The sequence below is a fragment of the Dermacentor andersoni genome, chromosome 7 (genome assembly GCF_023375885.2).
Source record: "Dermacentor andersoni chromosome 7, qqDerAnde1_hic_scaffold, whole genome shotgun sequence".
Lineage (NCBI taxonomy): Eukaryota > Metazoa > Arthropoda > Arachnida > Ixodida > Ixodidae > Dermacentor > Dermacentor andersoni.
In genome coordinates this window covers 85,933,506-85,999,427 of record NC_092820.1, presented here as the reverse complement: position 1 = coordinate 85,999,427, position 65,922 = coordinate 85,933,506, and the positions used below count along the sequence as shown (strand labels likewise).

General features: G+C 42.6%; 2 long non-coding RNA genes across 2 annotated transcripts; both read left to right on the top strand.

The window, feature by feature from the left end:
* Positions 1–7,306: 7,306 nt before the first annotated feature.
* Positions 7,307–12,627, top strand: LOC129380170 (uncharacterized). Its single transcript, XR_011895449.1, has 3 exons — positions 7,307–7,525; positions 9,215–9,295; positions 11,981–12,627. It is a non-coding gene; the product is annotated as an uncharacterized lncRNA (long non-coding RNA).
* Positions 12,628–28,709: 16,082 nt separating this feature from the next.
* On the top strand, positions 28,710–31,929 carry LOC126534934 (uncharacterized). Its single transcript, XR_007600420.3, has 3 exons — positions 28,710–28,819; positions 30,082–30,167; positions 31,203–31,929. It is a non-coding gene; the product is annotated as an uncharacterized lncRNA (long non-coding RNA).
* The last annotated feature ends 33,993 nt before the right edge of the window (positions 31,930–65,922 follow it).

Genomic DNA, 65,922 nt, shown 5'->3' with positions numbered 1-65,922 from the left:
CGCTGCACACGAATTGCGTGGGATGATCGGAGCCACGCCGGAGCGGCTACTAAGCTTCAAAGAAGCGGTACATGTTCTCACTCGTACAGGCACGCTCACGCTCGCATCGCTGTCGGCGTATTTTAGGTAATTCCTTCTCGGGACTTCTACCCAAAGATTCGATATCTGCTAGGTATCGGCTATGCACTGTCGCGTGGTCTTAAAAAATTACATTATGGGGTTTACGTGCCAAATCCACTTCCTGATTATGAGGCACGCCGTAGTGGAGGGCTCCGGAAATTTCGACCACCTGGGGTTCTTTAACATGCGCGTGGTCTTCGGTTCTGCGAGAGAGCCGGGAATATGTTTCCCGGCTGTTAAACATCTCTGTGCGTTTTTTAGCTAACATTTACCGTAGCAACCCATTTCTTTCTTTTCTCGACGGCACTCGTAAAGAGTCGGAAATTTTTACTTGCCAGTATAGTGTGTACTTCTATTTCGTGCGTAGTTATGTGCAGTGTATGGCAGATTCTTAGTCCGCGTGATCTCATTTTCTGTCCGCATTCCCTTCTCACAGGTTACACATGCAGCAAATTCCCAGGTGCTAAAGCGTTCTACGTCAAAAGCACCTTGGTGTCGTGCAAGAGACGCCCGTTGATATGTGGCTGATTCACTAGCAAGCTCGCATCTCCGTTGCCACTCTCTATCAAGTGGGATATTCAACTATTTTTGTGCGGCTCTGTGGTGTGCTAGCTGCCGCATGGACGCTGTGAAGGCTTGGCGTTTAGTAGTAAAGGATGGGCTACCTTTTGAGAGGAGGCATTTAGTTTCGCTTGTGAGAATGTTCACCAGCCTAACCAAGTGACACGTGCGTACTGTAAACAGCAGCGCGAACAGCGGCGGACGATGAACGACGAAATAGGTAGGAGCACACACGAGCGCAAGCTCATCTAAAAGTTTACTTTTGATGACAGAGGTATTGAAGACACTGGTCAACTTGACAAAGGTAAAAAGCCGTGCATGCGTGGCAGAAACAGCCACGTGCGCCAAGAAAACAATCTGAAACAGCCATGTCATGTAGAATAAATGTGCGTGCAAAACGACAACTATCGGACAAATCTTTCGAAAAAGCGAAAGATTTGTCCGATAAGTGCTACTACCCAACGAGAAATACGTTTTTGAGAACTGCAACTTTTTCCCACTAAGGGCCACAGATAACTTGGCTATGCATTTGTTTCGTTTGTGATCAATAAATATTGCTCCTGGAACTCCCTTGGTGTTGCGGTATAGAGCAGGAAGTACGATTGTTTCATCACGAAAGAGCAGAACACAAGAAGGCTTATGGAAGCGTTATTTATTGATCACGAAGACAAATTCAATAGCAAGATTTCTGTGACCCTTAGTTTGAAAGAGTTGCTGCAGTACTTCTCGTTAATATCACTTACAGGGCAAACCTTTCAGTTTTCATGTTTTGTTAGTTTTTGACGCACATGTTTATTCTACAGGACGTCTTTCGTTCCTTTTTTGTTGTGCCGGGCTGTTTGTGCTGCGCATTCATGGCTTTATTTTGTGAAGTTGGCCAGTGTGTTTAAAATCTTTGTCTTGACGACTAAACTTCTAGTTGAGTCAGCGTTCATGTGTGTTCCTATCTTAATTCATCCTTCTCGTCTCTGTTTGGGTGGTTGTCAAATATAAATGTACACCGAATTGGCGAAGTGTCCATAGAAGTGATACATGAAGTTATTTGCGCTGTTTATTTCAGGAAGGACGCTATAGGGTCTTATCTTCTCTTTGTTTTTAACATTGATGTACATTTTTCTAGTTCAACTTCAAGGAGTGCCCTGAGGAAGCGAATAAGAGTGATGGTAACTTCCTTTGTGCGTAACATTTATGAATTTCATCCATTCAAGGCATGACATGTCACATGCCTGTTTGTAGGTATGCAAGCATTCGTAGTTCTTAAACATACTAAACACTACTTTTCAGTTCTCATGACGCTGCTTTGTACTGTGCTACATTCTCCAGGTGCAGGAACCTTTTTATGTGGTAAGTGCATGTGTTCTTTTTGTATGTATTGGAGAAAAAATTGTCGTGAGCTTAAATATGCATGTATACCCCTTGTAATTCTTTTTTCAACATGGGTGCTGTATCTCCCTCCCTCTTTGTTACTGCTTTGTCCCAAATTTTATGCAACTTTTATGTATTTTATGCAATAAAATTCTGATAGCATTTTAATACCATTTTACCTGCGCAATTGAGGTCATTAGTGTTTCCTATACGCATTTATTTGCGTTTTTCACTTACTCACCAATCTGGCTGTCCAGTCATTGGAACATTTTCTCGTTCTTTATGACTACTTCTGGGGTACTTGATACTGCAAGTGCAGGTCACCATTTTTTTGGTTGTTTGGAATTGTGTTAGCCGTGTGTTACTTCCAATTTTATGTGCTAAATATTTATTTTTTCTCTTATCGTTCAAGGTATTAGCCTTGCCTTATCTCTTTATTGACTCAGGTGTCACTTAGTTGCTGGGTATAGGGAGAAAGGCCCCAAAAAGTGCGCTAATTAGCTTTGTGCAAGTCCAGAAAAATTACCTGAAAATGAGCTCACTAAATTGAGGAAATGCCACCAACAAACTCTTCTCTACCCCAAATTAACATAATCAAATGGTGTACTCTTTGTTCTTGACTTGTGTCAGGGACATAAGCTGCATTCATTACACAAAATTTTTACAAGTTTACTTCTGAAGAAAGCAAACCTGGCTCGTCAGAAATATATGATTCATGTGTTCACCATGCCCGACCACTTTCTAAATGGTGTCTCGTCATTTAATAGCTAAGTTGAGTGATGTTATTTTATAAAATAATTGGCAAACATGAAAATATATACATCCCGAAGACAAAAAGCTCGGGCAAGTCTACTTTGGTACTTCATTAAATTTTAATCGTGGTGAAAGACGTGCGCTAAAGCTTGTATATATTTACGTGAAGTCATTTGTTTCAAGTCTGTTATTTTGCCTTCTCACAGTCAGCCGTAGCTCTTCCTGTGATGTGTTAGTGTGCGAAACATTTTAATGTAATATATTCAGATGTCTTTTGTGTATTCATACGCAAGCAGCTTCAAGTGTTCATGTGTTCAAAGTTGGTTGTTACAAGGGTATGCTTAAGCCCTGCCTTTTGAGTCGCTTTGCCTTCTAAAGTCGAAAGTGAAGACCACAATGGCTGTTTTGATTGTGTTCATATGTATAGCTTTTTTCAGATGTATTTGCGCTGCTAAGAGTGCTCTAGGTAGTAGCCTATGACTCCAGGTTCGATGTGGTGGTGCCTTATGTACTGTAATAATGTTTCATGTGCATGCATCTTTAGCGTAAATAAAGGTACTTCAAATTGATCTATCTCTCCTTTGCTTTTGTTTGTGTTTGGGAATGTTATGAGCAAGTACCGGGGCATGCAAGTGTGAACAGCAAAGCAATTTCAATATATGAATAAAAATCCACTAGCACAACGAAACGTCAATCATATTTCAATGGCGAGTTCTGAAATCTCAATGTCATCTCAACTGGGCCACAATGTACTTTTCAGTGCTGTGGCAATAATAACTAAACAGGTCAACAGAACTACCACAACGTCAGTTTAACGCAGAATCAATGGTAACCCAACAACCATTCAACAAAACGAACACAACGGGCCGTCTAAGCACAATAGACTTTCATTAGTAACTTAACAATTATTCAACATTGGGATAACCAATGGTGTTTCAATTAAATTTCAGAGGCCAATATTCAAGAGCCCTCAACACTCAACCCAACAATTCTCCAACAAACTCTCAATAAATGCTCAATGAAAAACTCAACATTGACCAACGATATTTTAATGCTTTCTCAAGAATTTTTTTGTACGGTGATGCGCACGCAAAAGTGTCAAAGGCAGCACTGTGCGGAGAAAGGTCAGTATCTGAAGCTACAAACATCCTGCTAGGATCTTGTGCTTGCAAGTCGTGAGGTGGCAAGTTGCACAGAACGGAGAATTCAAACTCAGCACGTCCACAGTTAATGAAGTCTCGATGGCGCGACAGTAAATTTCAGCCGAAAATGACATTGTGTCAGCAACCATTTATTACAAACAATTCAATTGAATACATGTCCTGAATCAGTATCCTGGTAATAGACTTAGCGACTGGGTGAATTTGTTGTGCACTGGCAGTTCAAAGTGATAATACAGAAGGTGTTGAGGTCGCATTATGTAATATGCGCCAAAGCTTTTCACTAATTATGGATATATCAGCACCTGTGTCGAAGAGCGCAAGAAATTTCCTACCATGAATGAAGACTTCAATCAGCGATACCATCAACGAACACACGGTTCGCGCCTCAGGGGCTGCAGAAATTCGGAACTGCCTCAATTCTGCTGCCAGTGGGACTACGACGTATGAGTTAGAAAGAGTGGCGAGGCCTTGAAGGCGATCGACGAGTACGAAAGGAATCTGGATCCGGAGCTTCTTGGTCATCAGTAACGTAAAGTTACGGTTGCGGCTGTTGTGGCATACGACATGGTCGGAAGTCGCAGCTAGGAGCTCGTGCGATGCCCATGAAAGCCAGGAAGCGCCGACGGCATAAGCGCGTTACATGTCCAGTGGTGCCGCAGATATATCATATTGGGCGTTCGTCAACAGTGCGTTAGGGATTTGCACCCTGCTGTTGTGTACGGAAAAATAGAGCGCTGGCTCCCAAGGCAAAGGAAGAGGAGAAAACATCGGCAGACGAGGCACTGCATGCCGAGCAGAGAACCCCAGAAGACGAGGCGCCCGTACAGCGGATTCCGCATACATCATATGTGCAGCCACGGGAACCGGCTGGCACGGAGATGTCCGAACTTTGCTGACTTGCTCTTGAATCTTATGTGGGATGGCTAAAGTCAAATAATGGGAAGGATTCTCCATGGTCGGCAAAGTGGAAAGTCGTGGAGCGACCTCCTCATGCACAAATTCTTTTATCTGAGTCGGAAGGGTTGTCTGGCCAGTAACCAACGCTGCTAGCAAACCTTCGTGGGTGTCGGGCGCCGAGCTAAAATGCGTTGTTTGAAAATGTTGGCAAAATTGATGACTTAAACAGCGGCGTGCCGATCCATCTGTAGCAGCCTTCGAAAGACGTCCTCATTGGAGCCTTTATAATGTGCTTGATCTGCCCCTCTTCTGCCATTCATGGATTCACGTGCTTGCTAACATCAATGACATTTTCGACGTAACTGTTGAAAGTTTCGACATTATGCTGCCCGACAAATTAAGCGTTGCTCGACGCGAAGCTTGCGCAAAGCGGTGCACCCAAACACTACTGTGAAGCTTGTCTTGAGTGCACTCCATGTGGTAAGATAATGTTCATGATTTTGGAACCAGAGGTTCGCGACGCCGGTTAAGTAATATACCACCTTGTGCAACTTTGTCGCATCGTCCCACATCTGTTGGCTCACCCATTCGTAACTTGACAACCAATCCTTTGCTAAAGACGGCAGGATCACGCTGGCGCAAGATAAGCAGAAACGATGACCGCTCGGCACTGTGGTATATATTGCTGGCGGCTTTCACCAGGCATGGCTGCAGCAGTGAACACCATCAGGCTTCGGAGTTACAGTTTTAGAGATTACCCCGCAGCTCCACCAAATGAAAGGGGGACTTATTAAAGCTCTTCCAACTGACCGAGTCTTTGTAACAAGAGTCCTAGCTCTTGGTATCAACAAAACGAAAGCTGGGGTGGCGCGACGAAATGATGGCAGTGCCCGCTACCTTCAGCATTGCATTCATATTCTCCGCTACACTAGGCTCAGTACTTGCTTGATTTGTCAAGAAAACAATATGAATTCACATTTATCTGCGCGTGTCTACACCATGGTTCACCCACCCTCTCCTCAATTAATATTACCCGCTCTCGAAGGCGTGTACCCTTGGCATAGGAAGCGACCAGGTAACGTCATAGGCTCTGTAAAGGCCTTCAATATTACCGAGTGTTGCAGACGAAGGTCGGGTGGCGTTTTATTATTAAAGATGCGTCAAACAACTTCGGAAATGGGTATTTGAATGATGAACATCGGAAACTTGATCTGCAAGAATAGGGCATCGCTTAGCAGCGGTAAGCTCCAAATGATGTTTATAGAGAATAATTCTTGACCAGTTCAGCCTGCTTTTCTATGACGACATTCTTGCGACTATCTCGGAGCTTTCATTGGCCTATTTCAAACATAGTGCAACACCATAGTGGGCGCCAATCTTGTAGGCAGTGTAATTTAGAATGTGGACAGTTTCCGCAGACACCTGGCACTGAATATATTCCACTGTTCATGAAGCCTGCGATACCTGCATGCATTCACCTACACACAGAGATTTATCATTTGACTGTGTCTTAAGCCATTAAGTCGGCCTCGCGCAACAGAGGCGGGAGATGAAATTTTTATTTAAATACTTAGAAAACATTAGTCAACTCAACAAACTTTACTTCTACCCTGTCACCCTCATGCACCTTTCACGCGGCGAATTCTGTCACCTAATTGTAGGGCGGTGTATTCACTGAAGTACTCTATAATCGCAAGCCATTGCCCATGGGCCATGAGTCAGAAAACTCAGTTCCCCATTCTTTAACTGATTCCGTTTTCTGGGCCTCTATCCTTCCGTCATTTTCTCCCCAATTCGCTTCCCCATGCAGAGCAGCATGTCAGCGATGCCTATACGCCGGCTAAAGTCTCTGCCTTTCATTAAAGGGTTCTCTTTCTCTGAGGAAACCTCTGAGACTTAAAATTGGTCATCAAAGATTGCAGAAGAAAACAAACACCCAGAACTTCCCTCCGCATCAATTCGAAATACACCTTAAGAGCAGCGGCCGTTCACAGCTGACGGGTTATATTAATTAGAAGAACCATTCTGCACAAAACCGTGACTGCTGTTCGCTAATTATAAGTCAAATGGAGCGCAGCCTCCCAATTGTTTTAATCATGATAAGACAAAACGAAGGCCGCTGTGTGTTTCAAGCCTTTTACCAGGAAAGCCGTCCCGTCATGTGAAAGCATGCGTTTGTGTGATAATTGGGGGCCGTTGGCTTCGAGACTCTAATAGGGACGTGTGCGACCGCAGATACCGAGCGTGCAGGAAACAGTTTTATTAAGAACGCCGAGCTTTCTCAACGTTTACGATATGGAAGGTAGTGTTTGCACTGAGCAGAAGCGGAAATCCGTTCGTTGAGACCACTGAGCTTTCTGAATTCGTGTGATATAATGGTTGTTTTTATATAGAGCGCACAACAATTACAGCGACAGATGTGTTTATCCGGCAAGTGCAACATGACGCGCATGCAATATTCAGGGAGGCGTCTTTGTGAAGCAGAAGTTACACACTTCTCTCGACACTTGGCTTATCTACACCGAGTAACAGCCCATGCCCAACACGTTATAAGGCTGCACTACGCAGAATTCCTTGCGCAGATACTTTGAAGTCCTTTCTCTCAGTGGCTGCTTTTGGCTCGTACTTCTGGCGCTATACTTAGGACTCCGTGAGAGAACCGAAAAGTGAGTGTTCCACAGTTTTGCACTCTGATCGACCACTTTATCAATAGGAACGTTCTATACTACAATCAGCGCCTAAATTCTGCGTGCTTGCTCATTTTGATCAAGCTATTGGTTTAGACTTAAAAGTTTTTACGACCATCAAAACAGTAACCTTTTGAAAAGAGTGAATATCACAGTAAGCCTGTAGGCAGGCACCAAATGTTAATTTATTGCTACTGCATGATAGTAGCATAATATACCAATGGTGTAAAAGTGTTGAGAAAGACGACCTAGTGAAATACTTTGAATGGATGTGTTACAATGTTGTTGGAACTCATCAGTTCCTCTGTAAGCGCCAAATACATAAGGCTTCCAAAATAAATCGTGCGTCTCATATTCTTGTTTTATTAAAATCGACCCTATGTCACTTTATTGCGTTTCTTTTTAACAGATACATTCCAGTTAAGGTAGCCCCGGGCTGAGAATTATTGTCACCCTTTCTTACAACCGCATTGTGCTTAATTGCGATATCATTCCTTATGTAAGAATGATATCTACCACGTTGTATTAATAAACTCTAGAAGTGCCGATTGCAAGCAGGGTAATTAAAAGCCGGCACGCCTTTTTCACTTACTTGCTGTCTAGTGTCTTCACATATATATATATATATATATATATATATATATATATATATATATGTGTGTGTGTGTGTGTGTGTGTGTGTGTGTGTGTGTGTGTGTGTGTGTGTGTGTGTGTGTGTGTTATTATTAGGTTGTGGACCAAACATGACTAACTAGGCGTCAGGATTGGCTACCTTTGGCGTCAAACTTCGTAAAATTGCGCCTACCTGTTCTTGCATCATCATCATCATCATCAGTCTGGTTACGCCCACTGCAGGGCAAAGGCCTCTCCCATACTCCTCCAACTACCACGGTCATGTACTAATTGTGGCCACGTCGTCCCTGCAAACTTCTTAATCTAATCCACCCACCTAACTTTCTGCCGCCCCGTGCTACGCTTCCCTTCCCTTGGAATCCAGTCCGTAACCCTTAATGACCATCGGTTATCTTCCCTCCTCATTACATGTCCTGCCCATGCCCATTTCTTTTTTTTTTATTTCAAGTAAGATTTCATTACCTCGAGTTTGTTCCCTCACCCAATCTGCTCTTTTCTTATCCCTTAATGTTACACCCATCATTCTTCTTTCCATAGCTCGTTGCGTCGTCCTCAATTTATGTAGAACCATTTTCTTGCATGCTTACGATAAACTCTGGTACAAATGCAATAAAACTTACAGCATGGGTAATTTCCCATCTTCTAATAAAAACGCAATACCAGCTTTTACAGGTCAGGCGGTTCTCGTGCGGAATACAGAATGTACTATAAATCGATGTACACAGATTGTGCCATTGATATTCAGCAGTAAAAGCCCTGGTTATAAGCCTTAGTCAAAATTGTTGGTGAATCGACAAAACACCTCCCCAACCTGAGCTTTCTTTATATATTCATAGTATAGAGACCCGAGCATGGACATAAACATCTCTGCATTTGTTAACGATGATGGCACCTTGTTGAGGAAAAACAAAAATTCTCCAATATGTTCGTTCTACTTCTCACCCTTTTCAACAGCGTAAACGATTTCAGCCACCTTCATATGACACTGCACTGAGACAAAAGATTTTCATGAAGTTTTTCTTTTTCTGTTTGCAGAGGCAAGCATGACCGTTGTCAAGGCTTTGGCAGCCGTGGTTTTGATGGCGGCATATGTTGGAGGCATTGCATACGATGCAGGTGAGCAAGCATTACTCCGATTGTAAATGCGCACTGTGACTTCTTTTTGTCCGAACGGCACATGATTGCATCGAACATGGCTATGCATTGCGGAAACTAAATGGAAAAGTCCAGTGCTACAGGTAAAGTAGCCTTGGGCCACCTGAAATCTTCTTCAAAGGGTCGAGTCAGCTAATTCCTAAAGCACCGGAAACTGTCGCTAAAAGTCTATTTTTTGCCTCTTTCACAAATGCAAGGGTACGTTGCCTGGTGACAAATTTCTTCTTCATAGAGGTTATCCTGAGGCAATCATCATATTTTTGCAACAGTATGGGACATATTAGTTCACCATCTTAGCTCAGTTTGAATGAAACATAAATGAAGCGCAGGATGAAATCAGTTAAGTAGGTAAATTACCAATGTACTTGTGCGTCATGGAAAATATCAGGACAAATACAATAACACGTAGTAGGAATATAATTGTAATAAGAGCAGCCATAACCATTCATTTATTTACATAGCTAAATTTATTGGCAGGCGATTTCGGTACCGTGTATCGTTTTGTGCGTGTGTGTGTGCTTTTGCTAATAATCACGACAGTGTGCGAAAGTAAAGGGAATTGAGAACGTAATAGATGCGGCCTCTCGTCAAAAGCCGTTCGGATACCGCTATAGCAACCATAATTGTCATGATACTATCCTTGCTAATCTACCGCTATCAAAACGCGTGGGTATTGCGCGCCACCGATTTGATAAAATGACCGCACCAATCCTTCAATCTGATTTTGTTCCCCCCCCAACAGAAAGCTTCTACAATCTCATCTAATACACAATTTAAAGCGGTAACCTGTAGAATCAATAAAAGTGCTGACAAAATCTCGTTTTTATCCGTTTAGTCTGCTAACTCAGCACGAATTTCGTGACTTCTTATTAGTATTTTTCATATACACTTATCCTTATCACTTTTTTGTCACCGTGATGTCAAAATTCGTGCGCCTGCACTTCTATAGCTCATGTTTCCTGACTTTTCCATATTGACATCTAATTGTGCCGGTTTCACATGTCCGATACCGCCCCCACACTATGATATTTTGAGACGCGCCTTTTTTGTAGACGAGCAATTTTTTTCATATCACGTGCCCTACTTACATACATGCTTTATCGATGTTGTTTTAAACCAATAACAGTGAGGTGATACATGCACAAAATGAGACATCATTGTTATATCGTATATCGCTGCTGTTGCATGTGTGTCTCACTCGGACGCAGGCCGGGCACGCGGCTGAAGTAACAGTAAAGTCCTTTCATTTTTCCTTAGTGCTGTCCTGCCTTGAACGATTGCTATGTATATATATATATATATATATATATATATATATATATATATATATATATATATATATATATGCACGTGTGTGTGTGTGTGTGTAATATGTGGATGGATGCCTACATACAGTATTGACAAAGAAGTTCGCCTTCTTCTAATTCTCTTACTTTGCCGGTTATCGTCAATTTTATTAATTTGCATATTATTGCGCTTGAAAGAAGTTACTTAGACTTGCAACAAATTTCCTCTTGCTAAGACGGCTGTCAACAATTTCACGCACGATAAGGACGTTTAATGTTTATGCACGCGAAATATGTCTTTCGATTTACAGATTACAGATTTGATTTAGAGATTTTTTAAGCATTATTAAAACCGTTGTGTGGTTTCGTTGGCCCCACGTTTCCCGATAAAATTAACTGGGACAGTATTTCATGGCAGATATATAGAAATGGTGCAGAAAACACGAACGCCGGAGTACAACCGAAATTGATCGATGCTGGGCTTAAGAAGGCTAGAACCATAACACAAAGCAGTATTACCACATATACATCTCACTCACCCTCTAAATGTCTGTATTTCTTTTTGATGCCAACAGAAACAAAGCAGGACCATTAAATTCAGCTGATAAATGTCGAAAATGTTTCTGTAGCCGACGTTTTGATAAATCACGTGCCCTAGTTTGTTTAGGTGAGATCATGAGTTATCCGTTGCGTTCAGTGTAGCCACGCTCTGGCCCAGCAGCAATCGCTGGCTCGGCAGTTCTCATTCGGTTGGCGGCTCTACTCGGTTTTTGACGCTAGAATATTTGGGAGAATTCGGGGAATGTGGACCTTGAGAATATATTCAAGCATGCCAGGCCTGCTAAGAATAGATTAGTTGTTACAGCCTAAGTGAAACCGCGATAAGTATTACTGCAGGAAGAAGTCAATTAGGACGATGTGGGCAGAAAAAAAAAGTATTTTGATAGAGGTCACTGTGACGCTACTCAAAAGTAAAATCGTGCAACATCGGCATCACCATGATTTATGCCAAAATGTTCAGAAACACCCTAGTAAGAAGGGTATAACATCAGGGTTAATATCCACGACACTGGGAACTTCCAGCATAGGTTCCTGTAATATTCTCCCCGCTGGATGCAACTTGACAAGGAAAGCGTGCCGTGCACCTATTATATCAGATTGTCAAAAATGATGTGCTTTATACAATACCTAAACGAAAATCTACTTTGTTTAACGCAGCTTCGTATTGCGTTTAGGAAAGCTGCGCTCTGTTCTATAATTAAATAAATCGCAAACTCCACTTTACCGTTATACGAGAGAAAACTCCCAGACGTTCTAAAGTTCTTAAATGTGCATCGCATTGTTCTTGTTTTCTTTTAAGCTGGCTGCGACTTTAGTGGAATCGACCTGGAAGGTGCCCTGGACCAAATTCTTGGCAAATTGCCCCGGTACCACGCGCCAGATCAAGGCGGATTTCGGAGGGCTTTTGCTGGTCTGGAAACTGGCACACTGAACGTAACTGGCCTAGACAAGATCCGGCGATACGGACCGCTCCACTCATACTGTGTCAACGGGACCCGGCTAATGAGTGTGGATGTCATCAACGATGGTGACGCAACCCTGTCGCTGCCGTGGAGGGCCTGCTTTGGACGAGAAGGCACGCTGAACTTGCGGACCACATTATCGCGGTTTACGCTCGTATTCCGTGTCACAACTGGTGGATCGTACAACAACGAAGTTCTCGTTGACGAAGGGCCAATTGTCCCCGTGTTTTCCTTAGACCCACATATATATATCAATGGCGCCGGTCCCGAAGTAAGGATCGCTAGCATGACCCTGAGCAAGCTCTTGCCGGCTATCACTGAAGGAATGTGGAATGACTACTTCTTCATATATTTCCGCGGGGCCCTCCGTCAAGCAGTGCGCGAAGTCTCGTCTGTTTGATATGTTGTTTACCATAAGTGCGTTCTCTGTCCTCGATAATCTTCTCTGCCTTCGGTTCATAAGAAATAAACTTTCTGCACTACATATCGTTTTCGTCTTCTTTTTTTTTTTCAACAGCGCTGCAAACTATTTGCAAAGGTTTTTTGCTGCGCAGTGGAACTTTGCTGAGGCGTTTTGTGACAATAACTTTGATAGGCACAAAAAAACTCTGTGGAACCATGCTTGGGACGACTGTCAATGTTATTGCGCTTGGTACTATATCAATAGAGCGATACAATTTATTTCTACCATTGAAACCACTTATCTGGGATGCATGTACTGCAGCAGAGCTGTTCTTTTGTGCCCCCCTAAGAATACGCTGCGCCATCTATTGCCCCATGACGTCTCAAATACATGGGGTGCCCGTGCATGTGAATGCTGAGAAACGAGTCACGCGGCAGCCGGGAGCCTCTCTCAACTTTCCTGGACACGCTGCTCCATCTAGTGGCAGTGCCGAAAAGTTCGCGCGTGACCTTCAAAACGACAAGGGTGGCATGCCAATGCCTTCGAACGTTAGGAATTGTTCCCTGGTTTGACGTAAACTAATTAAGCCAAGATGGCGAGCGGCTCATTGAAGAGCGGCACATACCCAGTGGATTCATAGAAGAGCTCGCTAATGTATTGTCGTCAAAGGCATTGATTAAAAAGTGGCACTTCCCCGTCCATTTGTGGCACAGCCTGCTAATGTTTCTGGCTGCTGTCCTTCATGAAGCCTAGTGGCGTAGGTTCGGTTCTGCTCCACATCTGATAAATTTATGGCATCTTTTTTCCTTATTGTTGAGCTGCACAATCCCATTGGCATGCACCTAGTTATCAAGCATAACTGCGAGTCGGCCTACTTGGAACAGATCCATTTTTAAGTGAAATGAAATTCCTTTCAAATGAAGTCTGTGTGCAAGGCCTTTCACACAGACTTATAAAGGTGGCTGGGAGTTACGAAGTAAAAATGGCGTTTTCGGCAAAAAACAAAAAAATAGGTAGTGCGTGTTCTTAGGCAAAATAGGTTAGAAAGTAAGGATCATGCAAATAAATAATGTAGTATCAAACATCCCCGTAAGAACCAATTAGTCAATTGCGCGAAAAGCGTTGTCCATCAGATTCCTATGACGTGTGGTCACGTGTTCGTAGGGCAGACTGCGAGATGCATTAACACGAGACCAAGGCGACACTTGTCTAGACTGAAAGGTCGCCTTAGTACCCATCTGACAATGCATTGTCAAGAACATCATTGCTCACCTTGTCATAGTACCACCGACAGTTTGGTTAGCCATAAAAATCAAACCGCGGGAGAAATTGTGGAAGCCCGTTGGATTGCAAAACAAAAGGAAATATGCATCACCCATCCTTTTGTTTCATTGCTGTATCAAGAGAATTCGCTTCTCTCATCATATATTGAACGCATTTTCATCGTAAGTGCTCGTTTTATGGGCGTTGCTGTTTTTATGTTGACCGGGTGGCGTTGTTCTGCGGCATGTTATCACAAGTGTTGTTATATGCGCTATAGGCGGGCTCTGTGGACTATATCGCGCAGATCTGTCGGTATTTGAACATGTGGTTCTTCGAAAATAAAACGAGTTGCTAGGAAGCGTTTATCCTTGTGTTGTTCCTTTTCATCGTCCATGTTTGTTTGCGCACAATTGTTTTTTAAATCTAGTTATCAAGGATGGCGTCAAAGATGTTCGTTGAAGAGCGGCACACACTTGCGGGCACATGAACAGTGAGTCAAATTGGCTTCAACTGTATTCATCAGGGTACCCGCGCACACACCAAGTTCAGTTACTTTATTACAAAGCTAGTCAGCACAAGTTTACGCAAAATATTATCCGCCCAATATGTGTGTTTTCGATGTGCTATTTGAATGGGCGCAATATTGACCACGTGAAGAAAAATATCCCGAAGATGGTGCAATGCGGGGCCGACCTGCAGCGGAGGCCACGCAGGCGTTAAGCACTCTCCAAACGTGGGCCGATCGCGAATATTGTGCAATACCGGCTCCACCCAGGGTGGAAGGGAAGCAGGCGTTAAACACACCCCATACGTGAGCCGATCCCAAAAATAGTGCAATGGCGGGCCGACGCACGGTGGAGGTGAAGCAGGCGCGTTCAGCATTCCACATACGTGGGCCGATCTCGCAAATAGTGCCACACCAGGCGGACTCACGGCGTAGGTGAAGGTGTTAAGCCCTCCCCATACGTGGGCCGATCTGCAAGATAGTATAATTCTGGGTCGACTCACGGTGGAGGTGCAGTTCGTCATTAGGGAGCCCACATACACAGCTTCACTGGTCATGGTGCTTCACTAAGTGGAAGGGCAATGACTGTTTTTCTTTAGTTTTCATGTGTTGATGTGCTCCTATTGCAGGTGTTTATGATCATATTCGGCTTCTATTCACATGGCGGTCGTAGAAAGCTTCGCTGCTCTCATTTGTGTGGCGTCCACACTGTAGCGATCCCACACAATACAGGTGAGTAATCACCAAGCCACGGAGTTAGAGCACACTGGAATTATTGTCTGTCATACAATAAAAAACATATTGTAGACTGAGACAAGACTGCTCAAATAAGATGCATCATGCCAAATGCCTCGTGCCAAATGCAATCCTATAGACTGGATAGAGTCAGCTTCGCCCTATCAGACAGATGTTTTCGTTGAAAAATTTATATTTGCTACCAATGACAAGACTCCATACCCGTCCTTGCGAGAATGTTCTTTGTCATACTGACGATCTCTGAGGAAAACTGTAGTATTGGTCGCAATTCATGACAGTGCGATCAGTGCGATCATCATGGCTGAACCCAGATCAAAAGCAAATCGTAATAAAGGAAACAGCATTCAACTAGAGTACAAGAACTCAATGCGTTCTGCCCGTCATAGCAAATCATAAGGCTAATATAATGCAACGTTTCGAAGTCATGGTTCTTCGGGAGGAACTAAGGACCGGAACCAACCACTCTTTCAGATAGATCCATCTCCGCATGCTTCTATTTCTGCTCGGTAACATTCGCGGAAGTATGCCAAAAATTTTATTGATGGAAGAGGAGAAAAGAATTTGCAATATCGTAAACAATCCGAGGCGTCCTGTTTGCTCGGTAGGGGGTACATATACGTTCATGTAATCTTGTTGAGGGGACGATATTCCGCCTAGAAATAAAGTGGGCCATATTTTTTTGTTATGTTATTTTTTTGTTATTACTATAGGGTACGATCAAGAACTGCAAGATGATCTGATCACACCAAATTGAGGCATGTCATCAACTTGTTCGATGATGAGACGATGTTCGGCGTATGTCACACGGTACGGACGATGGCGTAATGTCCCGACTAGTGTGGTGAGAAACGGTACTCGGGCGGCCTAATGAGGCTTTGATCAAGTCAAAAGAAGCGTGAAAGTCATTTGAAAGGGCATGAAACTCCTCACGGTGTGGTTGATTACTGTCAGCCGCAAGAGAGCGACAAAAACGTCCAGTGATATCAGGTAATAGGGAACATCTGGCGCCAGTGCTGTTATATTGGCAGTAGCAGGGCTGTCGGCCAAAGTTAAATGCACTGTAACTGTCAGCGTTCACCGTCCGGATAGTGACATTATTCTAGCCACAGTGGAATGCCGAATTGTATGAAAATTGGTTAAAAGACAAGTATTTCTGCAGAACAATGGCGAACCATCAGGAGAGCGAACGGCAACAACATAGGCTGGCGATAACTGAAGACGGTAGCAGGAGTATACAAAAACCTTCGCGTTGGAAAGCGATGCGCATGCAAGAGGACCTTGCACCACGACCCAGGTGCCACCACAAATTGCTACCCCAGCCCAGGTGGCAATTCAGGTTCTTCAAAGGTGTTTCAATGTATGGGATGGCACATAGCGTTTCATTTATTTGCAGAATATTGCATTCCAATTGTGTCATATGAGATAAATTCAATAGAGAGCTTTAACTTACCCTAAATGTATTACATCTGTATAGTGGTAAACTGGCAGCAGCTTGCAGTGCTTGTGGAAAAACACTTGTAACTGCCATATTATATGTAACTGCTACTGCACAGGCTTCGGCAACTGCAATGGTTAGGGTACACTAGTTTCTTTTACTCTGGAGTATGCATGCTCCACCAGAAAATGGTATTTTCTTCTTCCTCCTTCAACTTATTGGAATGTGAAATGGGGTGTAATTTGTGGGATATACTCTTGCATAAACTTCATAAGCATTTCTCCTTGTCTACGCCCGATACCACTGTTGCTACGACTGTAAAAGAAGAGTAGGGTGCCTGTTTACAGCACCTGTAGAGAACAGTCTGTAAATCTTTAACAAACGGTAAGCATAATGAATAATCGAATAATTATTTGTAATTTTCAACAAATTCAGCACTCTTTGCCTTTCACTGTGGCGTTTTTCAAACTCTAACGTTAGCACAAGGTTTGACTGCAGGATGTCGTTTTGTGTGAAAGAGTGCACTTGTGCGCATAACACCTCGTCGGCAACGTTCAGCTTCACAGAATGTCATGAGCTTTCGTATGGATTGGTCACTATCTCACAAACCGGCTGCTCCTTTGTTAGTTGAAATGTAGCATTAATGTAAAGCATGTTTGATGTTCTAACAAAAAGAATTGTTCCTACTTATTTCCTAATTATCCTCACTTGATGCCTAGTGTTATAATAGCATGGTTGACACCATGAGAATCAGTGTGGTGTATAATTACGTCTATGGTGGTTTGGGGGGTGTACAATAACTTAAGCAACTTTTCCAGACGACTTGAATCAGTATTGTGGAACGCTGTTTGTTTCTTTCACTCAATGTTACCGAGCTTCACTTTGGTTGTGGAAACAAGTTTAATGTAGTTCGCTAGCGCTCCTGCCAACGTAGATAATGTGTAGGCACCTGTGTTGAAAAAAAAACCAGCTAATGGTTTGTCAGGAGCTAAGGTCCATTTAGACCATTAAATTTTGAGCTTACAGCTGTGGAAACTACTGGTGAATGAAAGCCCACGCAGGAGAACTGCCCATAATATTTTCTTTCATTATAGTAATTCTGAAGCGTTCAAGAGCATTTGAACTTAGACTTGTTTAAAAAATTACCCATTTCCTTATTCAAGTAAGACATATGTTCCACAGGAAGATAGAAACTTGAAACCGTCAGCAGCAACACGAATATAAACAGCGCTCACCGTTTCGCAATCTTGCACCTGGTTATCATATTGCCCATCCCATTTTTCTCACAGGCTGTTCTTTACTGTTTTGTGGTCATACTTAGTTTAATTTTACTGTCGTCATTTTTTATATTTGGCCAATATATTTTTTCTTCATCGGCTTTCAACAAAATGTCTATTCATAATGTGCCTTCATTTACCATTTTCACTGATCTTAACCAGATGCATCTTGATACAAAATTTATTTTTCTTAATTATTTTTGCCTTTTTCCAAATGTACAAACAGTTTACCTTAATACCTCTTTTGACTTCTGGAAAGATTAAGTCTACTAGAATAATGACTGCTTACACGTGTACATTGTTTTCTGTTTTTGTCACCCGTAATCTTTGCAAGAACTGACAGGAGCTCTCATACATGCTCCATCACAATCACGACTGCTAAGCACACCCTTAAGCCTTTATTTTAACACTTTGGCTTCTCTTGACCTATTATGTGCACCAGCTTCTTCTCCCCCAATGAAGTCAGGGGCCAGGGAGCCATACGCAACAAACACTGCCAAGGAGAACGTTTGGTACCCTGATGACAAGCACCTATGTCGAAATGTCGGCCATAGCAACATCCCTTGTTCCAACAATGTTGGTCTACGCACATGTTTTTCTAACACAGAGGTTACTGCTTCATTGTGTTCTGTGATTATCCTTTTTTGCCGTTTTCTTTAGGATGGAGATTAATGAATACTATTTGTTTCTTCTAACAACAGCAAGTTTATCCTTACAAGGTGTTTGTGGTCAAGAACAAGTTTCACCACGAAAAATTGCAAGACGAATGATTGAAGAAATTAAAGTTGCTTCTGTGATCTAAAAAGTTGAGGACTGAAATATTGCATCTTTTTCTATATATGCTATGCAATGCATTGCTATCACAAGTGCAAAGTGTTTTATCTCCGCAGCCGTGTCAGTGTGTTCGCAAGACAATATTCTTAATGGTAACCTGCTGCTTTGGCTATGAGCTGCCTTCATGCCATTTGCATTAAGGAGATGTACTATCGTGGATAAAAGTAGCCTGGAAGTGCGAGCGTCGACCAAATTGCGACTCTATGTTCAAGACCACTGGAAACAGTGGGTCACGTAGGCACATCTCGAACGCAGACGTTAGCGCGGCTGCTCCCCAGCAAATAGCACACCAATAAAATTAGGTCGACTCTCGCGTGTCCTGGGCAATTTCGTCCCGGATTGTACATTCTACAAACAATTTATATGCTCTTCAACACAAAATACGGGAAGCACCTGTACTTTAAAGGATATAGTACAGATACAGCATACAGAGTCTTTCGTTTCCTGAATACGGGAAGCACCTGTATTTTAACGCCTATAGTAGAGATTCAGCACACAGAGTCTTCCGTTTTCTGGATACAAAACCACTCGTATCTTGTATGACAGTCTCTCAGTTGCTGCTGTTCGTTTTACGGAAATGACCGTTTTTTAGTTGCGGAAAAATGTTCGGTCACTGTCTTGCTCAAACCGCACCCCCCCCCCCCCCCCCCCGCTTCCCACAACTAATGTAAACCGCTCTCAAAGATCGGTACCCTAGGCACCGGAAGAGACCATGCAACGTCATAGCCTCTGTGTATTGTTCTTAAATAATATCTAATGCCTTACACGCAGGCAACTTGGCATTTTATTATTACAAATGTGTCAGAGAACTTAAGAAATTGTTATGTCAACGATGCGCATGCAGGAATGCGATCTACATAATGAGCACATGACTTTACAGCAACGAATCCTTGGCGAGTTCGACCTGTTTTCTATAACGGCATTCTTGCGACTACCTCGCCGCTTTCGTTGGCCGATTTCAAAGATAGTGCAATACGATAGTGTGCGGCAATCTTGTACCCAGAGCAATCTGAAATTTTGACCATTTCCGTAGATAGCTGGAACTGGATATATGCACCTGTTCAAGGAACCTATGGCACACACAATTGGTCACCAAGGATGGGAACGAAAAAAACACTCAGCACTGCACTCTGCATCAATTCGAAGCACGTGGCAAAAGCATTACCCGTTCCCTCCTGATGTGTTCTGTTATTAATAGGAACCATTCTCCATGAAACCGTGACAGATTTTCATTACTAATATGTGAAATGGTCTTCAGCCCTCCTATTTTTTTAAATGACGTCAACGCAAAATAAAATAAGCCCACTGAGCGTTTCAAGCCTTTTACCGGGACGCCACGTGCCTTCATGTGAATGCATGCGTTTCTGTGATTATTGGGGACCGTTCGCTTCGGGGCTCTGATTGGGACGTATGCGACCACAGATAGCCAGCATCCGGGAAACAGCCTTATTAAGAACGCTGAGCTTTCTCCAACGATATGGATGGCTGTTTCCTGAACAGAAGCTAAAAAAACGGTCAATAACAACACAGAGATTGCTGAATTCATACGATATAATGGTTGTTTTTATATAGAGCACTCAACAATGATAGCCACAGGCGTGCTTATTCCGCACATCCAACATGACGCGCGTGCAATACTCAAGGAGGTGCCTTTGTGACGCAGAAGTTACATACTTCCTCGACACATGGCTTATCTGCAGCGAGTAACAGCCAACGATCCACACTTTATAAGGCTGCACTACGTAGAATTCCTTTCAAACTCTACACAGATACTTCGAGGTTGTTTTTTCACTGGATTCTTTAGGCCCCTACTTCTGACACTATACTGGGGGCTTCGTGAGAGAACCTACAAGTGAGTGTTCCGCAGTTTTGCTTTATGGGCTACGTGTTTATCCGCCAGAACGTTCTATACTTCAATGCGCGCCTCAAAGTTGCGTGTTTGTTCATTTCGATACAACTATTGCTTTAGACTTGAGAGTATTTGAGACCATGAAAACAGCAACCCTTCGACAAGTGCGAATGTCGCAGTAACCCTGTAGACAGGTACCGAATGTGAATTTAGTGCTACTGAATAACAGTTGCATGATATACTAACATGTCCAAATACTTTCAAGACCTGTGTTACAAATTTGTAGCAACTTCTAAGTTCCTCTGTAAGCGCGAAATACATAAAGCTTGCAAAATAAATCGTACGTCTGATATATTTTTTTATGAAAATTTGCACTATGTCACTTTAGTGTGATTTTTTTAAACAGGCACATTCCTATTGACAGGCACATTCCTAAAATAGTGTGCAAGCTTGCGATAAACTTTGGTATCAATGCAATAAAACTTAAAGCACGGGTAATTTTCCCTGGTCTAACACCTACAACGCGATACATGCTTTTTGCAGGTCAAGATGTACTCGTGCAGATTAAAGTATGCACTACAAATTGATGTACTGAGATTGTGCCATTGATCATCAATAGCAGGCACTTGATCAGTCGAAGTGGCTGGTGAATCGTCGCCACCTGAGGTCTCTATATATATATATATATATATATTCGTGGCATGGAGACCCGAGCACTTCAACCAACTTTTCCGTATTTCGTAACGAAGATGGCACCACTTGAGGAAAAAAACACAAGTTAGCTAATATGTGTGTTCTACGTATCACTCTTTTCAATAGCTCAAATAATTTCAGCAACTTATATATCACACTGCGCTCATACAACAGATTTTCATGCAGATCTTCCTCTTGTGTTTTCAGAGGCAAGCATGACCGTTGTCAGAGCATTGGCAGCCGTCTTTTTGATGGCGGCATATGTTGGAGGCATTCCATACGATACAGGTGAGCAAGCATTGCTCCTAGTGGAAATGAACACTGTGATTTTTTTTTCTGCTGGAGACGACAAGACACCATTGAACATGGGACGCATTGCTGAAGCCATGTGAAAAAGGTCACGTGGTATGGGGAAAGTTGGTTTGGGCCACCTGAAATCTATTTCAAAGGGCTGAGTCAGCTCATTCTTAAAGCAAGATAAGTTTTCTCTAACCGCCTATTTTTTTTTCGCTTTGACAAAGCAAGGTACCGTTGCCTGCTGACAAATATCTTTTTCTTTTAGATGATCCTGAGACATTCAAGATATTTTTGCAAGAGTTCAGAACATATTTCATGATTATCTTAGCTAAAGTTTAAATGAAACATAACTGATGCTTAAAACAAAAGCAATGTTTCTGCACATCATAGCTAATATTAGGGGAAAATAATAACGTATTACAAGAATATGCATTTAATAAGATCAGCCGTAATCCTTCAGCTATCTACACAGCTAATCTTTCTTCCGGTAATTTCGGTACCATGTGTCATTTTCGTTTTGCGCGCGTGTGTCTGCTTTTGCTTACAATCGCGACAGTGTGCCAAAGTAAAGGGCACTGAGTGCCTAATGGATACGACCGCTCGTCAAAAGCCGTGTACATACCACTTTAACAACCACAAGTGCCATGCTGTTATCCTCCCTAATCTTCCGCTATAGAAAAGGGTGTGTATTCCGGGCAACTCATTTGATAAAATCACTGCAACAACGTTCAACCTGGTTTTTGTTCCCACCGCGAAAGAGAGCATTGAGAATTGTATGTAATTCATAAATTTAGAGCCGTAACTTGTAGAATAAAGAAAAGTGCTGGCAAACTTTCCATTTTACCCGTTTAGTGCGTTAATTCCTCTTCAGTTTTGTCACCCCAAGCTTTTATTTTACGTATGCAATAATGCCTATTACTTTTAGTGGGTATGATGTCGAAATGTTACGCATGCACTTCTAGCTGTCATGTTTCCCTATTTCTTGCTTTTATTTTGACATCTGATTGGGCTAGTGGTACATGTCCATTGCCCCACCACCCTTCTTTTTATGCCTGCATTTCTTGTAGGCGCGCATTTTTTTCTGATCACGTGCCCTGTTTGCATACATGTATTTATCAATCTGTCTTTAAACCAGCAACAGTGCGGTCATATGCGCAAGGACACATCACTGTAACCTAATATATCGCCACCGTAGCATGCGTGTATCACACCAGGGAAGGCCGGTCCCACTGCAGAAACGTCAGTAAAATCTTCTTATTTTTTTTTCATGCACTTTCACTGCCAATAATTTACTATTTTTTAAATTCATTTGGCAAGTACAATTCCCCAATTTGTCCTTGGTGCCTTTGTTGACTTCTCATTATATATATATATATATATATATATATATATATATATATATATATATATATATATTTATGTATATATATATATATATATATATATGTGTGTGTGTGTGTGTGTGTGTGTGTGTGTGTGTGTGTGTGTGTGTGTGTGTGGTGTGCGTGGATAGATCGATTAAATACAGGATAGACAAAGAAGTCAGCGATTCAGGCTTATTCTACTTTGCCTGCTATAGTCACTTTGTTCAAGTGCAAAATGTTCCGCTTGCAGCAAGTTACTTGGATTCACACAAACATTCCACATTTTGAAGATTGTAATGTCAATGATTTCCCACTTAATAAGAATGTAATGTTTATGCATACGAAATATATATTTCGAAGTGTGCAAGACATACAAGACAGCCTTATAAGTGTATTCGATTCACAGCTTTCTTAACCAGTAGTAAAACTGCTAAGTGGTTTAGTTCGTCCTTGCGTTCTCGATAAGTTTACCTGGCGCAGTATTTCACGGTAAACCTAGAAAAGGCGCGGAAAAAGCGAACGCCGGAGTATAACCGAAATTATTTGATGCTGGGCTTGACAAGGCAAGACCCATAACACGAAGCCTCTCTACCACACCTATCTGTCACTCATCAAATAAATAAAATATTTATTCTTGTGATGCGAACAGAAACAAAGCTGGGCAATTGAATCCAGATGATGCCTATGAAAAACCTCTCTGTAGCAGACAGTTTTGATAAATCGCGTGTTCTACATTGTTTAGGTAAGGACATCACAGTTATCAGTAGCGTTCAGTGTAACTACGCACTGGCACAGCAGCAATTGCTGGCTCTCCAATTCGCATTTGATTGGTGGCTCTAATTATTTTTTAACGCTAGAATTTTTCGGAAGATTTGTAGAATGCGGATCCTGAGAATATACTCAACCATGCCGCGCCTGCTAAACATTGATAAATTTTTACAGCCCAAGTGTAACCACGATGAGTAATACTGCAGTGAGAAGTCAGATAGCACAATGTGTGCGGAAAAAAGAAAGCATTTTCGGAAATCGCTGTCAATTTACTAAAAAGTAAAATCTTGCACTTTCGGCGCCCCTGTGATTTACGAAAAAAGAGTCAGACACACCAAACTAGAAGAGTTTGAGATCAGGGCAATGTCCTTGATATAGGAAACTTTAAGGTATAGGTTCCTGTAATTTCCTTCCCACTTGATGCAACTTGGCTAGGAAATCGTGCCGTACACCTTTTATGTCAGATTGTAAAAATATCATGCGCGTTAACTAATACCTACACAAAAGTTCCACTCGTCTAACGCTGCTCCTAATTGTTTTAAGGAGAGCTATAATTAGATAAATGACAAACACCACTTGTACCATAATAAGAGACAACGTTACCAGAGCTTCTCAAGCACCTAAATGTGGATCCCATTGTTCTCATTTTCTTTCAAGCTGGCTGCGACGTCAGTGGAATCGACCTCGAAGGTGCCGTGGACAAAATTCTTGGTAAATTGCCCCGGTACTACGCGCCATATCCTGGTGGTTCTCAGATCCCTTTCGCTGGTCTCGAGACTGGCGCACTGAACGTAACTGGTCTTGACCAGACCCGGCGATTCGGACCACTCCGCCCATACTGTGTCAACGGGTTCCGGCTAATGATTGCGGATTTCGTCAACGAAGGCGATGCTGTCCTGTCGATGCCGTGGAAGGCCTGTTTTGGAGAAGGCACGTTGAACTTGCGCGCCGAATTCACGCGCTTTACGCTTGTGTTCCGTGTCATAACTGGAGGACCGTTCAACAATAAGGTCGGCGTCGTTTACGAAGGGCCAATTATCCCTGTGATTTACTCAGGTCCACACATCTATATCGATGGCGCCGGTCAAGAAATAAGGGACGCAAGCATCATCGTCAGCAGGCTCTTGCCGGGGATCACTGGAAGAATGTGGGATGACTACTTCTTCCGCCATTTTCATGGGGCCCTCCTTCAAGCCGCGCGCGAAGTTTCGTTTGTTTGATATGTCGTTTAGGCATCGGCGAATTCGCCGTACTCGACAACCTTCTCTATCTTCGGTTCATAAGAAATAAACTTTCTGCTCTACATCTACTTGTCGCCGTCAATGTGTTTTTCCAGCACCAATAAAATGTATCCACGAAGGTTTCATTGTTGCTCAGTCGAACTTTGCACAGAATAATTGAGGCATACAATGCACACAGGGCTTAAAAAACCGTGCAGAACCCATCTTGCGAAGACGGTCAATGGTAATGCGTTCAGCACTGGATCAATACAGTGACACGATTTACTGCAACCCTTGAAATAACTTATGTAGGATGCATGTACAACAGCAGGACTCCCCCTTTCGAGCCTCCCTAAGAAAACGCTGAGCCATCTAGCAGCGTCGCCGTAAAGCCTGCACATGGCCTCCGAGATACATGGCGCTCCGGTTATGCGTCATGCGGCAGTTGGGTTCCTGTCTCACGCGTCTCTCTGAACACGCTGTGGCATCTACAGGTTTTCACGTTCAAATTAATTCAAGCGCCCGTTATAATAGTCCAAGTACCAGTCAGTTTAATCCAAATGCCACACATTTATTCCCAGTGCCAAACAATTTACTCTACGGGCCACCTGCTTCAATCCGAACACCAGCGAACTTAATCCAAAGTGAAGATGCAGATGCGGAGGTTTTCTGGTAAGTATGCAATAACGACGAAATATTATAATTCTGCGCCGACAACTGATACAACTGATGAGTTTTTTTCAAGAGTGTGGTCTTGTGACAACAAAAATTCCTTTCCTGCGTGAAACATCATCGAAATAATCCACTGATATTGACATTATGCAAAATGTAGCTATTTGATATTTTTGCTGACATGCATAGAAAGAAAGAGGCCATCCAGCAACAAACCTTTTGTTTCTAAAGGTAATTTCTCAAGGTAAAACAGGCTGAGAAAGCGTCACGTGACATCTGATCATTGCGTTTTCTACAAACTTAGATGGATATCAAATGAATGAGCTTCGAACATAGTTTTTATTTTGGGCTACGTGGTTACTTCTGCAAATATAATCACGTAGCCGATCTCAGATAACGTGTAGAGGGTGTCACTGGATCTCAACCTAACATTCGCCAGCATATTCCTGATTCCAAACAATATTGACATGGATGTCAAACGATCGGGCTTCGAAGGAGCTCTGTGATAGCATGCACGAAGGGTACGGCAAACCACGTGGTAGAGGATGTCACTTGATCTGGCGTAACTTTCTGAAGCCCACATGAGTTTCACAGAGTGAGATGGGCGTAAAAAAATTTGAATACCAGAAGCTATGCTATGGTACGCACACAGCGAAAGTCAAATGACGTGGGAAAGGCTGTCACCTGACCTCACGCATTCTTCACTCGCCCAAGCGTGATTTCGAACCATACTGACATCAATGCCAAACGATCAGGCTTCGAACAAGCTCTGCGATGGTACGTGCGTCGTATACTTCAGACTCTTTGAAAGAGTCACTTGACATCACGTAACCTTAGCCAGCCCATGGGTAATTACCAACCATGCTCACATGGATATCAAATGAATTGGAATCGCAAAAGCTATGCATTGGTACCGACGTAGTGAACGTCAAATAACATACGAAAGAGTGTCACGTGATACCACGTATCTTTCGCTCACCCATACCTCATTGCCAATCATACATACATGGAAATGAAACGAATGGTCTTCGAACAAGTTATGCGATGGTATGCACGTCGCATACTTCAGACCACGTGAAAAAACTCTCATGGGTAATTCCCAACCAGTGGCGTAGCAACAGGGGGGGGGAGGGGGGCAGCAGGAGCCGTTGGCCGCGGGTGCAAGGGGCCAGTGGGGGCTGGTGTGATATACGTCTGAAGACACCCCTCTTTCCGCCGGCTTGGCTGGGCGGAAATGGCAAAGAAAGCTCCGGTATCCAGTAGCCCAAGCTCATGTACCAGATGCATTGCGGCGCAGCATTGTCAGCTGCAGCTCTATCAACACCCCCCCCCCCCCCCTCCACACACACACACACCGAAATAATTGCACAAATGTGCGGGCAAAAAAATTAAATTCGCAAAATGGTCGCTAAACTACTCGCCCGCTCGCGGAGAAAACTACTCGCGGCGAAAAAATTGTCCCAGAGATGCTCCGGCTGCAAAGGCACCTCAAGGCCGCTGGATATCAGCTTGATGACACGAGGACATGGACCGCACAACAGTTCCTGGAATTTATCGCCAAATGGAACTTATTTGAGTCCCTCCCTAGTCTTACCGTTATCTTTCGCTTGTTCCTCACGATCTGCGTGTCAGTTTCATCCTGCGAAAGGAACTGTTCCATATTAAAGCTGATCAAAACGTCTCTGCGCTCCACCATGAGCGATGAAATTCTCTCAAACTTGGCGATGCTGGCTATAGAAAAAGAACACGTAAAAATATAAACTTTACTACTGTAATGAATGAGTTCGCAGTAGCGAAGTGTCGTAAAAAGAACTTCTGAAGGAAATGTGTCCTTACCGATCATTGCTTTAGTGCAAAAAGATCGATGTCCCACCATGGTTTGGGCATCGGAAATATGTATGCAATATTCTATTTATAAATTTTGAATCGTTGTATTAGTTTTATTTCAGTTTTGCGGTGTTGAATAAAAGATCATTCTCTTAGTCCTAGCTCACCGCTTCTTTATCATTTTGTTGTTGTGTGACTTCATGCCACAAGTACAGTGTACGTGTCAGACCGGTGCACGGAATTTTATAAAAAAGGTGAATTTTCTGAGCACATTTCCCGATATTCCATAAAGGTGCCTGCCTGTGTGATTACTCGGAACTCGGTAGCGTGAGAAATATGGCAGATAAGTAATAACCATGTCCTTCATAATCCCTTTATTAGTACTTATAAAGGAAGCACTCCAATTAAAAAATTGAGGACTCAAAATTATAATATTACCTCAACAAAAACAAAAACCAGTATGGCAGCATCAAAAGAAATAAGAAATAGTGGACCAGTGACCTTGATCCCTCAATCCCCTCCATTGCGAGTGCAGAACAACAGTAGTGGATGGTTCTTTAGGCACGGGCTTCATCACGGCAAGACACGTTGTGGGGCTAGTTGGTGCATGGCTTTCAATAGGTGAAGCGCCAATAGTGTCGACACACAAGAAGGAATACAGACAGGAAGCGCCTTGTCCTGTCTGTATACCTTCTTGCGTGTCGTCGCTATTGGCGCCTCACCTGTTAAAAACTTCATCGCGGCCTTTTTTTTATGGTCATGCCAAGAATCAACGCGAAGCGTGCTCTACTGTGTTCCCAATCGTGTGGTGGTAGCGCAGCTCGGATAATCACGTTTGTCCGTATAGCAGCAAATAAAAACAAGGTTTTCTTGATCAGAATGAAGAGAACTCGTAATTCTCATAGCATAGGCACCCACGCAGCAGGAAGGCAGATGGTGTTTTCCGTTTTTCTGATAGGGTGGGGAGATCAGCGTCACTGACACACAATTTCATTTTCGTTTTCGTTCAGGGCTGCCCACAGCATATAGGTCACTATATGCTGTGGGCAGCCCAATAGCATATAGGTCACTTCAGGAGTTGGTTCCGGTGTGGAAGCAATTTTCAATTCCCGTCATTGAGCAGTAATTTGATAAAAAGGCTTGTTTACTTGCTTACGCTTTGGTATCATCTGAGCTCGTTACTTTTCTTCCGCCAGCAGTCGGGAGCTGAGAATTTCTTCTCGTTATTGTGCCTAAAGAAGGAGCGGATGTCCTAATTCCGGTGCTGAATTTTGCCATTTCTTCAACAGGCCATATCCGTTGCTGTGTGCTGAGCATTTGTTTCACTTTCACGCTTATCAGTGACATTCAAGGCCATGGAAACCGGCGTATTAAAAAGGGGCACTCCAAGTTGGCTGTCGAGCGCCTTTCAGTTCTATCGGGCAAGACTTCACACGGTAGTGCAGGTTTTCACAGTAGTGCAACTTCACTCAGCGCAACTGTATCACTTATATAGAGGAAAGCACCGAAAACGGTAAGTTATGCTTACATTTATTCAAGTAATACTTTTGTGCTTTCCAATGCTGCGTTATTCTTATACTGTAAGGTTTTAGAAGCAATACAGAGTTCGGTACAAATTGGTGTCTCGAAATCGTAAAGAAAATTCTACACATATTTCAGGCATAAAAGAAAGTGGCGAACAAGTGTTGCGCGAGCCGCTATATTTTACACAATGTCAAATATGGCAAAGCCAGAGCCACATTTCGCTAAATATATATTGCCAGTGCTGTAAGAATTTCTTGTAGCTTTCAAATAACACCTCAGCTATGGGTTCATGTCTACATTAATTTATGGTATTCTTATTTGCTTTGATGTAACATTTCGTTACGATACTGCGAGCAATCTATCTAATATTCCTCTATAAGCTCTACAATGATCTTTCTGTGATGCTATGAACGAAAGAAAAAAGCTGCAAGAAATACAACTTACCAGTTATGTTAGGGATAGGTGCTGCAAGATGTGTCCTGTAGCCGTTTGTAGAAGCTCGCATAATTAATTTCTACTTACCAGACCACGCATGGTGCTCGATCATGAAAGGTTTATTATGTGCTTCCCTTTGACGTTCTTGGAAGCAAAATATCATTATCAATCGGACATACTGAAGTGCCATTATGCTGCTTATACAAATAATTCAACATATTAACCTTTCTCAGATATAAATGTGTTTATATGTGCGCGTTGAGCCATAGAAACGAATAGCGATTCAGTGTACAATTTAAAAATAGTTCTTACGCTATGATAACCGCAACATATATTTTTTCTCGCCACAACATCGTAATATTATTTAATGTTGCGAAACTACGACAAAATGTACATAGAAGACCGCTGTTATTATTTATTCATTCTCAAAGTTTGTGATAACTCCAATACCTTATATAATGTTGGTGGGTGTATATTGGAGTTACATGACGCTTTATTCGCAGAACACTGAGGCATGTTCTTTGTTTTACATGAGCTTGCAGTTGATGAAATTAACCAAGTACCAAAATACACCGCCATCACTGTATGCCCTACTGAGACCTATGCACATGCCGAGACGGCATCCCTAATGTTAAATGTGACGTGTAATATCAACCATTTGCATTTTGCTTTACCCTGTGATTTGCGTATTTCAAATGGGCATAAGAAATTCCCTATGCCTTGTCCTGCTTTACCTAACAATAAATCAATCCCTCCGGATTCCCCTGTTGTTTTTTATCATGGTAGACTAGAAATGACTTCCATATTTCCTTACAGGTGAAAAACCGTCATGGCAACACTAAAATTGATTGCTGCTGTGCTTTTCATGGCGTCATCTGCTGCTTCCTACTCCTCAGGTGGAGGTGAGCGCATCGAGTTTTATTCGCGGATACGATTACAAGTCTCTAAATATTTGCTTACATCCGGAAGTTCAAGGCCCTCTATCCTTATACAACGCGGAATATTCGGTTTACTTACAAGACACCTTCTTTCGGTGTTTCTATCTGCCCGTTAGGAATACTTCACTCTCTCATCGAGTGCACGTTAGATTATGTTCATAATACGAGGAATATCACACAACCCTGGTAATGAGAATGCTATTGCTTTGATTTTCGGATGGGAGTGCATATTTGTTCAAACTTGTACATATCTGATAAAGTTAGCCTTTCAAGGATTAGAAAAAGGCCGAACACCACCTTTTAGTATACTGGCTAAGATGCCTTCAATGTTTGTCAGCACTGACGTGCATGCGAATTGGTTGGGAAAATGCCCTAATTTGTTACTTCACAGTAATTGGTTACTTCACAGTCCCACTACATTACTCAGCTTCAGTCGTTTTGACCTACTGTTTTTTGACAGCATACCAGTGAACTATGAAGAATCATTTCCCGTTGAATGAATAGATCCAAGTCAATGCTATGAGCTTTCTCAGTCTATGCACCATGGTGAGTTATCGCAAAGAAGTATTCATGTTACGGCGCAATGCCAGCGTTCTCTTTTGTTAATCATCTCTCTATGAAACTAATATAGAAACACAATCGTGCACCATCCAGAATATACGTATTCAAAGAACAGGCCTTCACACTTTCTGAAGTTTCCTAGGACACGTGGACCATGCTCCGTGAACACACGTAACTGTTACCTCATCATAAACTGATCCTGTATTTAACATCTTATTTAAATAGAGTTATGCTTGAAGCGTATGTTTAAAAAAATATACTTGGCACTTAACGAGCAGGTGCCTAGCTGACGCTGCGACCCAAGCTGCGTATTTTTTGAAGCGACTCTCTCGAATTGCTAAACGTAACTTTCATAAAATTATATATGGAAACGCATTAATATAGAAACGAGCTTTCGCTCGTCCAGTTCTCATACCAACACTTTTCTTTCCCACACAGAATGCGACTTCTCAGTCGTTGACGTGGACGCTGCGGTGGACCAGATCCTTGCCAAGTTTCCCACTAACTACACCCTGACTGAAAACAAATTCGTACCTGTCATCGGTGGCCTAGAAATGGGGCCCCTCAGTGTGTCCGGGCTGAGCAAAATAACGCGGTACGGTGCTGTACAGCCTTACTGCGTCCGCGGCACGCGCTTTCTTCAAGTGGACTTCATCAACAACGGCGCCGTATATTTCTACGCGCCCTGGCGAATGTGTTCGAGCCAAGAGGGCCGCGTCATGATCGGCGCAGAATTCTCGCGCTTCACAGTCATTCTTCGCGTGGACAGAGGAGGCTTTGCCGAGAATTTCGTTCTCCGTGACGAAGGATCAAACGTTCCCGTAACAACTTACAACGCTCACGTGATCGTCGAAGGTGCCGGGCAAGGCGTCAGAACCGGGATTGCTATTCTGAGCAAGCTCTTCCCGACATACGTGACTGAATTCTGGAATGAACAATTCTTTAATCACTTCACACATTTCCTTCACACCGCACTGGAGTGAATCTAACCGACACTTCATGCTGAGCTGTATGCAGCAGTCATTATGTGAACAATTTCAGGAAAACAGCAGGTGGAACAGTACCCTCATTGTATAAGCCAGAAGGTTTAGTCACAATGCATAGAGATTCTGGTACAGAATACAAAAAAAATTAAGGTGCTTAATAAACGGCTTTTCCAACTTTGTTTCCTGACCCATTATTAAGCTTCGTGCTCAAATTTCGTTCAGCAGGAAAATGCGACCATGGCGATTTTCTTCAACCAAGAAGCATTCTGCAGTACATGGACAGAAAGCCACCCGTCTACGACTTCGAATAATGCAAAGTGGTAATACTTCAGACAGCCGCCTTCTGTTATGTTAATCAACTTTTCTTGTGACTTCACATGTCGGGCGAGTAAATTTTCATTTCTGTTTGACCAAAAGTCAAACAGAAATGAAAAGACACGACTGGGCAGAAATCACAGCGCTGCTTGTCAACGTAATAGAATAGCCGAACGCTTCAAGAAAGATCTTCGCTTTGCAAAGCAAATAATGTGCTTGCAGACGCAAATTTCTTCCAACAAGGATATCGCGGTAGATTCCTCATTGCGTTGCGTGATTCGGTCGAGAAGAGAGTCGTTAACCCTAACATGCATAGTGGCAGTACAAGTGCCTATACATATAGTTCAATTCCTCATGTGTGTGCGTGTTATCTCTGGCAGAGCGCACACAGGCTTGGAAGACGACTGCCATGCTCCTGTCCCGCAGCCGGCACACAGGGATAGGTGGCTGGTATAAGAGGAAGGCCCTTCTTCCCAAGCACTCGCAATACGGCGTGTGTCACTTTAGCGCCAAGGCACGGGCATCTGAGTGTGCCACAATAGGTGGCATTCATCCACGACCGCTTTGTGTCGGTGTCGAAAATACGAGTGCCACCTGCCGGCAAACGCGGACCTTCAAAAGGGATGAACGGCCCAAACACGCTGTTCGCTTTGAATCAAAATCTAACAACTCACGGCGGATGTGAGCTCTGATACAGCGGTACCAGCTTCTTTCGTATGAGCTGTGCATTTCAGCGAGAATGATGAAGTATTGTCTCTATTATCCTATTGTAAGCTTTCTTTCACGTATCACTAATGATAAAAGATCTAGGAGAAGTTAATAAACTCAATATAAATTGCATATGTCCCTATTATAGTCCTTATTCAGGCGATCTGTCTTCTTATAAAGATTGATTTTGTCTCCACATGATCTTACGTCAAAATCGAACATGTTAAAATGAACTGATTTATTTAGGGCATCCAAATTATCAAGCTTTTGAATGCAAATGCGAATAGTTAGTGTGTCATATCTGATTCGTATCCAAAAACGAATTTCCCGACACTTTCGAATATTGAATTAAATTCTGGGGTTTTATATACCAAAGCCACAATTTGATTATGAGGCACGCCGTAGTGGGATACTCCAGATTATATTTTCCCCGCAGGAGCTCTTTAACGTGCCCCCAATGCATGGGGCACGGGCGCTTTTACATTTCGCCCCCATCAAAATGCAGCCCCCGCGGTCGCGATTTGACCCTGTCACCTCTTGCTTAGCAGCGCAACACCGTAGCCACTATGCCACCACGGCGGCTTTTCCGAATATCAGAACTAACCAAATACTTCACAAGAACAAATCGTCAAAAGTGTCGATACCGCTTTCCGTAAGGTAAACAGGGTGTCGCAAATTATCACAAGTGAAACTACGACAAAGTTTCCGAACCATTGCAGAAACAAAATGTCTAACTCTAGCTCTCTTTTTATTTTTGCGGAGGAAGCCTACGTAACAACGGGTGATGTTTGGTTGCAGTCCGTCACTTAGTGCTTGTGGAAATATGGTCATGTAGCTGCTTTATCTTTTAGGCTACAATAAGTGATAATTTCCTTGCAGCGGGCCCGTTTTCATGTCTTTATGGCCCACATGACCGTAAACTACTTCTTGTTTTCTTTTTTACACAACTTTCATCATTTTACGATAACCATTTCTTTAGTTTTTGGCAAGCCATTCATGCAGCAGTCATTCAGTCTTGGAAGCTTTCTTTGCAATCACGATATAAAGTTGTGAAGTGGCTATTCGTGCAGCCTGTTACTGACAATTAATTCTCTTGTGTTCGCAACTGATGCTTTGTCCATGAGTGTACCTCTCCTTTTTGCAGTAGTCAGTACAAACTTGGTACCTGATCTGATAATATAGAAATATATTTTTATACAATTTGTATACATACACGTATCAGCACGAGTATACGATATTCGAATCGATATTCATTACTTAGTATTCGTATTCGATTCATTCCTGAAAAGATGGATATTTGCTCACGGCTTATTTCAATCAAACAGAAAGGTGTGCACAAGAGAAGTAGGTTTCTGTATGTTATTCAACCGTTTTCTGTTCTCTGTTTTTCTGGTAACCCAAAGTATCAATCACATTTCGATGCAAGCCATCAAGGTGAAATATGCATTAGCAGGTAGATAACGAACCATGCTCCCTTTATGAGCAGAAGTTACCTCTGGTGAAATTCAAAACACCATTCATTTAAGCGGATGATAGCAGGCTAATGCAAAATGGACGTATTCGTTTTTTACGTTTTAGCGCATTGATGTTCCATGCAGTGCTAGGAAGGAGCCAATGCTAGAGTAAGCGCTGACAAGCCTTTCAAACCATTCAAAAATATTTTATTATTCTTTTCATGGAACATATATACATCTCAGAGGTAAGGATAACCGAAGAGGAGGGTAACAAAAAATAATATCGAATGACACCAATAACAGAGCAAGCTCTGGAGCAAAATTTATGGTCCATCATGTGGCTTTCTTAAGGCTGCTGCAAAGTTTGTGAAAAATGACACTGCTCTGGTGTTCTACGTGAGCGTGCTGGCTTCGTTGACACTATTATTTGAATTTCATTTATAATTTTTACCTATAATAAGCACAGTTATAAAATAAATTTCCATGAATTGTAAGAAAAAATCACCTTGAATACCTTTGTAATATCCAGTCCTTCCTTTCGAATTTTCTAAATTCGGAAGCAATGCTGATTCACTAAGTGCGTTTTAGATTACCTACAAACAGCAGGGCTAATTCTATCAGAATTCAATGGCTGTCTGTGATGAATGCGCGTACACCCTTGTCCTAGTAGAATTACGTTCTCTGAGCGCAATAGACACTTTAAAGCCAAAATAGCACTGTGCGATGCTCGCGAATGCACGAGTCGTTGCAAGATATATATATATATATATATATATATATATATATATATATATATATATATATATATATGAAGCCAGCGAGACGCGCTGCCCGTTTGCGAAACTGTTGTGTCGACAGTTGTGGTGGTCGGCGGCGTCGTGGTTGCAATGACGCGTTCTGCAAGGATCGCCGTTACAGGTGAGTCAGACGATGAAATGCAGCCTTTGACGTAGGAAAAGTTTGCGCATTGCACGTCTGACACAATGAACGCTAACTAATCTGTAGATGAAAGTTCACAAGAGTTTTGCATGCTGCTGAGACCAGTATATTCTGGTGCTAGCTGGAACGCCAAGCGAGCGAGAGATTTACAAAAGTGAGTGCTCCATTCCATTTTTCTGTGTAACCAGCCGTTCAAAGAGGCACTTTATCTATTGACTATTTAAAATTTTTTATTGATGTATTTTCCTTAGAGCCTACATAAAACGGATCTTTTGTAAGCGGCATCGCTGTTCGAAACGTGACAATTTTGAAATTGTTACTTTCCTATAGTTTTCCCAGACGAAGGAGGCGTGCATATGGCTGGTATCTTGCTATACAATTCTTTTACCTAAAACAATCATTTTCTTTGACAAACAAGAATCTTAAGAAAGAACTCAAATTACATCTGTAAAACACATAAACAGCATTTAAAAGCTCAGATCGATGCACCTTGTTCATTATTGTGCGCAAAAGTATTTCCTCCTAGCTTTTCTGGTGCCAATATTGTTCGCCCATATCTCGCTCATACCGTACTAGTCTAATTTCGGCCGGTTGGTCTCCTCGTCCTCGAAGAAGAATATTCAAAATCACCGAAACATATTTACTTGCTCAAGGTAACCCCTGAGCTGTCTAAAATTTGCTTTGCAAATTTGCAACAAAACGTGAATAGAGAGCTTTCAAGTTTACTTATACGACCAGCTTCAAGTTCATGAATGGTGACTTAAAAAAAACGGAAGGCTATGCAGCAGTGACTTTTTGTTTTGGATTAAAACCTCATTAATTGAGCACGCAATATATTGACAAGAACAATTAGTAATTTATAATGTGGGAGGGAGGGGCTTTCACCACATCGGTCCCTCAAGCTTGGCCACAAAACCTGCGCGGACCATTTGGGGATACTTGCCTGTATTGCCGAACTCGAGCGTGAAACTGAAATGGCCGCTGTCGACATGCTCTGGCCTAAACTAGAAACGGCGGCACTGTCTGCAAACAGTACATCCCACGAGAACACAAGACTATGATTCTTGGGAACAATCTTCTTGTTAACCGAGGGTACCGCTGCAGTCTTTTGACTTTGGAACCCTCGCCTGGATGCTACTAGCAACCAACTAGGTATCCTGAAAGAAGAATAAACTAAAACTACAACCATCAAGCATTATTGATGTATATCGGCAAAACCTGCCTACATGAGTATATTCATTTTTTTATACCGTTGGGCAAACTTTCGAAAAAAAAAAAAGAAACAACCCAACTGTTCGTGCTTTTTCTGGACAGAGTACAATTATTTGTGGCAGCATTTTTGGGTGGCCAATAGACGACTTCACGTAATACAACGGATTCTATTTATTTGCACGTGACTGTCATGTTCTTTACAAGACAGGGAAAGCTTCAAATAAATTTCACGCAAAGTTGCAACAATATACACACCTTAAAAATGAAACTGGATGTTGCAAAACAACTCCTAAACCATAAATACGCTTATCTGTCTGTTAGAAAAGCAATTGACTAATCATTCATTCAGCAAAAAGAGCCTAATAAAAGAAGCTTTTTAAAGTGGATTGCGCGAACATGGTTAACGTAAAAAAGCTGGGACAAGCCAAAGCGGTAGACTTCAAATGACAGGCTTTACTTATAAGAAACTTGCAAAGAGGACACCGCATGCTCAGTTAATGTGCAGACAGATGCACAAACGAATGTGCCATGTAGGGGACAACCAAATGCGCAATGAAGCTGATAAGCACCCATAAGAAGCCATTACAAAGAATTCACTAGGTTCGTCTCAAAGTACAGCACTTGTCTATCAGCGAGTAACACTGATGGAGTGGTTGTGCATTCATGAATAGTTTCTGAAATGCAAAACAACTTAAACATTTCCCTATCTAACTGACTGGCGAACTGACTGAGCACTTGCATGTTACGAAAACATGGAGAGCATTTACGAGTACATCTTTGGCAGTAATCAGTCAAGTGGCCAGTGCCTGTGAGAGCATTTACAGCGTTCTGATACTCCCTACACCGATTGTTCAGGCACCCATATACCACTTTCCACAGGGAAGTAAAATCTTATATACGACCACTACAATGCAGTTAACAAAGCGGGTGACATGCTCCTTAGTGCATGTACCTGACTCTCGGCATTGTTTTGCAACCCGCACATTCTTGCGAGCTTTAATGATGCCGAAAGAACACCTACACCGCCCTTGTTCGCCCCCTTTTTTTAGGCAGTGGCACACCCCGTGTCATCATCATCATCATCATCAGCCTGATTACGCCCACTGCAGGGCAAAGGCCTCTCCCATACTTCTCCAACTACCCCGGTCATGTACTAATTGTGGCCATGTTGACCCTACAAACTTCCTAATCTCATCTGCCCACCTAACTTTCTGTCGCCCCCTGCTACGCTTCCCTTCTCTCGGAATCCAGTCCGTAACCCTTAATGACCATCGGTTATCTTCCCTCCTCATTACATGTCCTGCCCATGCCCATTTCTTTTTCTTGATTTCAACTAAGATGTCATTAACGCGCGTTTGTTCCCTCACCCAATCTGCTCTTTTCTTATCCCTTAACGTTACACCTATCATTTTTCTTTCCATAGCTCGTTGCGTCGTCCTCAATTTAAGTAGAACCCTTTTCGTAAGCCTCCAGGTTTCTGCCCCGTACGTGAGTACTGGTAAGACACAGCTGTTATACACTTTTCTCTTGAGGGATAATGGCAACCTGCTGTTCATGATCTGCGAATGCCTGCCAAACGCACCCCAGCCCATTCTTATTCTTCTGATTATTTCACTCTCATGATCTGGATCAGCAGTCACTACCTGTCCTAAGTAGATGTATTCTCTTACCACTTCCAGTGCCTCGCTACCTATCGTAAACTGCTGTTCCCTTCCGAGACTGTTAAACATTACTTTAGTTTTCTGCAGATTCATTTTTAGTCCCACCCTTCTGCTCTGCCTCTCCAGATCAGTGAGCATGCATTGCAGTTGGTCCCCTGAGTTACTAAGCAAGGCAATATCATCAGCGAAGCGCAAGTTACTAAGGTATTCTCCATTTACTCTTATCCCCAATTCTTCCCAATCCAGGTCTCTGAATACCTCCTGTAAACACGCTGTGAATAGCATTGGAGAGATCGTATCTCCCTGCCTGACGCCTTTCTTTATTGGGATTTTGTTGCTTACTTTATGGAGGAGTACAGTGGCTGTGGAGCCGCTATAGATATCTTTCAGTATTTTTACATACGGCTCGTCTACACCCTGATTCCGCAATGCCTCCATGACTGCTGAGGTTTCGACTGAATCAAACGCTTTCTCGTAATCAATGAAAGCTATATATAATGGTTGGTTATATTCCGCACATTTCTCTATCACCTGATTGATAGTGTGAATATGATCTATTGTTGAGTAGCCTTTACGGAATCCTGCCTGGTCCTTTGGTTGACGGAAGTCTAAGGTGTTCCGGATTCTATTTGCAATTACCTTAGTAAATACTTTGTAGGCAACGGACAGTAAGCTGATCGGTCTATAATTTTTCAAGTCTTTGGCGTCGCCTTTCTTATGGATTAGGATTATGTTAGCGTTCTTCCAAGATTCCGGTACGCTCGAGGTCTTGAGGCATTGCGTATAGAGGCTGGCCAGTTTTTCTAGAACAATCTGCCCACCATCCTTCAACAAATCTGCTCTTACCTGATCCTCCCCAGCTGCCTTCCCCCTTTGCATAGCTCCCAAGGCTTTCTTTACTTCTTCCGGCGTTACTTCTGGGATATCGAATTCCTCTAGATTATTCTCTCTTCCATTATCATCGTGGGTGCCACTCGTACTGTATAAATCTCTATAGAACTCCTCAGCCACTTGAACTATCTCATCCATATTAGTAATGATATTGCCGGCTTTGTCTCTTAGCGCATACATCTGATTCTTGCCAATTCCTAGTTTCTTCTTCACTGTTTTTAGGCTTCCTCCGTTCCTGAGAGCTTGTTCAATTCTATCCATGTTATGCTTCCTTATGTCAGCTGTCTTACGCTTGTTGATTAACTTCGAAAGTTCTGCCAGTTCTATTCTAGCTGTAGGGTTAGAGGCTTTCATACATTGGCGTTTCTTGATCAGATCTTTCGTCTCCTGCGATAGCTTACTGGTATCCTGTCTAACGGAGTTACCACCGACTTCTATTGCACACTCCTTAATGATGCCCACAAGATTGTCGTTCATTGCTTCAACACTAAGATCCTCTTCGTGGCTTAAAGCCGAATACCTGTTCTGTAGCTTGATCTGGAATTCCTCTATTTTCCCTCTTAGCGCTAACTCATTGATCGGCTTCTTATGTACCAGTTTCCTCCGTTCCCTCCTCAGGTCTAGGCTAATTCGAGTTCTTACCATCCTGTGGTCACTGCAGCGCACCTTACCGAGCACGTCCACATCTTGTATGATGCCAGGGTTAGCGCAGAGTATGAAATCTATTTCATTTCTAGTCTCGCCGTTCGGGCTCCTCCATGTCCACTTTCGGTTATTCCGCTTGCGGAAGAAGGTATTCATTATCCTCATATTATTCTGTTCTGCAAACTCTACTACACCCTACTCTACTAACTCTACTCTACAAACTCTACTACACCCCGTGTACTTATGGTACAATGACAAGGCACCTGCTGGGACGTGCGTTATTTCAGGTCCAGTGGGTATGCATAGGTAGTGTCAATGACTTTCTTGTTGTGCGGAGGGCATTGCTGTGAAAAAACGTTGTGGGTGTCTTTATAAAGTGTGCAGTAGGAATTAAGTTCATATATGAGTTCCCAGTAGACGGTTGGCTGCAATTCTTCGATGTTTAATTCTAAATAATAGTTTCCTTTCTTGGATGTACTCTCTTAGGAGCAAGAAACCCTTGCTTGACTACTGCTTGGCGCACTCCAAGTTAAAAGATGCGTAGCTCTTAACTGCACGAGAGTTTCTCTGGTTAAATCTTGTGCAGCAGGTTTCTTGCACTGTTCAGCAACAAGCGAGCCAATTATATAGGGCCAGTTATACCGATAACGCCGTGTCAGTTACTGAGAGCCTCATTAAAGAGGTAAAAGCTGTTCTGGCAGCCGCTCTGCGCAATAATGCACGTCCCAACGGGCGCCATCTGACTACCATATGTAGACAGAGTGTCTCACGATCTAAAGAAAGAAAATGTGGCGAACAATTGCGCTGCAGATGCTTTCTTCAGTGACGCTAAGGCTCACAAGAATGTGCAGGTTGGTAAGCAACGCTGTGAGTCAAGGTACGTCCACTAAGGAGCTTGTCACCCGCTTTCTTAACGGCAATGTAGGGGTGGTATACAACGTTTCACTTCCCTGTAGAAAGTGCTGCATTGGATAAAGAGGCAGCTGCCTAAATGACCGGCTTAGGGAGCACCGGAACGCTGTAAATGGTGTAGCAGGCACTGCCCACTTGGCACACCACTGCCGGAGAAGTGCTTGTAAATGTTATCTGCGTTTCCAGAACACACAAGTGCTCAGATGGTTTGCCAGGCAGTTAGCTAAGAAAATATTTGAGGAGCTTTGCATTTAAAAAGCTGCTGATGAATGTGTAAGCGCTCTTATCACTGGAAGTCACTGATAAGGTGTTGTACCTCGGGGGAAACTGGTGAATGCTTTGTAATGACTTGTTGTGGGCAATCTTGGCTTCTTTGTGCACTAGGTTCTCTTCTACGTGGCACATTAATTTATGCATCTCTCTGCGCATTTGTCTGAGCATACGGTGGCCTCTTGCATGTTTTCCCAAATAAAACTTGTAAGCTTTTTTCCATTAGTATTGTTCGTGCAAGTAACTGTCACAATAATTGTAAATATCGATGTTAAACAATGGTAAGCACGTTGCATGCTTAGATCTGTGACATATTTGGCCCATTACACTTTGAATTCTTAAATGTACAGAAACCGTACAAGCATGTAGTACGATTGGCAAAATATCTGGATATAAAAGCTACAACATAGGAAACTTTCAAAACAATATAACAATATACAAGTGGCAAATATATCGTGTACTAAGCAAAAATAAAATGTAACTTGCACCCAAGGGATTGATGCAAGAAAAAATATACATCAAGACATTTTAAGTCTAGTTTATACTGAACAAGGTAATGTGGACGTTGCGTCTAGAAACACAAATAAGCAGAAAATTGAATAAAGTTGAACAAATATTTAGCCTATCTAGTAAGCAGTGCTGAGTAATACGTCCGTAAACTTATCGACGAATGATACTGAGATCCATTTTTTTGCAAACACATACACTTCAGTCATTCCTGACCAGACCATCCGATTACATTCCGTGCTGCTGCAGCCATAGCTCCTCCCTGACAGGGACACTGTTGTGGGTCAATGCCTCGCCACTACAAAATAAGTTCTGCATTAACTTACAGCGGTGACACTCAATAGAAGTCACATTGTGAACACATGCAAGGAGCACCATAAAAATAGCCACGAAAACAATGTTTGCACCACGGCAGGGTGGGAACACAAGCACAAGTTTGAAGTCTGATGAATATTGTGATAATAAGGATGCCTTCGTGACAGTAAAATTTTAACAGACAGGCAACAACAATACATTACAAATAAATTTTTTTTACGTAACAATTCATTTTTTTCCATCAGTTAGTTAAAGCAACTTTCGCTTGTCATGTTTAGTTACGTACAGTTATGTCAACACACCTTGTCATAAAACGTAAGCGGCAGCAGTAGCAACCCGTGGTTGCCTATTTTTAGCCCAAACCCTATTGAAGTAATTTTGTGCGCGACGGCCACGAAACGGGCCGTCGCGTGAAGAGATCCCTCGTTCTTGTCGCTTGATCACTCGGTTCTGGAAATCTAGATTTCATCGCTCGTCACCCGGAAGGGCTATCAGCGACTAGGCAATAGCGTGAAGCTGGTACTGGATATACATCAGTCAAGTACTACCGATTGTCGCACGCAACGTACAGACGACTATTTTGATGCGTGAAAGATTAAGAACCTACTGCAAGACTTTCAAGAAAAATTTTACGCTGCTCCTTACAGCAAAGCACAACTTAAGTTAACAAAGCACACGTCACGTCACTTTCGGCGCGTATTTTTGCTGCAACATCCGGGAGACGCCGCTCAATGTCGTTGCTCGCATGGGGTACGACTTGCAGGGAACGAGCGAACGTGACATCCATCTACATCTGGTCACTGTCGCGCGCAAGATCAGTTGAATGCGGTTTATACATTCCGCGTTTCCCTTATAACTACACGCAAAACGACAACCACGTAAACAGATTGTTTACAACCTCGAAGCATATCTAAGAGAAAAAGCGTTATAGCAGTAAGAATCGACGAATAGGCAGATGAGTCGTTATTATGCAACATCAGCCAAAAAGCGGCAGCTCGCGCAAACGATGAACACAATTGTTGCCGAACCTAATCTCTCTCATCGGAAGGAAACGCTCTTGAATATTTCCAATTTAGCATTAGGCGAACAAATTTGCGCCACCAAATTATGTCAACCAGCGCTCAGCAAACATCAGCACTGATATCACTGTCGTCGTGGGAGTTCTGTTTCCTACATTCGCAAGGAGCCCTGCGCACACACGAAAAGCACGCACAATATGCCTGTAGTTAGCAAGCATGATTGCGAACCTTTTATATGGTACGATGCAGTCGAAAAGCATCCTCCAAGTTACCGAAGCTGCAAAGTTATTCCCGCATACAAGCCGTTGCGTAGCGGACGACCTGCGGAACGCTAATAATAGGCGTTATTTCTTTGCTACGTCCACCGAATTTTCCACAACAACCGGAGACAAAGGAAAGGCACTCCAAGGTATGAAAGTCGTTGTTCCACATTTGTCTCGTGCGCCACGCATACGGTGAGCTTGCAGCGAGACATAAGCTACCTGCTGGTATTTTTGTGCGCGCGAAATAAGTGACAGTTCATTACAGCAAACGCAAAAACACGAACAAACACATCGCAACAGCTCGTACGACCGACGACACATGTAAACGAAGAAACAAGATTGATGGATGGATGCTATGATGGCTATGAGTAACCCCTTTGAAACGGGGCGGTGGGTGGCGCTAACTGTAGACTCGGGAGGTTGTTGGGGCCTCCTTGATGTCTAAAATAATAACCAGCGCACACTCGCTTTGTGTCTTATTGCGCCCAACAACATACTGATGTTGTAACAGAAAAACATCCATCGCACAGTCTATATTATGCGCTTTAGTTTAGCGCAGAAATTCTATGGCGTATTTTTGATTTTATGTAGCTTCCGCCGCATGCAGGCCGCAAGAAAATGACCTCCGAGATATGGGTATACCATTCTTATGAAGCCGTCGCTGGGATGTGATTTTAACATATTGTGACGCTCTTACGTGCACAGTGGGTTCACGCCTCCACAAACAGTATGCGGGGGCACCGAAGAGTGGTGAACGAAGAAGACGATGGGTGGCTGGCTACCTGAATCTCGACAGGCGCTCAGCTGATCAAGGCCATCGCATCTAACGCTACCCGGCTTCAAAGTAACGCCTTTTGTGGGCGTAACAATATATATATATATATATATATATATATATATATATATATATATATATATATATATATATATATATATATATATATATATATATATATATATATATATATATATATATTTATATATATATATCAAAACTCTTATTACGAAAGAAACAGAACTCCACTGGCTTGAGCGGTCCGTCGTGCCGGGTCGAGGCTGGCGAGCCAACTCTCCCACGGCTGCCTTCCGGAAAGTTTGCCGGCTACTTTTTTAGTTCACTCAGCTGCTTTTAAACCCATCCACGACGCCTTGCGCTATTGCCCGCGCTGCCTGAGCCATCATTTCGATTTAAATGACCTGTTGCTGTCGTCAGCCTCTACTGTAGCATAAGAAATTGTTGACATGGCCTCGGAACTACAATTGTGCAGTGCGCTATATTTCCGTGCGCGTTGTAACTCAGAAAGCATCGAATCTACGAGGATTGATTGCTCGCATGGCACAGGTTACACTCGTGTCATTCGCATTTTCGTGTTGCTATGTTGAATGTGCGCGGATTGCGCTTCTGCCGTCCATGCCTTCTGTATTTATCGTGCAGCCCACGAAATTTCCTCGAAAGAACCGCATGTCTCCGCAGCGAGAATGTGTCCTATGTGGTGTGTGCCAAAATTGTGCGGCGGCGTACAATGAGTTTGCAGCCAAGTGCTACCGTGCATTCCAGCGAGTAGACGCGGCTGCTTACGCGCGGTTTTCTTCCTTATCTTTGGGATTTACCTGCATCTGCGATAGAATTCACAAGGCGCATGACGTCACATTGTGACTGCAATTTTGTCTTCGCCTTCTTCAATGAGTGTTCTTTTAAAGATGTTCCTGCTTTACAGTAAAATGCCTGTAGTGGGGTTGAAATATCATAGCAATCCAGCTATAGAAACCGTACTATAAAGCATAATTATCTAAACTTGTAACAGTACGTGAATCTCACGATGATTTGTCAAAATCTCAGCATGTTCCCAGGTGCTGACGACCTTGCAACATGGTAAAGGGAAATGTAATTATCTACTTTTCTGAAGTAGTGTTTGTCATTTCTTCATATCATTAGCTCGTAGTACAAAATTTTAATCTGTGCACTGTTGCCTTTTCGAGTTAAGAAAACATTTTGAGATATTATTCAACACTAGTTCTTGTATTGTGTCGACATGAATTCAGGAATAATATAGGTTGTGCCGCGTGTAGTAACTCCATTTCAGTACTTATATCACTACGCACAATGTCATTCCTCCAAACCAAAAATTTTTTTAGCTTGCACTGAAATATGATTACACACTATGTTGCTAGCGTGGTGATTGGCTTTGCCACCAAATTATTGCATGTAGGATGTTTATATGCTCTTCTCTGGACAATGGTACAGAACATGATATGAGCAACAGTCTGCTCAGTAAAAAATAAGTTCCTATGCCACACCACTGCTAAAATGACAGATTTACAGAGCGAACGTGTACGTGCTTTTCAGAGTTGCAGAACTGCCTAGCTGTCTGTAAGCACAGTGTTCTTGTTTAGCAAATACCATTTCGTCCCTTCAAAACGTGGAATTCTTACCTGGCTCTCACATAATGTTTAGTATAGTGTAACATAGGTAAAATGCAGCATCACAATATACGAATCGTAGACACAAGTACGCGCTTCAGCACAAGGCTCATATTTTCTTTTATGAAAGATAGAATCAGAAAATTTCCTTATTATCACGGCTTTCTTCCTTGCCTTTCTATGAATTGTATGACTGGTACGCATTCAGTAGTCATTACATTAATATATTTTAAAGCTATTTGTTTTTTAAAGCTTCATATTAAGCAACCATGTGGAAGCAGATAGCCACTACGGTATAGTTGTACAGACATATCTGTCGTGCTTTACCATCACCATAAATGTCAGGTTGAATTAAACTCAATATCACTGTAAACTCAAATCATTACAATAATGAAAACATTATAAATAGTAGACACGAATTTAGCATGGTACAATAGTTTATAATTGGGCATGCATCATGAAATATGTTGAAATATTACAATAAATGTTATAATAAAGTATAAGCGCATGCATATTTGATGTACATGCATGTTCTCATCAGCCTGGTTACGCCCACTGCAGCGCAAAGGCCTCTCCCATACTTCTCCAACAACCCCGGTCATCTACTAATTGTGGCCATGTCGTCCCTTCAAACTTCTGAATCTCATCCGCCCGCCTAACTTTCTGCCGCCCGCTACTACGCTTCCCTTCTCTTGGAATCCAGTCCGTCACCTTTAATGAGCATCGGTTATCTTCCCTCCACATTACATGTCCTGCCCATGCCCATTTCTTTTTCTTTATTTCAACTAAGATGTCATTAACTTGCGTTTGTTCCCTCACCCAATCTGCTCTTTTCTTATCCCTTAACGTTACACCCATCATTCTTCTTTCTATAGGTCGTTGCGTCGTCCTCAATTTAAGTAGAACCCTTTTCTTAAGCATCCAGGTTTCTGCCCCGTAGGTGAGTACTGTTAAGACACAGCTATTATACACTTTTCTCTTGAGGGATAATGGCAACCTGCTGTTCATGATCTGAGAATGTCTACCAAACGCACCCCAGCCCATTTTTATTATTCTTATTATTTCCGTCTAGTGATCGGGATCCGCCGTCACTTACTGCCCTAAGTAAATGTATTCCCTTACCACTTACAGTGCCTCGCTGCCTATTGTAAATTGCTGTTCTCTTCCGACACCGTTAAACATTAGTTTTCAGCAGAATAATTTTTACACCCACTCTTCGGCTTTGCCTCTCCAGGTCAGTGAGCATGCATTGCAATTGGTCCCCGGAGTGACTAAGCAAGGCATATCATCAGCGAATTGCTAGTTACTAAGGTATTCTTCATTAACTTTTATCCCCAATTCTTCCCAATCCAGGTCTCTGAATACCTCCTGTAAACACGCTGTAAATAGCATTGGAGAGATCTTATCTCCCTGCCTGACGCCTTTTTTTAGTAAAACGCTTGCTTGGGCTAGTTGGTTCATGCTTGAAGTAGTAAAGGCAAGGCGCAGAAGACCAGGACTCAGGATGAAGAATACAAAGGACAGGACCGGCACTGGTCCTGTCGTTTGTGTTCTTCTTCCTGAGTCCTGGTCTTCTGTGCCTTGCCTTTACTACTTCAAGCCTTTCTTTATATGGATTTTGTTGCTTTCTTTATGGAGGACTATGGTGGCTGCGGAGCCGCTATAGATATCTTTCAGTATTTTTGCATACGGCACGTCTACACCCTGATTCTGTAATGCCTCAGTGACTGCTGAGGTTTCGACAGAATTAAATGTTTTCTCGTAATCAATGAAAGCTCTATATAAGGGCGGGTTATATTCCGCACATTTCTCTATCACTTGGTTGATACTGTGTTGAGTGATAGTTGAGTAGCCTTTACAGAATCCTGCCTGGTCCTTCCTTGACCGAAATCTAAGGTGTTCCTGATTCTATTTGCGATTGCCTTAGTAAATAGTTTGTAGGCAACTGACAGTAAGCTGATCGGTCTATAATTTTTCAAGTCATTGGCGTCCCCTTTCTTATGGATTAGAATTATTTTAGCGTTCTTTCAATATTCCGGTACGCTCGAGGTCATGAGGCCATGTTCTCATTGTCACATACATTCGCTCATTTTCCTTCCACTATGTGTCCCACGATACACCGAGCACGCCCAACATTCACACAACGTGCACACCATATACATGTGACCAATTACATATAGCCGCTATTCACCCAGCACATCCATCATTCACCCGCCATTTCCAAAGGTCACCCAGTATGTAGCCACCATCCTCCCAGCACACCCAGCATTCGCCCAGCATTCGCCCACAAATCACCCAGTATGTACCCCACCATACACCCACCACATTCACCATTCACCCAACACGCCCACCATTAAGGCAAGTCACCCAGTATGTATCCCACCAATACATCCCACCATCTACCACTCTACCCACCATCCACCCAATATACCTATTATAAATTCCATCAATTCCACTATATTTTCCATCATGCCCAGACATTTTATATCATGCCCAGCATAAAATTCATGACGGGCACTGCTGGGATTTTCAATAGGGTTGTCATTATCCCTCAAGAGGAAGGTGTATAATAGTTGTGTCTTACCAGTACTCATACACGGGGCGGAAACCTGGAGGCTTAGGAAAAGGGTTCTACTTAAATTGAGACGGCAGAACAAGCTATGTAAAGAATAATGATGGGTGTAACGTTAAGGGATAAGAATAGAGCAGATTGGGTGAGGGAACAAACGTGAGTTAACGTCATTTTAGTTTGAATCAAGAAAAAGAAATGGGCATCGGCAGAGAAGGGAAGATGGAAAGGCAGGGAGGTTAACCAGACTGAGTCCAGTTTGCTACCCTACACGTGGGGAGGGAAATGGGGAGTGAAAGAGGGAGAGAGAGAACTTAGGTGTAGGATGTCTATAGTCGGGCACTCAAATCTGTTGCCCTCTGGTAGCGAAAAAGCGCTCGAACTGCTTTCTGGGCCAATGAACTGTGAGGCCAGGCTCCCAAGATCTTCGCTTCCGTAAATGGCCTGTCATCTAGTCTATTTAAGGTACACTGGAGAGTCTGGAGGACATGTAATGAGGAGGGAAGGTAACCGATGGTCATTAAGGGTTATGGAATGGATACCAAGGAAAGGGAAGCGTAGCAGGGGGCGGCAGAAAGTTAGGTGGCGGTCGAAATTAAGAAGTTTGCAGGGGAACATGGCCACAATTAGTACAGGACTGGGGTAGTTGGAGAGGTATGTGAGAGGCCTTTGCCCTGCAGGGGGCGCAACCAGACTGATGATGACGATGATGAAGATAATGATGATGATGATGAAAATGATGATGATGATGATCTCTATGGTTGCTTCGTAAACCTTCGAAGATATTTAATGATTTCTATGCGCTTATACTCGTTGAGCATTTCTTTTGTTATGCACGAAAAGGAACTTTCAGGAACACGGTTCAGACAACCTCAAGGAAAATAGCTTTCTTGTTTGAAGTAAACCATTAGGAACAAATTCAGATGTTTTCAGGACATTGTTGTCACAAGTGAAAATAGAAATTTGTTTGCTTGAGTTTTTATTTAACATATTTTGGCACTTGCTGTAGACGATCATTATATACTGCAGTTGGATGACGCGTTAGTCAATAAAAATTTCGAGCATATTCAGGAACATTTTAAAAATCCTTAATACTTCGAACATTCGAATCGCCGCAATGAGTAGTTGAGTATATAAATGAAGACCCAGTATGGAAGTTCTTTTGTCCATTTCTTTTTGTCGCCTCCTCATTTTTATTCATTGAATATACTGCTTGACGCAGTAACAAGCTAGAAAATTATTTCCAGGTTATAAACAAACGTTGTGACACCATGGAGCATAATTTCCTTATTTCCATTTACGGTTACATCTGTTGCTTCTTATTCAACGAGCAGAGTTGTGTTTATTGCCTCAGCATTATTTTGGAGTAACAAAAATATGCACATCTAAAGCACATACATCTTTTTGGACCAACTGTAAAGCAAAGCTCTGGTGAAGCGGATAAGTAAATGCTCTATAACCACTTGCGTTCTGCAAATTATTTACTAGTATATACAAGACGTACCAGCCCCGTAAATCCGCAAAACGATGAAACCGCCCTCTTCCGTTCCTGTGAATCAAGTGTTCCGTGCGAGCAACGAGCGCACTGTCTCTCGTCTCGGATCGGCCAACTTTCATCCAGCTGTCTCCGCGATCAGCCTTGTTTTCCTATTGAGCTAGGTCCACTACCGGTTCACGTTACTCCGCAAGATGTCGACCCAGCGGGCTCACCATAACTCTGGAAAGAAGGCTTTGAAATCGCATTGGTAAAGGATCTATGCACAACAACTTTCAATTGTAGATATTAGAATACCATTCCGCATTCAACGATGTTCTTACCTATAAAAAATCGCCAATCAATGACACATTTTCAGGGGTTTTACAGATGGCTATATATCCAAACCATATCGTTATATGTGCACCGCCTAATTTTTGTATATTCGGCCAGGCAGCGCCAGTACACTGTAAACGGAAATAAACCCACCTGGGAGTTTTTAACAGGTGATGTGCCCTAAAACCTCCCCTCCTGAAATATTTACTCCGATGTATGGGAGCAAAACAGCGCCATTCCCTCGTTTCACTCCGCTGGCTAGCTGCGAGAGTATTAAGGCGACATGACGCGATTTTACTCCGCTTCAAAATCCCGTTCTCCCGTGAAACTCCGACAGGGAGTTTTAAAAAACTCCCCTCCGCCGAAACTGGTTGGTCACGTGGCGCTTCCCATGAGGCTGTGCGCCTTGCCAGCGACCGGGGGCGTTCGGCGGAGCCGGCAGTGCTCATGGCTGACGGTTTGTTTACATCTGTGAAGTGTCGTTCCGTAACAGCGTTTCGTCATCTTGTTTCCAGTATTTCCTTCCAGAAAGTGTTATAGGCATGCCTGAAGCTCACTGTATCTCAGCTTCAAGAACGTTAGCTCTGATCACTTTGCTGACAACGATGAATGCAAGAGCAACGTTTTCAAGTGCGGAAAAAGGCTTAGGCATACCTCGAAGCTGCTCACTGGCTCGGGATGTTGGCTCAGGTTCTGACTGTGTTTTCGTGTTGCGTGACCCTGGCTTGTGTTCTTCAGTACGTGACATACGACTTGTATGTCCTTGTGAATACATGCTGACAACGTCCGGTGTAATGTTTGAAAGGACCGCGTAGCAGTGGCAACAGCAGCCACTGTTCGAGCGACGACATCCGTGCTAGTCGCGCACGAATGACGTACCCCAAGTTCGTTGCGGTGCTGTGTTGCCAGTGAGAAAGACCGGAGTGCAAGCAACTGTATTTATGTATCTGTGAATGGATATCCTCGCCCGAAGAAAAACGGTAGGACATAAGTATGCGTACTGTAAATAAAGCTTCTTATTGAGCGATGTGAATCGAATTGTTAACGCGCATATAGGTTTTGGTCACGTCGTTGCTTCCCGATATTGCATTAACATTACGCTCTATCCGAGACACTGATTTAGACGCATGCCTGCTGGCTCCGAGTTTAAGGATTCACTCGACAGATCAGCAGTGTTGCTCCTTTTCACAACCGAGAGAGATTGCTTGGACGCAGAGCAAGTAGTGCGGTGTATAAAATGTATGACTGCGCATTTTTTGGTGTTACGTCGGCTGCTGCGGGTCATGCTCACACGTAATAATTTCTTGCTACGCTACCACTATATTGCAAAAATTAAATTTTGCTATGAAGCACACGCACTTACATTTTACTTGCTTACTGTAACTAACGCACTACTTTTCGGCCGCGAACGCCGGCAGTGTGCGAAGTCGCTTCAGCACTCACAGAATGGCATGATAATTTTGAAAAATTACGCCATTAACTTATTTTCTCTCACTATTCTGAATGAACAGTTTTGTGTTGATTAAGGTATTGTGTTAATTTCAGCGAGGCAGATCTCGTATGAACGAGCATGTGAGTCGTAATTCTGAAAACAGCACAGCTGCTCCCTAGGCGGTTTCGAGGCACACAGTATCGTGGCTATATATACTGGCACCGTTGCTTCTTGAGTATCGCGTGTACGTAGGATGTCTGTCAAATTTCTGCATTGGGTATTTCTGAAATGTTTAAGTATGTCATGATATATGTGCTTTCATTGACTTGTTTCGTCGATTTGACGCGGTCTCGTGTGCGTATTTCGAAATTTGACCAGCAGCCTCTGCATGTAAAGATGTTCGCGCAAGCTCACGCGATGCCTCTTTTATACTCCCGTTGCACCTCGAAAAAACTCCGTCCATTGCAAAGCAAAAAAATAAAGAAAAGACAGAAAAATAAACTCCCATAATTCCACGCAAAAATTCCGCTCGCACGGAGTAAAAATTCTACTCCGATCATACGGAGCATAATAAACTCCGAACCGGGGGGTCGCTATAGGACAAGCATTATACTCCCACCTCGGAGTTATTTCCGTTTACAGTGTACAGCAGGTGATACTCTGAGGAAAGTCAGGTAGGGCTCCCAAAGTAAGCTTCGTTTTGTAGTATGCGTTCCCTCATTATAACCAATATACAGTTGAGACCACTTTCTCCGGCGATAACAAGAAATCTTCTGGATTGCCGAACGTGCTAATAAATCACTTTTAGGAGCTGCAGCTCGCGTAAGGTTCAGTCTGTCTCACAGCAGCAGGCAATTGTAAAGGAAAGTTTTCTTTGCCAAGCCTCCCAAAATTGGTGGCTGCTGATTTCGCAAATTCGCCAAATAGGACAGAAATAATGTAAAGAATCACCTTACACGTAGCCCCATCTCTGATGCCCCTTCAATCTGTGCTGTATGGAACTGCACTATGGAACATCAAACGGTAGCTTGATATCCTCTCTGACACGTATGCCCTCCTTCAGGAACGTAATTTTTTTTATAACGCTAACCTAGCTCCGCGTTTTCCTTCTTAGTTTGCAGAGTCTACTAGGTCAGATTCTCGTTCAGAGAGATGGTCAGTCAGGGAGTTATAGCATTAGTAAACTGGCCGATACCGGATATTCTTATGAAAGCAAGGCCGATCACAAAGCTGCTGTTATCAGCGGTGACGTGGTCACGTAAGATGCGCCGTGGCGGTGTACTCTAATTGCCAAGCCGGCTTATGAACACTTTTTGCTTTGTCAACGTAAGTAGTTACTTATCGGACGCCTAAATCATAGATATGAAGCAGAAGATAACCCTTTCTTTCGAAATAGACATCAACGTCACTTTGTGAATATGTGAAGGCGGGAGAGGTGTATTTTCAAGCAAACAAAATAGGCCAGACGACCCATCAGGAATATCGCATAGATTAACGCCTTCACAATACTTGTGATCACCAACAAAATAATGAACCACAATGCATACTCGACGGAAAGAAAGAAATGATTGGCGGATGTGCCCGAATCATTTTATTCCCTTTGTAATACGGTAAAGAAAATGCTTACATTGCATTTAAGTTAAGTAACCCAACGTTAGCGCTTTGCGGTGTTGCATCGTGTGAAGCTTTTCAGTGGTGTGAGGGCGTTATGCTTTTCTTATGGCAACCATGTGAACAGAGCGTCCTGTCTTTAATCATAGTGTTGTAGAGTGCCGGGTACTGTCCCCCACTTTCTTGATCATTTTCTTAGTAGCGCTGGTAAAGCTAGCGACCTGCACTAATCTGCCCAATTCTCTACTCTTGCGAACATTTTTTTTTTCAAGCTGCGTTTGTCCAGAATATGCCTATAACTATTCTGCAGGACATATCAGGATGAGTTTATGTTCGAGCCACGGAGGGATCATCGGCAATGGGCAATACCAATGCCTCAGATAGGTTTCATGGTTACGGCGTTTAGAACATAGGATAACACTAACACGAATATGTTCTCCATTAAATGCGTATTTCAAGCGATAGTACGACAATGATGCCCTCCGTGCAAATTTTCTACGTCTGCCGCTAGTAATTACCAATATCTTGTAAGCACATATTGTGCCTAATTCGTAGAAAATCAACACCAAAACGACCCGGCCTTCTGCAATAACGCTCCCCCCTCCCCACACACACACACATACACCGGCAAAAGCTTAATAAGCGAGGTTATTTCAGTCTAACCAGATCAGATTGACAACGAAGTATGTGTAAAGACGTGTCAAAACACACCTTCATCACCGCCGGGTGCTAACGTATCAGTAAGATACATAGAGACGGAGAGCTCGCGCGCAGGACACTGAAATTAGGCATATCACTAAGGGTTCCTGTGATGCCATTGTAGATGTGTTTATCTTTTAGTGCCAACAGAGCAAAGGATTGCGCAATCACAAAAATTCTTAGCAGCCCTCACAAATTCTAATGGGATGTCGAAAGGTGGTGTCTTATGCTAAGCTTTTCGATGTGACAAAACAACAGTTTTTACCCACGCTCGCAATTTCTTTCTCGTGTTTGTCGTGCTTCATTAAATATGCATTAATAGGGGCCGCGTGCTTGCAGTCGCCCTATTAACCTAAATAATTAGCCATGAGTTGTAATACTGACCATTAAATACAGTTGTGATTGTTCGAACTAAACTATAAGCAGAGCAAGTTGAGACGCTATCGTCTCTGGTTCGTGCGTGATTCCTGAAGGCCCATGGGTCCGAAGCTCAGTGCTTATAATGACTAAGCTGATTACACCAACAGCCTCTTGTTATTTTAAGCATATAATAAATCGAAAGACGTGACCAAGAAGCACGAAGACACGCAGTGGTGTCTCTGCGGAGTTGGTGTTGGGCTTATGCATGAGGTAGCGAGTACCGGTTGCGACTAAAGCGGCGGCACTTTGTTGGGGGCCAAATGGGAAACGACCATGCACAGTGCATTGGGAGCACGTTTACGAAGCCCCAGAGGTGAAATATATTTCACAACAGTTCCTCATTAAGTTCCTCATAATCATATCCTAGGTTGCTTTGCTACGCAAAAAAAAGACCACGCATAGTGCTTGATCCTGAAAGGATCAAAATGTGCTTTTCTTTTACGTTCTTGGAGGCGAAATCTCAAAATCCTTCGGACATACGGTAGCGCCATTAGGTTGGTTATGCAAAGTAATCAATATATAAACCTTTCCCATATATAAATATGTGTATATGTGCACGTTGAGCCATAGACAGGAAGAGCCATTAAGCGTAAAATTGAAAAATAATTTTTAGGCAATAAGAAGCAAAATATATATTTTTTCTCCCTGCAACAATGCATTATTTTTTTTCATTAGGAATCTTCGACAAAATGTACATTAGGATACCGTTGCTATTATTTATTCATTATGAAGGATTATGATGGCTCCAATACCTTACATAATGTTGGCGAAAGTATATTAGAGTTACATGACGCTTCATTCACAGAACATTCACAGGCATGTTCTTTGTTTCACAAATGCCCGTAGTTGATGAAATTACCCAAGTACCGAAATACGCCGCCATGATTTCGTCCCCTACTGAGACTTACGCACATGCTGAGACTGCATCTTTAATGTCAAAATGTGGCTTTTAATATCGTCCACTCATATTTTGCTTTATCCTGTGATTTGTATATTTCGCATGAGCATACACAATTCCCTATGACTTCTCCTGCTTTACCTAACAATAAATCAATTCCTCTGGATTCCCCTGTTCTTTTTTACCATAATAGAGTAGAATTTACCTGCATATTTCCTTACAGGTTAAAAGCCGTCATGGCAACACTGAAATTGATGGCTGCTGTGCTTTTCATGGCGACATCTGCTGCTTGCTACTCCTCAGGTGGAGGTGAGTGCATCGAGTTTTATTGGGTGGTGCAGTTACAAATGTATATATTTGCTTACATTCAGCAGTTCAAGCCCCTCTATATTCAGTGTCCTTACAGAACATTTTCCTTCGTTGTTCCTAACTTCCCGATAGGAATACTTCCCTCTCTCATAGAGCGCACATCAGATTGTGTTTATATTATGGGGAATATCACACATCAGTGGTAATGAGAATGCTCTTGCGTCAATTTTCGAATGAGAGTGCATATTTATTAAAATTCGTACATGCCTGAAAAAGTTGGCCTCTCAAGGATTAGAAAAGAGCGAACACGACCCTTTTATATACTGGCTAAGATGCATTCAAGCTATGTCAGATATGACGTGCATGTGAATTGGTTGGTAAAATGTCCTAATTTTCTACTTCACAGCCCCAATACACTACTTAGATTCAATCGTTTTGACCAACTGTTTTTTTTACTGCCTGCCAGTGAACTATGCAGATGCATTTTTCCGTTGAATTATTAGTTTCAAGTCAATGCTACGAGGTTTCTCAGTCCATACACCACGGGGAGTTATCGCAAAGAAGTATTCAGGTTACCGCACAATGCCAGATTTCTCTTTTATTATTAAGCTCTTTATGAAACTAATAAAGAAACACCGTCGTACACCGTCCAGAATATACGTATTCAAAGAACACGCTTTCACATTTTCTGAAGTTTCCTAGGGCATGTGGACCATGCTCAGTGAACACATGTAACTGGTGCCTCATCACAAACTGATCCTGCATTTAACATCGTATTTAAATAAAGATATGCTTGAAGCGTATTTTGAAAATATATTTGGCACATAACGAGATGGTGCCTTGCTAACGCTCCGAGCTAAGCTGCGTAGTTCTTGAAGAGACCTTCTCGAAGTGCTAAACGTTACCTTCATAGAATTATATATGGAAACGCGTTAATATGGAAAAGGGCTTTCTCTCGCCCAGTTCTCACACCTACACTTTTCTTTCCCACATAGAATGCGACTTCTTAGTCGTTGACGTGGACACTGCGGTGGACCAGATCCTTGCCAAGTTTCCCACTAACAACACCCTGACTAAAAACAAATTCACACCTGGCATCGCTGGCCTAGAAGTGGGACCCTTCAGTGTGTCCGGGCTGAACAAGATAACACGGTACGGTGCTGTACAGCGTTACTGCGTTAGAGGTACGCGCTTCGTTCAAGTGGACTTCATCCATAACGGCCCCCTACATTTCTACGCGCCCTGGAGAACTTGTTCGAGCCAAGAGGGCCGTGTCGTGATAGGCGCTGACTTCTCACGCTTCACAGTCCTTCTTCGCGTGGACAGAGGGAGGTGTGGCCAGAATTTCGTTCTTCGCCACGAAGGACCAAACGTTCCCGTAAGCACCCACAACGTTTACGGGATCGTCGAAGGCGCCGGTGAAGGCGTCAGAACCGCCAGCATTATTCTGAGCAAGATCTTTCCGTCATACGTGACTGATTTCTGGAATGAAAAATTTTTTCATCACATCACACCTTTCCTTCATAGTGCAGTGGAGTCAACCTAACCGACACTTCACACACAGCTCTAGAAAGCAGTCGTTTTGTGAAGTCTTTCAGGAATACAGTAAGCGGAACAGTGGCCTCGTTGTATAAACCAAAACGTTGGCTCGGAACGCCTTCAGATCTTGCTACAGAATACGACAAATTTAAGGTGTTGAATAAACGGCTTTTCCAACTTTGTTTCCAGACCCCTTATTATGCTTCGTGCTCACATTTTGTTTAGCAGCAAAATACCAACCTGGTGATCTTGTTCACCCAAGAAGCATTCTCGAGTACATGGACCGAAAGGCACCGATCTGCGACTTCTAATAAAGAAAAGTGGAATATTTCAGACCGCCACCTTAATTTATATTGTTCAACTTTTCTCGTGGTTTGATATGCCGGGCAAGGGAAATGTTTGCGCAACACTAAGTTAGCCAAAATCTAAATAAATTTAAAAAGAAACAACTAGGCACAACATCAGCGCTACTTGTGAATGTAATAAAATAGCCGAATGCTTCATGAAAGTACTTTCCTTTGCGACGTAAATATTGTGCTTGGAGGTGCAAATTTCTGCATTACTGCACTGCGCGATGGGGTTGAGAAGACAGCCGCTAACCAGCCCATTTGTTGTGGTTGTACAAGTGGCTATACTTATAATCGAATTCGTCGTATGTGTGTTTGTTTGTGTGTGTGTGTTGTCTCCAGCGTCGCCCACACAGGCTTGGAAGAGCCATGATCCTGTTCCGCAGCCGCCACACAGGGATGGGTTGGTGGTATAAGAGGAAAGCGCTTCCTCTCGAGCACTTCTTCTACGGCGTGTGTTACTTTAGCCCCAATGCACGAGCATCTCAATGTGCCACAATAGCTGGCATTCGTCCACGAACGCTTTGTGTCGGTGCCGGAAATGCGACCATTACCAACCAGACATCACGGACCGTCAAGACGAGTGAAAAGACCAAAGGCGGTGTTCGCTTTGAATTAAAATCCAAGAACTCACGCCGGATGCGAGTTCTGATAGAGCGGTACCAGCTGTTTTCGTATGAGCTGTGCACTTCAGTGAGAATGATCGAATATCTTCTCGATTATCCTACGTTAAGCTTTCCTTCGCGTATCACTAATGATAAAAAACTATCACAGGTTAATGAATTCAATATAAATTGCATATGACCCTATTACAGTCCTCATTCAAGCGTTCTGTCTCAATATAAAGAGTGCGTTTATGTTCACATGATGCTACGTGAGAATCGAACATACTAATATGAACTATTTATTTAGGATGTGCTAATAATCGAGCTTTTGAATGGGAAAACGATTACTTATTGCATGATTTCTGATTCATATGCAAAAACGAAGTTTCATGCATTGCCGAATATTGAATTTAGTTCTGGGGTTTTAGGAACCAAAACAGCGATTGGATTATGAGACTTGCTGCAGTGGGATACTGCGGATTAATTTTCGCGACCAGGAGATCTTTAACGTGCCTTCAATGCATGGGCCAGGCGCGTTTTATTACTGCTGCCCCCCCCCCTCCCCCCCATCAAAATGCAGCAGCCACGGCCGGCTATTTATCCTGTAGCCTCGTGCTTAGCAGCGCAACACTGTGGTGTCGCACTGCTAAACCCGCCGCTAATCCACCGCGGCCAGTTTTCCGAATATTCAGAACCCACTATTTCGCAAGCGCAAATCGTCAAAAGTGAATATACTGCTTTTCATAAATTAACCAACGCGTCATAATTTATCAGAAGTGAAACAACGACAAAGTTTTCAAACCAATGCAGAAACAAAATGTAACTCTAGCTGTCATTCTATTTTTGTGGCGGAAGCCTACATGACAACCCGTGATGTTTGGTTGCAGTCTGTCATTTAGTGCTTTTGGAACTCTAGGAATGTAGCTGTTTTATATTTTACACCACAATAAGTGATAATTTCCTTGCAGTGGGCCCCTTTTTGTTCTCTCTTTTGCAAGTTTTCATCATTTTACGATAACGATTTGTTTAGTTTAATGATGGCAACTGATGATTTGTCCATTGAAGTACCTCTCCTTGTTTCCGTTGTCAGCACAGGATTGGTAGTGATCTGATTATACAGAAAGATACACATTTTTTTTTTCATTTTGTAAACTTAAAGGTATGAGCACAACCATTCGATATTCGAATGAATATTCATTACATAGTTCTTGCATTCAATTCATTCCTGAAAAGCTTGACATTTGCCCACCACTAATTTTATTCAAACAGAAGGGTGCGCACTACAGAACTAGGTTTCTGTATGCTTTTGAACCGTTTTGTAAACTGTGTTTCTCTGACAACCCAAAGTATAAATCACATTTCGATACAAGCCGTCAAGGCAAAATGCGCATTAGCAAGTAGATAACGAACCATGGCTCCCTTTGCGAGCAGAAGTGCTGCAACCTTCCAATCGCGTGCAATACGAATCGTTACTTCTGGTGAAAGAAAAAAAAACGCATATCATTTAAGCGTACATTAGCAGGGTAAAGCAAAAGGGAAATATATTTTTTAATTTTCAACAACTTGATGTTACATCCATTGTTATGAGCCAGCCAAGGCTAGAGTGAGGGTTGACAAGCACTCCAAGTCATTTGAAAGTATCTTTTTATTATTTTCATCCAACATATATAGATCTCAGAGGCAAGGGTAAGCCAACAGGAGGATATCAAAAAATAGCATAAAATGACACCAATAACGCATGAGTTGAGGAGCAAAATATATGGTCTATCATGTGGCTTTCTTAAGGCTGCAGCAAATGTTGGGAAATATGGCACTGCTGTGGCATTCTACGTCACTGTGGTGACTTCGTTGATAATATTATTGCAACTTTACTTATAAGTTTGACCTATAATAAGAACAGTCACAAAAATAAATTTATATACATTGTAAGAATAAATACACTTGAATAACTCGGTAATATCCCATCGTTCCTTTCGCTTTATATTTTCTAAATTCGGTAGCAAAGTTGCTTCACTAAATGCGTCTTACATTTTCTCTAAACAGCAGGGCTAATTCTATAACAGTTCAATGGTTGTCTGTGATGAATGCGCAACACCATTGTCCTAAGAGAATTACATTCGCTTGAGTGCAATAGACACAAAAAGCACTGTACGATGCTTACGCGTGGATGAGCCTTTGCAACTATACATTTACAAAGCGACCGAGACGCACTGAGCGCATGCGAAACTGTTTTGTCTGCAGTTGTGATGGTCTGCGGCATCCTGGTTACAATGAAGCGTTCCGCAAGGATCACTGTTACACATGAGTCACACGATGAAATGCAGCGTTTGACGTAGGCAAAGTTTGCGCATTGCACGTCTGCCAAAATGAGCACTCACTAAAGTGCAGAAGCAAGTTCACAACAGCCTTGCTAGCCTCCGAGGACAGTATACTCTGGCGGCAGCTGGAACGTCAAGCGAGCGAAAGAATTCCAGTGGTGAGTGCTCTACTCCATTTTGCTGTATACCCTCTCGTTCAAGGAGACATTTTCACTATCGGCGATTTTCAATGTTTCCATGTTGAGGTATTTTCCCTACGGCCTAGAGAAAACGCTTGTTTTATAATCAGCATCGTTGTTCGAATCGTGACGTCTTTCAATGTCTAGCTTTTTTTGCTATAGTTTTCCTAGACGAGGGAGGCGTGCATTTGGCTGGTATGTTCCTACAGATTTGTTTTACTAAAAACAAACATTTTCTTTGACAAACCAGAATCAAAAATACTGCCGTTACATCTACAAAACCCATAAATAGTATTTCATATCTCAGATCAACTGTACATTGTTCATTAATTTGAGCTAAAGTAGTGTCTCTTAGCTTGTCTGGTGCAAATACTTTTAGCTCATATTTTGCTAAGAATGTACTAGTCTAATTTTGATCGGCCGGACTCCTCGTCCTCTAAAAGAATATTACAAATACCCTAAACATAGTTACTCGCTCAAGCTAACGTCCTGGGCCGTCTGAAACATGTTCTGCGAATTTGCAGTATAACGTGAATATAAAGCGTTCCAGTTTACTTATAGGATCATCTTCAAGTTCCTGGATAGTGTCTTCAATAACAAAGAAGAAAGGGGAGTAGTGTCTTCTTTTTTTGCAAGAAAGCTTTATTGATTGAGCACGCGCCATAATGACAAGAAGAATTAGTAATTTGAGGACGTGTGGGGGCGGCACTCACGCCATCGGTCATTCACGCTTTGCCACAACACCTGCGTGGACCTTTTGGGGACACCTTCGCATGTTGCCGTAGTACAATCAAACGGCTGTTGAGGACCTTTTCTGGCCTAACCCAGATACAGCGGCACTGCATGCAAACAGTGGGCCTAGTTCCCTTGACTCATTGAGTGGGCCTTCATCCCATGATTCTTGGCTTCATGGGACCAACCATCAAGCACTATTGATGTATATGCCCAAAACGGGCCTACATTTGCTTATTTACTACTTTATGCCGGTAGGCAAGCTTTCGAAATAAAGTTTTCTAGTGAGAGTACAATGAATCGTGGCAGCGGTTTGGGTCGCCAAATGACGACTTCGCATGAATCAACGGCTTCGATTAATCTGTAGAAGAACTGCCATGTTCTTAGCCAGATAGGTAAAGCTTCAAACTTATTTCACGCAAAGTCGGAACACTATGTATAACATAGAAATAAAAGTGGGTCTTGTAAAACAAGTCTAAGAGCATAATTACGTTTATCTGTCTGCTAGGAAACCAGTTCAGTAATCAGCCATTAGGTAAAAAGTGCCCAATTAAAGGAGATTGCTTTTACATAAGACCAGACCAGTGTACATTTCTTCACGTGAAGGACAGTTCAATTTTCATGATATGGGAATTAGTGATGGGTACAGTTGAGGTAACGAAAGGCTCTATCATAATCTTATTTGTACCAGTCAAGACCTATAAAAGCCTTATCTCACTCTTGCCTCGTTATGCAACTGTAATGACACCCAAGAACGCAATATCATAATAACGACGTGTTGGAAAATTGTTTCCTCTAGCGTTGTAAAAATGTAAAGTTATCAGGCACAATATTTATAAATTTATTGAATCTTTCCTGTTATGGGCCATAATTGCACTAATTGTAGCTCTTATACTTCGTACAGCATTTAGGATGTCACGTTTGAGGATTAAAAATTGTGCAGGTTGAAAACAGCATTATGCATTCAGTGACCAGCTTGGTTGTGGTCTTCTCCATGGTGATAATCGTTGCTTCCGCAACCTACGAAACAGGTAAATAGCACTTGACTTTCTTTGCGGTATCAATGAAAATAGACACTCGTTAATCCACTGGTCATTTCGAGAGCATAGGAATCCTGGAGCAGTTTCTTGTTCGAGCAATGTATATATATATATATATATATATATATATATATATATATATATATATATCTTTGTGTGTGATAGATTATATAGCAGTCGCGGACACACATGTCGTGCTTAGCGTAACTGAGTGCACTTAAAGCTTATTTTTTGGAGTACAGAGCATTTCTCAAAGAATCATTGCTATTTGATTTAATACGCTTCAATTTCCTGATGTTCAGCACTTGCTTCTTGTGCAGTTGAAGGAATAATTTATTCTATTTACTGTGGAGGTCGCCACAGTTCAGCCCTGTTTGTTAGGCTGCCACCAGAGTGTGGCGCCCCATGTGACTTGCGTGTGTGTACATATGTTCGGGCCCAAAAAAGGAGGGTTATTCCCTTTTCGTGTAAGCAAGTGGCCGTACGTGTCTGTCCGTCCCTGCATGCCCGTGCCCCGTGGCACTAACCACGCGACAGATTTTCGTGTTCGGAACTGCTTTTACCTTGTGTTTTACGGCTGCTAACAAAATATACATTGAATGAAACCATTTCCAATAACCGGCCGCGCATAACACTTCAACTTTGCTGAAACGAAGGTTACTGATCAATTCCCTCTTGCTTAAACTTGAGCGGCAACGGTGGAACGAAGGAGCCCCTAAGGAGAAAGCTTATGTGATGCAGCTTTCCATTTTTAAAGCAAACACACTGTTTAGAGAGTGAAAAGTTTGTTGATGTCTCTCTAAAGTGTCGTGCCTGAAATGTTTTTTTTATTAAAAATGATAATTCCAGTGATTTTATTTTTAAAGAGGAGCTTTTATTTTGATCACTGCTTGATATTGATGACCGTGGCTGCTTCTTGCTATTGTCTTGCCGAATGGCTGGTATAAAGGACAGCAGTCTCTTAATAAGTCGGCTTATGCATAACCTTGAAAGATGTAACACCGACTACCTTTGTTCATTCACAAATTGCACTGTGAAACACAAAATAATACGTAAACACACCAACTCCAACGAATATAAGCTTTCAGCTCAGTATTCTTTTAATAAACCGAAGCTTTTCGTGTATTTCCTTGGCAGGGATTTAGCCTGTCCTTTCGATCGGTTCCTTGCTTAGTAAAATGGCTCTATCCCGAACACATCAGCACATGCACCTTCTTGTTAGCATCAAGTTACGCATGTGTGCGAGATGTTAAAAAATGTTTTATTTATTTTGATATCGAGTACACTGCATACCCCATCTGAATCAGCGCACTACTTTTAAGAGATAATCTTACCGATGTCGCTATTACCCATTGAACGATAAATACATTGGTGCATTTGATGTTTGATATATGCAATTTGTATATACCATAACCAATAGTAGTGACCTTAGATCATTCTGCATGACTGTCAATGTTATTGCGTTAGGCGTTCTAATCTGAATCAATTCGCTTCAATATATTTCACAACGAAACGTAGCATATATTTTCTTTTACAAAAAGACTAACTCGACCAAGATATTGTACCATGTTGTTCGCTATGAGCCACAATTTCATCGCAGGACATTTCGTTAAGCTTTTTATTGCTTTATGCCTACTTCATACTGAAGCTAAACACAAGGAACAATTTGGAATTGACGTTGCATTTAGCGGTTCAGTTCTTGCACGTTTCTTGCATTTCTTACACGAACATCAATGGGTGAAATTGGTGGTCTACATGTTTTCGCCCGATACCAACTTCTACGGTGTGTTCAGTAAATAATTTTCTGTGACAGTCGATACAAATTTTTCAGCATTGTGAAAAACGTAAGGGTAATTCATGCATAACAGTATCAATCAACGCAGAAATGTTGTTATTGTGTACTAATCTTTGTTCGGGTGTCTTTTCTTGGCCCAGACTGCGTGGTTACTGACCTCGACTTGGATGGTGCTCTGACAAGTGTTATCACTCAGCTAGCGAAGCACGAAGAGTATGAAAGGATGACGACGACCGGCCCATACTCAGATTTTTTACATGTTGAGTGCTGCAGCATGCGGGGCCTAGGGAAGCTTCGCCAGTATGGACCACTGCTTCCTTACTGCGTCAATGGCACACGCAAGCTTCAAGTCGACCTGGTCCACGATGATCCCATTCAGTTGACAATGAGGTGGAGGTGGTACACTGGAATCGAAGGAACACTGGAACTTGCTGCACGATTATCGCGCTTCACCCTGCAATTTGTTGTTTCTGAACAGCCATCCTGGAAAACCATCGACCTTTGGTTGGAAAATCCCCTCGTTCCCGTGGCGACGGAAATTACTTATGCTGCTGTTGAAGGAGTTGGTGAAACCGCACGAGCTGTGACGGCAATCTGGAGCAAACTTCTGCCCTCGGTGACGCAGCGTGTGTGGAACGTGTATTTCATCGCAACTATGCGCGAGGCCCTCTGCGAGGTTCAGCACGATTTGTTTGGTTCACATGAATACGACACTCAAAAAGAAGGCAGCTCAACTGTGTACAGTATAAATATCGGATTAGATGCGTGTGTCTACTGATCACTGCGCTATACACCAGAGGACGCACGCAGTGCTTGCTGCACATGGCTGCTCAAATCTGCAGCACCTTCGCGACAGTCGAACAGGCAGCGTGAACAGTAGGCGAATTTCGGGCTGTACACTGGCTTCGAAGCAAGAGTTATGTTTGTGGTTCCTGTTGTTGAATGCTGTGACGCGTGATAGATAAGAAGCCAGTCGTACGAAAATAGAACTATATATTTAGCTGCCAATAGTTATTTTATTGCAGAAGCAGTGCTACCTTTTGAGTAGGCATGCATCAAACTATCCGAGAGCCGTCAACATGAAATCGTGAGAAATAAAGCCATATCTATGCCAAAGCAAAAATGTGTGCGAATGGTGTAAATTATAATTACCTGTCACCATATGCATTTCGTAAATCGATAGAGTGCTTAGTAGGACCCACGCACCATACATGCTGAACATGGTGTATCATTTCTTCGACACAAACTGTATAAAATGTTTATTTTCTTGCTTCTCTAAGCATAAACGTAATAATTTTTCACATGTAACGAGGTGTGCATTGTTTCACACGAGCGTTACTTCACGTACAGCTACTTGATCGGCACGAGTGGCAAACACAGGGCAAAGGGCATATTGTTTTGGTGTTTATGGATTATTTGCTAAAAATTCCAGCTGCTAAAGTTTTAAGCAGGCTGTGTTGATAGGTTAAAGAGCCAATGGGGATTTGAAGTGCACCATATCGCTCAGGCTAGAATGTGCATGTGCCTGCAATTACTGTTCAGTAGATGGAAACCTTTGCCGGCTTTAACCAGCACTCGCGGCGGTTGAAATGAGACGCAGAAGGGTTGGGGTGCGAGCTAGTTGGTACGGATCATTCATATTTAAAACAGCGCCAAAATGCACGGAGAAGGGAGGACACAGGACGAGCGCTGTCCTGTGTCCTCCCTTTTCTGTGTTTTTGGCGCTGTTTTATATATGTTGGCATGCCTCAGCTGAGCTGTAGTAACACGGCGCTCGAATATTCGATAGCGTTAGCCTCAGAGCCGGGAGAGGGTCCTGCACTGCCACAATCACTCTGCACACACGAAAAACTGTGTGCGTGCTGAATACCATAGCTTGTATTATTCACAGGGTTCTTGCAGCATTTGTGGACTTGTGGAGTATGGAACACGTGGTGCATAAAAGTATATGCAAAGTAAAAATTATAGAGCAAGCTTCGCATTTTCTTAAGCAAGCCAACCTATTTTTCGAATAAGCATCTATATTGTATTGTTTTGTCGGCTCAGGGTACTGGTACTTCTTTTCGTGACACAGACCTAGTAATAGTGTTCCACGCCATAATCGCCACAGTACGCCACGTACCTGTTTCATACGCATATTGTGTCATGCCAGATATTTGGAGACCTGAAGGTTTTGATCTTTTGCACCCTTCGTTATAAAATGACGCTCTGTCGTGTTTCTCCGCCACCTGTCTCTGAGAGCATAGTCTTTAATAAACTCGGCAAAAGGTACTACGAACCCAAAGAACACGCGTGGTGAGAGATTATCAAAATGTTTTATGAGATTTTCAAAGCGTG